The sequence below is a fragment of the Dermacentor albipictus genome, chromosome 2 (assembly GCF_038994185.2).
Source record: "Dermacentor albipictus isolate Rhodes 1998 colony chromosome 2, USDA_Dalb.pri_finalv2, whole genome shotgun sequence".
In the NCBI taxonomy this organism is placed as follows: Eukaryota; Metazoa; Arthropoda; class Arachnida; order Ixodida; family Ixodidae; genus Dermacentor; species Dermacentor albipictus.
Window position 1 is genome coordinate 60,587,375 of NC_091822.1, and position 67,626 is coordinate 60,655,000.

General features: G+C 48.1%; 1 protein-coding gene and 1 long non-coding RNA gene across 2 annotated transcripts; both read left to right on the forward strand.

Moving 5' to 3' along the window:
- The first annotated feature begins 42,694 nt into the window (after window positions 1–42,694).
- On the forward strand, window positions 42,695–49,032 carry LOC139055430 (uncharacterized). The gene is made up of 3 exons (XR_011511748.1): window positions 42,695–43,202; window positions 44,319–44,411; window positions 48,865–49,032. It is a non-coding gene; the product is annotated as an uncharacterized lncRNA (long non-coding RNA).
- Window positions 49,033–49,576: 544 nt separating this feature from the next.
- LOC139055707 (uncharacterized) lies at window positions 49,577–59,905 on the forward strand. Its single transcript, XM_070533242.1, has 2 exons — window positions 49,577–50,510; window positions 59,729–59,905. Exons 1-2 carry the CDS (start codon window positions 49,842–49,844, stop codon window positions 59,903–59,905), a joined length of 846 nt encoding a protein of 281 aa, XP_070389343.1. The 5' UTR covers window positions 49,577–49,841.
- The last annotated feature ends 7,721 nt before the right edge of the window (window positions 59,906–67,626 follow it).

The following is a 67,626-nucleotide window of genomic DNA, read 5'->3' on the forward strand; positions in this document are numbered from 1 at the left end:
GTCAGGCGACGTTTATCAGGTGACTTGTTATCGCTCAACTGTACAAAACTCCAGGGAGGAAGAACAGGCGATGGTGGCGGTAGAAGGGAGTACGAGAAAGCCTAAGCCCTGAGAGCACACGTTTCGTGTGAAAGGCTGGCCTTGAGCCTGCGAGCACCACGTCGCTGCTACACCAACTCATCTAGTGCGTTCAGCTGTGCACTTTCTTGGAGAGCCATGATCGGGGTGATGCGGGGAAGGCAAATGATGACCCTCATTACCTCGCGATTAACAGCCCCAAGGCGATCCCATTGTACCCTTGTTAAATGCTGGAATCGGGCTTGATAAACAAGGCGTGGTTGCACTACCGCCTTCACCAGTTGTCGTGCAACATATGAGCGGGCGCCGCCCGTTTTAGGAGCAATGCACCTAATCAGACCCAACGTCTGAATCGCCTGCTTTTTAGCGCTGGAGAGCCAAGCAGTTCCGGTTCCCGAATCGTGGACCGTCAAAGCCAGAATTTTTAAAGTTGAATGTTGTTGAAGTGCGGTTCTGGATAGATGAAGACGAATGGGTGTTGCCGAAAGTTTACGCCGGCCCCAGCGATTGGCGACTGACATGTAAGCAGATTTGCTGACGGAAAGTCTAAGGCCGACCGAAGAAGCGTAAGTCAACGTCATATCTAAAGCTAATTGAAGGGCAGCGGCTTGAGTCTGTAGGTCATGATGAGTGCTCCAAACCGTGATGTCATCAGCGTACAACAAGAACTTTATGTCGAGTACATCGTGTAAGCGCCATGCAAGCGGGATGAAAGCGATATTGAATAATGTGGGTGACAATACCAATCCATGTTGTACGCCGCGAGGAGGGACAAATGAGCCGACGGCGTCCCCACTGAGGCGAATTGCAAAGTGTCGGTCTTCAAAGAAAGATTTGACAAAATTCCGTACTCGAGAGTGAAAATGCAGCATGTCAATAGAAGCCAAGATTGCAGCATCACTGTTGTTATCATACGCCTTTTCAACTTCCATAGCGAGGACAGTACGGACACTGTGGCTACGAGTTGAGGATTAAACTGAGGATGCCAAGACAGCCAGCCCATATTCAGTACCTGTGGGTGGGCGGAAGCCAATTTGAGCAGGGTGGTAGAAACCGTGGTGCTGTAGCCACTACGACAATCGTGGGGCTAGCATTTTCTCAGCAAGCTTGCACAACGTTGACGTTAGGGAAATGGGTCGGAAGTTGCCAAGGTCGATCGGCTGCTTGCCTTGTTTCGGAATCGGGATCACAATAGCCGATTTCCTGCCTGGGGGACAACGCGATCGAGCCATACCTTGATAATGGTATCCAGGAGGGGCGGCAGCACAGCGCAACTCAGGTTCTTGTAAGTCTCATAAGTAATAGAGTCTAGACCAGATGCTGTCTTGCGATTGGTACCATCTACCGCTGCAAGCAACTCAGGCATGGTGAAAGAGCTTGCAATCCCCTCGAGTCTGCTGTAGATGGTAACTTGATATATGCCGGAATGCCTGCCAAGGAAGCATCATTGGCTGTTTGAGGCAACACGTCGTACTGAGGGAAAATCTTTCGGGCTGCTTATCTGGCGAAGTCATTCGGCGACAAGCCAGTATCGAAGCAAGCTGTGGCCGCCGCGTCTGGACGGCGGCAACCATGTTCCACGGCACGGAACGTTCGCCAGAGAGAAGCATTTGATGTCTTGGATGAAAACCGCTCACACCACGTATGCCAGTGCCACCACGAGAGGTCGCGTTCATATCTTCGGGCCTTAGCAGTAAGGAAATTCAGTCTCGTACGTGTTTGTGCAGAAGTGGGGTCTCGAGATGCTGCCAGCTGAGCTTGTCTGCGAGCAGCCCACAAGTTGAGCGAGCCGATATCCGGTGCCGGTCGATCAACGTCTACCCAACTGACGGTTGTTGCTTCATTGAGCGCGCTTTGTGTGCGGTCAACCACTTCTGGTGGCGAGTGCACAGAGGCATCTTGGAGAACGAAGCGAAAGGTGTCTCAGTTGATCACAGTACACTTGCGGCGCAATCGGCGGGCCTGCGACGGATGAAGGCCGATGATGATATGGTGGTGGTCACAGCTCCTGCAGTCGGCCTCCAGGTGCCAAGTGGTAGTGCCAGGACCCTACCGCCACGTAAGATCCGATGCGTATGTGGTACGTCGAGCTTGAGGCACATCCCGCGTTGCTGAATCGGGATGGTTCAGTAGCACAATTAACGTATCCGCGAAGGCGTCCCGCACATGCCTTCTTCGGGGGCTAGAAGTAGGGTACCCCCAATCTGGATCATGGGCATTGAAATCACCACCAACTAAAATAGGACAACTGGGTATTGTTGATGGACATTCAGTAATCAGCCCAGATTAATCCTTGAAAAAGAGCCACCGGTTTGTCTTATGTAGTATGACACTACCACAACCGTTGCCTTGGGTAACTTCGCAGCTACTGCCACTACCTCCTGATATGAGTCACACCATTTTTCAAGAGAAGGCAGACCTGAGGATAGTGCGTATCAACATACACTGCTGCCTTTCCTGGAGGGGCAGCTGTGTGCACGCGACGGTCACTCATCGAAGGAGACACGTATCTACTGACACTCGGAATGGCAGACAAGGCGTTGGTCTCCTGTAGCAACAGGGCCCACACCTGCAGCTTGTTCATACGTAGACGGGATTTAAGCTTCCCCACTTTCGTGGAGAGACCTCTACAGTTACACTGCAGCACACCACAAACACCTGTACCCGCCATTTTGATTACTCGTCTAGGCGTTGTAAAATCACAGATGTCAGGCTGCGTAACTGGCTGATCATGAACCGCAAAAGTGATGGTTTATAGAGTTATCCGGCAACGGAGCTGAAGACCTGGTAGACTCTGCGAACGATACAGCAGGGCATGACAGAGACGATGATGCAGCGGAATCGATAGTTGTAGTGGTGTGAGATTCCACTGCACGTCGGAGACGCGCAAGTAGTTCACGGTGCTGTCGGAGCTTGGAAAACTCTGTTAAAGGCGGGAAATTTGATTGTCAACTGCTGCCATATCATCGCGCGGATGTTCCGGTACGCTCAGCTTCTGTGTAACCAGCAGGCGACGGCGGTCTTTGCGAGCTTTGTCACTGTAATTCTGTTGGGAATGGGGTGCAGGCGGGTCGGGCTCGGGAAGCTCTGGCCAGTCGTCGTCTTCCCACTTCCCACTTAGGCCATTGCTTATGAATCCCGCGAGGAACCTTCTGAGTGGCCTTTTGCTTTGTGGCACAAGTTGGAGAAGTTATCTCGTGGTCGTCGGTCTTGCATAGTCCACATCGGTAAGCCACTGTGCCAGCTAGTACAGCTTTATCTGGCGCTGTAAACGGACAGGATCGGCGCATGTGGCCAGGTCGGAAACAGTTGTAACAATAGACGACAATGGGTTTATATGGCCGAAGTCATAGAATGCAGCGATAGTAGTAGAGGTGAGCCGGGGTATTTGGTGGGCCCTGCAAGGTGACGATGCAAGAGCGCCCTTTTCCCATGTAGCGCGCTCGAATGACACGGTGAGTAGGACAGTAGAGCCCACTCTGGAGAGCAGTGTGGTCTTCGCCAACGTCAACGTTGTAAGCGACACAGCGCTGTAAGTCCGAGCCCTCTACCAGGTACACCTGGATCGGCACGGTGAGTGCGCTTGTGATCGAGAGACGCTGAAGCGTTTGTAAACGCTCGACAGCAGCCAATGTCGGGAGCTACAGAGTGAAGGTGTTTGTCTTCTTCCTGGCTGTGAAGCCGCGGAAGCCTATGATGCCAAGACAAATGTTTAGGTTCGCGTGAATATTCCTGCTCGGAATCTCCTTGAGGCTTGTGGGAGCCAGAGCTTTAATGGTTGCTTTATAGCAAACCGAGTCCGGTGTCGACACAACTGGGTGGTCAGTCGATAGACAGGAACGCTTGCCTTGGGAGCCGCTGTTGGCCGAAGACGAATCTGGTGCAGATTGTTCCGAATGACGCTTCTGAAAACCACGGGGGGCCGATGGCACAGATGGTAGCGCAGAAGACAAGTCCATGGGGGTACTGGTTCGTCATGCACAACAATTGGAGCCCCATTCCCACTTGGTGAGTGGGAAGCCATCGCCAGGCTCCGTCCTGAGGGCAGATAACTCACGGTCTGATGCTCGTTTTGGGAACGCGGCGGATGGGCGGTAGCCGAAGGACTTGGAGCAGGAACCAGGAGCTGGGATCTATGGTCAGGCCTTAATTGTGCGGCCGGTAATGCCGTCGTGACGAGCGGCGCCGGCGAATCTACCGCCGCCAGCGCGTCACTGGAGGCACTAGGCCTAGTCCGGTGCACAATTCAGCTGCAGGGCCGATGGAGTGACATTCGCTGAATGCCGGAAAACCAGACTGCGCATGAGCGTCCGGAGCATCCTCGGATGTCTCGCGGTCTAATCTCTTGAAGTATGGAACGTATTTAGGTGGAAGGTGAGATTTTTCACACGAGCGATGAGCACCTTAGGAGGGGCACTTCGTCATCTTCCTCGAGATAGAAGCGCTTTCTCTCAAGCAAGCTATCACGACAACTACAGTCAACTGTTAGCTTTGTCATGCCTAGAACGGTAGTGTCCGATAATGAAAGGCAGTCAGTTCACTAGGCGTGAATTTGCGACACTTGTCGAGAACAACAACTTGTAGCACATCAGGAACGCCCCCTTCCACCTGCAATCTACTGGGGTTGCCGATAGAGTCCTTCGAACGGTGAAGCATGGCCTTCGTAAGACGAAGTAAGGGAAGAAAGAGAAGCCCGAAAGAGACTTCACTTCACTTTGTTTCTAACACAAAGTTGGATGTCTTCCATGCAAAAAAGTTGTCACAGACAAGTTGAAGTGACCTGGGGACAATACAGACCGCAGGTAAAGTGAGACATTCACAAAACGAAAATTATAAAAGACTTCAGATCACTGGTTATTTTAAAATAGTGAGAATAATATGCAATGAAAGCTAAAAGCAAAATGCAGTTATAGCAACTACGAACATCTTTTTATGTAAAATAAGAACATCCCAACCTCAAAAATATAGATGCACTTGTGTTATAAGTACTTCACTCATTCAACAACAACGAATCTTATTTGCGACTCGAATTTATAATGTTGCATGTTGAAATTTATTTCTGAAGTCACACGCTTTATTTGTGCGGGTATGTGATAGACGAGGACAGCCCTTCCATAAGTTGTACATGTTCACGGTGTTGTTATCCGTTCGTTACGCAGTGCATAACAAACTAACGTGTGAGCTGAATGCAGCAGGTTATGTTTATGTATGCGCAGCAGGAGTTTGTAGTCATACATTTTGCTCTCTTTGAGCAAATTGTGTTTAATAAATGCAGCATTAGTTGATAGATCTTTGGGTTCACCATGATAATTCTCAGAAACCCTCAGAACTTTCTTTTGCAATACCTCCAGTTTGTTATAATTCGCAGTAGTTGTAGTGCCCCAAACTAGTGTGCATAGGATGAGCGGGGTAGAAGTGGACATATAATATCGCTTTCTTTAGCTGCAGAGGAATTATATCCGACAATTTGAATAATAAACCAACTGTTCTGCTTAGTTCTGAGGTTAGTTCGGTTAGTTTTGAGCTCAGAAGCATGTATATGCGACACTTACATGTCTTCTGACTCTTTGGCCAATGTTTTGTCCTCGGTGTTGACTACAGCCGCTGACACCGCGGCTTGCTCCACCGCGTCGTTGTCGTGCGCTGCTATTGTAAACAGAGGCACTGGATCCCGGCTGAGGAATGGACATGTCACCACCCGATCCAATATGGCGGTGACCACGGTAGTGCTGTGAAAATCGTTTTTATATTTACAAAGCATGAATCGCAGCTCGACGGCTAGGCCACTTCCTAATAGAACGTATGGATGGAGGAACAGATAATCATCATTTCGAGCTCGGAACGGCTGTGACAACCGCGAAAGGTAAGGGGGCATATTTATGCCCCACCTCTACCCCGCAACATGGACCCCGAATTCCATTAGGGCCGTCGGCAGGCCCGTAGTGAAGCCATTTGGCGACGCTACGGACCGCAAGATGGAGTTGTCTACACAGACGCAGCCAGACACCCTCACGGCGACCTCATGGCCGCGGTGGTAGCGGATCACAACGGAATATTGATAGAACATACAACAATCACGGCTGGCCGAGTGGTGGAAGCGGAGGAAACCGCGACTGCCATGGCCATGCATGCGGAAGCGAATACCGTCATCAGCGACAGCAAGCAGGCCATCGGCAATTTCGTACGTGGTAGAATTTCCAAACAGGCGTACCATGTCCTCACACGACGCCCCCTAAGCGGCTTGAAAACCCTCGTGTGGACCCCCACTCACCCGGCTGTGCCCGGCAACGCGTCGGCTCACAGTTTGGCTCGATATCTCGTGCGCCGGCGTGAATGAGGAGGAGAGACACGAGGAACCCTGTGAGACTTATTATGAAATAGCCCATCGGTATCGCTTGAGGCGTCGCGCGCTCCCGCCACCGTCCAAGCAACTCGACAAAACGCAAGCGGTCGTGTTTCGGCGACTTCAGACAAACACATACCCACACCCAAAATATATTAACAAAATCACAGGGGGCAAGGAAAGCGACCAATGTAGGCTCTGTTCAGGAACAGGAACACTCACACACATAATGTGGGAATGCACCTCGCTCCCGTTCTCTCATCCCCCCGTCAGCAGCGAGACTGACTGGACAGCCTGGCTCAGTTCCGGGGACGTTGACCGACAGCTTGAACTGGTGGACTGGGCGGAATAGGCAAAGCAGGCCCAGGGCCTTACTTGGGCCCAAACCCTCAGCCATGTCCCCCTTTACCCTTCCCCCTTTCAATAAAGTTTATCACCACCACCTTCCGGTGTTGGTGATCCGGCTGTCGCCGTAATATCGCGGCGCGCTTGTTTGCGATAAAGGGGCTGAATTCGCAAAGCACTCTGTACGTAAGTGTTATTCACGTTTGCCCGGCTGCCTTCGACAATGGTGTGTCCAACATCAGGATTGACTGAAATTCGCTCTTACAAACAGTCCCTGCCGTAATAACTCTTTGTGTATGTGGGTCGAGATGTTTCCGGTCATACTTGCGTACTAACACGGGCCTATCCTTAACTGAGCGATATACAATGAAACAGGCGCCAACGTAAATATCAGTCTACTGCGTAGGCTTATCAGTAAACTGTGATGGCATCATAAAGTTCGCAAACGTATTTAACCTTCGAAGTGCTCACAGAAAGAAAAATTTGGAGGACGCTTAGACTTCGCCGTTAAGAGTGTAGCGCGATAGCATTCAAAGATACCTCACTGCTTCCCACGCTTCGCGGCAACTGGAGCGTATGTAACCGCAATGTTTATCGGGAGACGCTGGCCGCGAACGCTATGCACGAAGGCGGGGTTTGTGGTAGAACACGGCGTCTTGCGTGGGCTGGGATGCAACGGAGGCGAGCACCAGCTGGAGGTATTGCAAGGAACCGAGCGCGCCACTGCGTGGCCCGCGAGACACCCGCTTGCCAGCGCGTGCAAATGGCGGACGCCGCGCTATGAATGGCAGAAACGGCGGAAAAGGTGTTTCGTTGAGTTTCTGCGTAACAGAATGATGTTTTATCGTATAGCCAAAATACAATCCGAGAGCTACGGTGTCTGTAGGTTGTGTGTAAATCATAGTTTACGATTATTCTACGTATTTTAACTTCAGAAATTCAATTAGTTCAGTAAATTGCTTGACTCACATGGAGGGTCTGGGTATGGTTGGTCCAAAAACTATTTGTCGAAAGGCCGTCCGATGGCAATGCGGAATGCCGATCGACGCGGGATCTTCTGCGACACGCGCTTCTTAAAGCTATGGCATTGAAAAACGTTCTTCACCCTTATTACATTTTTTTAAAATACATAATGACGAGAAGGTCACCATGATAACAGTCAGGTCTCTGGACTACTACTTACGAGAAAATTATTCTTTATTCACTGCGGACAAACGCCCACAATCAGTTGTCGCGATGGTAAAGTTATGTAAAATTATCAGGCTAAAATGGTAGCTAAGAAGGGAGTTGGCGTCGAAGCTAACGTTCGTAGCCTTAGTTGCCAACAGTGCGTATGTGTACATCTGAGTCAGATGTGGCTTTATTTAGGCTTTCAATGAGTTACAAAATGTGTGTATGCAGAAAGAGGTCCCATAGTCAGAGACTGGATCGGGACCTCCTGCCTACATGGCGGGTCATCGCCGTGCATCGCACTGCGCGCAACAGTCGGGCAGTTTTCAAAGGGGGCAGACGGTGCGGCCGGATGAAGCATTCACGACAAGGCACGGCCTGCAGGAAGGACAGCGGAGAAGAGAGGGGGTGGGGAAGCGGAAGCGAGGGGGGCATCGAGCTCTGCATGCACAGCATGCATACGCTGCCCACGAAGAGGCCTGCCCGGCCGTGCTAGCAGTGTGCGCGCTTTCGTGTGTCTGTCCGTACCGCGCGGGAAAGCATACGCGCAATTTCCGAGTGGCCAAACTCGGTTACAAACCCCGCACACGTCCCTCGGAACGCGAGTCCGCGGCGTTCGCGGTGCGTGCGTGGGCTCGCGCGCGAGTCCCCTTTCGTCGGGCGGGCAAGCAAATTGCAACTTCCGTCGCCCAGCTTCCCCTGCCTCCTCCTCCTCCTTCGTCCGCCTCCGCAGTGCTGCGTCTCTTGTTGTGCGCCTCCCTGTTCTCTCCCTCTCACCCTTAAACTGAACTCTCTCCCGCCTCGTCCTTCCGACCTTCCCGGGTGCTGGCTTTCTCTGGTCGTCGTCTGGCGCTGGACTAAGTTTCTCTGGCGCTGGACTAACACATCCTTGCAACGTTAAAGATCCGAACCACGCCAAAGCAGTGAAGGGCACAGGTTTTTCTTTCCCTGTCGCCCACAATTATGCGCACAGAAATATGGGTTAAGCGCTGAACATTGCAGCCCGGCTGTGCCAACATCGTTTGCCTGAATTGTGGTGAAGGGTTGACAGAATTTTGAGCTCGGATTTATGAGAATGTCAAGCTTGCCCATCTTACTATGGCATTCTGCTCAGTAATGTCTTGATCTAATAATAATAGTTAATCAATGTCAAACACTGAAAACCTACATGTCCTGTACTGATAAAGACGCGTCAAATTGCGTCATACTGATGTAACCACTTCAATAATAACTGCTCTAAAAGACGCGTATTTCTTCCAATAAAGCATTTGGTTCAATGAGCGCCCGTAGGAGGTCTGCGTTGCGTTCCCTATGAGAGTACAGTAGCATATGCTGCGTATCACGAGTGCGGGATCCGCCGCGATGTTTGGTGCGCGTGCGTGCGTGTTCGTGCTAAATAAGTGACGCTCCTGCTCGCTGGGCTCTGTAATCATAACTCCGGTGAGTGGTACATTCTGTGCAGAATTAACAGCAGAAAAAGAAAGAGATTAAACGTTCAATAGCAATGTTTCGTTGTATTCTCGCAAGAATCAGCAAGTTAAATAATAAAGTATTGACTTTTACGTGCCAAAACCACGATCTGATTATGAGACACGCCGTAGCGAGGGACTCCGGATTAAATTTGACCCCTTTGGGGTCTTTAACGTACACTAAACTATAAGTAAACAGGTGCTTTTGCATTTCGCACCCAGCGTGATGCGGCCGCAGTGGCCGAGATCCCGCTACCTGTGCTTAGCAGCGCAACACTAAAGCCATTAAGCGCCCACGGCGGGCAATCAGTACGTACAATCCAGTGTCACCAATACTAATATGCACCTTTTAGAAGTGGTCACGGGGTTGGCAGGCCTTTCTTAAAGTAAGACGGTGCACAGATGGAATATTTGTATTATTTTGGTAATTAGTGTGTCGAATAATTAGTTTACCTATATGAATACAATAAGATAAGCTGAACACAGAGAGGCGTTTATCGCGCAGTCCTTTAGATCAATGGTAGGATATCATCCGGGATTGAACCTCTGCCCTTCTACTCTGAGACTACACTGTAAAATAGTTTACACCCTTAAATGTTAAAAAGAGTGCAAATGCGTCTATCGCTCACACTCTTAGGGTGTGATATACATAACTGACACCTTATTGGTGTGAATTATAGACACATTTACTCCCTTTTTCACTTTTAAGGGTGTAAAGTATTTTATAGTGTAGTGGTCAATTTCGCGTGAAATCGCGTGTCTGCATGGGTCAAAACGACCTAATGCTTCGCAAAGCGGAGTGCGACGTCAATGCGTAAAATGTTTCACGTTTATTTCTTTTAATGTTATCGTGTTGTCTTCGATAACTTTTCATTTCTTTTACCTCTTTGTCTGGCATAGAGTAACAAGCCCGTAATTACACGATCTACACCTCCATATCTACGTACCTCTTTTTCCTCCTCCTTCTATTCCAGCACGCGTGCTATGCATTGTTGGAAAGCCGAAACTTCGCTGCTGATGGGCTTCGCCAGGTAGGCAGGAAAGCCTAGCGAGCTCGGGATTGAATTGGCCGCATACATTACAACTTCTTTTAGCGAACATTCCACAACCAGCATGTTTACGATGAATGCCAGTGTACTGTCTTTTCCATGTTTCCTTTTTTTTTCTTATCTATTCGTCCCCCTTTACCCTTTCTAAGTGTAGGGTAGTAAAGAGGGCGCGTCCTCCCCGCCTTTCCTTCTTCGCTTCTACTTCACTCTATCTTGTCTCGACGAACCGGAGCTGATAAAGGCAGCACAGCAGTCCGGCTAGTAGTGAACTCAGGTTTACCGGGTGTCTGTAAATTAAGCAGGGCACATGCGTTGTAGTCTCCCTCACGAGCTGCGCATACTGGCACTTGAAGCGGACGTTAAAATTGTCGGGCTACACGACGGCCATTAGAGAAAAAGAAAATCGTCTCCTCTCCACCCTGTGAAAGTTGATGTATGTACAGCGAAGCTGTTGCCGACGTTAGACAAGCCCAACCGACGTTAAACAAGTACCACCAGCCCAACTCATGTTAGACGGCATTAGACGCTCGGCTCCTTGCGCACGAAGTTCCTCGAGTTTGGCAGCACGCCGCTGCTGGTCGTACTTCCCTTTCTTTTCCCTTTGTCGTTGTTCCTGCTCACGCTACTCTTCGGCATGTATACGTTGGCTACCCATAGCGCAGACACGACGACACTGAAATCCGTTGCTAAGCTACTTCACTCTTAAAACGGTTGCACCTTTTGGGGTGTACATTTGTCCCACAACAATAATCGTCATCCGCCTTGCTTGCGTTTCCTTTCTTGAAAACTCGGCGCTCGCTGCTTTCCTGTCGAGAATGCTGCGTCACACTGATAACGCGCATGCTGTTCGTGTCTGGGAAGTACCGGGCTCGCAGCGCTAAAGAAAGGAAACGCGGGCAAGACAGATGACGATTATCGTTGTGGGACAAGATAAGCCCCAAAGAGTGTAAATTTTTGTAAGAGTGTTCTTGAAAAGAAGGCCCCCGCCATCTGCCATAGGGTTGCGCCGATTGACATCAATACGTACGCCGCCAACTGCACACTCTTTATTACACCCTTTGGGTCGTATCTTCTCCCGGAACGGTAATCGTCATGTCTTTCTCGCATTTGCTGTCCTTAACGCTGCGAGCCCGGTACTTCCAAGTCACAAACGACTTGCGCGTTATCAGCGTGACACAGCATTATCGGCAGGAAATTTCCAAGACAGTTTTCAAGAAAGGAACAACGCAAGCGAGGCAGATGACGATTATTGTTGTTGAACAAGATAAGCCCCAGAGGGTGCAAACTTATTTAGGAGTGCACGTGCGCTCTGTCTAGTGGCGTCAGCCCTTACGCCTCCTTTTCCAGCTACACTTTGAGGTCTGGATGCGCGGGCGCGGCCCCGTGGACGCGGTACTGTTTTTGGATAGTGTTTGCCATCATGTCGCCGAAAACGGTCGCAGCACCCGCTGTGCGACGGATGCGACGGGCAGAGCGCCGACGCATCATGCACGCATACATTGTCTGCACACGTACCTCACGCGCGCACGCACGTGAGCCCGAAAGTGCCAGCATAGATCTCTATTGTTATCGCACCTCCGCCAAGTGCAAGTGCCTTATTGAAAGAATTGTATTTTTCGGAGTAAATTGCGTCAGAAAAGTTCGTAAAGTATGACCTACGCTCAAGCTGCAGCTTCGGATGTAATTCGAATATACGAGAAAACACAGTTTAGTTACGTGAAAACTCAAAGACACTCAAAGCCCGTTTCCAGCTGACGTTTGAGGTCTGTCTGAATGGCCGCAGACGGCTAGTTGGCGGTACTGTTTTCGGGGGAGCACAGAACGAGCTCACGAAAAATCCCGACTAATTAGCGCTGTTTGAACCGCACCGATGGCACCGGCTGTTGGAACCTCAGTGCTGACGCCCGTTATTGCAACTGGGTCGCAAGCCCCAAGGGTAGCGTAGGCCTGGCGGCCTGGGGCACACTGGAAGCATCCGAAGGTCCCAGCAAAGCATGAGGCGACTGCTAACAGAACAACTTGTTTATTCTAGCATCGCAAAGAGCGGGCGGTCAGGTCGACCGAAGTAGAGAGACGGGAGAGCGCGTTACTCAACAGAAGAAATCGGAGCCTCTCTCCTGGCGTCCGGGGGCAGCTGCTCTTATACTCTCGGAGTTGAGAGCAAGAGGGAAGGTCATGGGACGACACCACGTGACAGCGGCGACGGACGGACTGATAGACACGTTGGGACAAGGAGGTGACGCATCAGCCAGGCCGGCGCCGGACAGACCTCCTTGCTTCACACTGGGGGAGCTCCTCTCCCCGGCTGCCGCGCTTTGACAAGCGTGGGCACACACACACACACGCACACACAAAGACACGTGGCACTGAACATGCCGGGACGCGCTCGGCGGGGCGCGCTCGCGGCCGCTCCGAACGGGCCAAAATGTCCGCCGCTTGGAACGAAGCTCCGGCGTACGTTGCATCCGCGCTGGCTTTACCGCGCGTCGTAGGCGAAACGTAACAGACCGCCCCGCCGGGGGAGGGAGATCCCGATGGTCAGGGGACTGCATCCGCTGTCCGGAGGGATGTCGCTCGATGATGCTCATAACCGAAGTCGGTCGTCCCTCGGCGTTTCTTGAGCGCAGCGCACCGAGAAGGCCTCGTTCTCACGTTCAGGTTCACAGAGGACACTGCAAAGTGACTTCGGGAGAGTTCTCATTTTTCTCTCGTTCCCAGCAAGCGTTAGAACTACGCCGAAACTCAGCCGCTCAGTCAGCAAGCACGGCACAACCCTCACTAAGCCATGCCAGGCTCTTTCCCCTTTAATACTACTGCCTAGTTCCTTACAGTAGTCTAGCAGCACTCAGAACGCGTCCACAAATTGGAAAATTGCACTAGAAAGCACATCATCACTTTGAAACACTACACAAAAGCAATATGTTAAAAATCCTGCCTCAGGAAGAAAAACATCAATAACAAACAATTTTGAGGCTGATTCCCACGTTAGGGGCTTCGACTTAAGCCATCGGCGTTACCGTTGAGACTCCCCTTTTTGTAACGCCCCTCAAAAGAATGTTGTTGCAAAGCGAGGCTCCAGCGCAGGAGGCGGCCATTTTTGGGAGAGATGGTCTGCAGCCATTGGAGAGGGCAGTGATCCGTCCCGAAGCATGCGAAGCGGATATCGCAGCGAGCGAACGTACACTACCTCAGCTGGCGAAAACCCCGTAGCCGCATGCGGCGCGGTCCTCAATGCTAACATCACCTCAGGCAGAAACAGCTCCCAGTCAGTTTGTTGTTCAAACCACAAGGCTCTCAACACGCGCTTCATGACGGAGAGGAGCTTCTCAAGGGAATTCGACTGTAGGTGGTACACTGAGCTGTGTAACAGCTTTACCCCACACCTTTCGAGAAAAGTTGTCGTCAAAGCGCTAGTGAACACTGTGCCCTGATCTGATTGGATTTCCGCAGGGAAACCAACTCGCGCAAATATGGACAGTAGTGCATTGACTATCTCAACTGAGCTGAGTTCTTTAAGCGGCACTGCTTCAGGGAACTTTGTCGCTGGGCAGATCACAGTCAAAATGTGTCTGTACCCCGTGGCTGTTACCGGCAGAGGTCCCACTGTGTCAATAACGAGCCGTCTAAAAGGCTCCGTAATGATAGGTACCAACTTCAACGGCGCCCTCGATTTGTCCCCTGGTTTGCCCACCCGCTGACAGGTGTCGCATGTCTTCACAAAGTGGTCTGCGTCCCGAAAACACCCTGGCCAATAGTACTCTTGCAAGAGACGGTCCTTAGTTTTCTTAACTCCTAGGTGTCCGGACCACGAACCCCCATGAGACAAGCGCAACAGATCCTGACGGTAGCACTGAGGCACGATCAGCTGATCGAACTCCACTCCCCTGCGGTCTACATACTTCCGGTACAGGACCCCACCTCTTTCCACAAAGCGAGCATTTTTCTTGGCGATACCTTCTTTGACAATGCAGCGTATGTTTTCTAGGCTGCCATCCTTCTTTTGCTCGGCTATCAAAGCCGACCGGCTGACTTTTAGCAACCTATTAAGTCCGTCTGACGTAGGCGCGATGAGCAAATCTTCAGATAGCTCTTCTAACTTTCCCGTGTCGGGATTTTCTTCTTCAGTATCTGGTGCCTTTAACGCTACAGACTCAGTTTTATTCAGTTCGGGCGCGCTCTGAATATCAGCTTGCTGCGCCTCTGACCCTTTCTCATCGTTCGACAACGTCGGCCCCGCAACTACCGCCTTTGCAGCGAGCTCCCGAACCTTCGATCTGGTTAAGGCCTGAACGCTAGCCTCACCAAACAAAAGCCCCTTCTCGCGCAGGAGGTGATCGGACCTGTTCGAAAATAGGTACGGGTACTGGGGGGGCAGCATAGATGACACTGCCGCCTCCGTCTCAAGTGCTCCGAAAGGTCCTTCAATAAGCACTTTTGCTACGGGCAGACACACGCTATGAGCTTCCACGGCTTGCTTGATCCATGCGCACTCGCCCGTTAACATATCGGGTTCTACGTAAGAAGGGTGAACTACATCCATCGTAGCTGCGGAATCGCGAAGCACTCGGCACTCCTTCCCGTTCACGAGGAGGTCTCGCATGTAAGGCTCGAGAAGCTTCATGTTCTCGTCAGTGCTGCATAATGACAAAAACACTACTTTTGCTTTTGTTTCCGGACACTGCGCCGAAAAGTGACCCGGCTTCTGGCACGTATAACAAACGCGCGCTTGCCTCGTCTCGAACCGCTTTCTGCGTTCGGCTTCGGCTGCCGCCGTCTCCTTACGTTCGGTCGGACTGCTTTCACTCGCATCCGCAGTACGTGTGTCCCCCTTTGCTCTCATGGGCGTGAACTTCGGCCTCTCGAACTTAGAGCCAAATTCACCCTTTTGACCGTCCTTAGCTCCGCGAGCCCGACGCGTCACAAACTCTTCGGCTAGCTCAGCAGCTCTAGCCACCGTACTAACGTCTGGCCTATCCAAGACCCAGTACCGCACGTTCTCAGGTAACCGACTATAAAACTGTTCTAGCCCGAAACACTGCAGAACTTTCTCGTGGTCACCAAACGCTTTCTCTTCTTTGAGCCACTCCTGCATGTTTGACATTAGCCTGTAGGCAAACTCTGTATATGACTCACTTTTGCCCTTCTCATTTTCTCGAAACTTCCGACGGAACGCCTCCGCTGACAGCCTGTACTTTTTTAGCAGACTCGATTTCACTTTGTCGAAATCCTCTGCCTCCTCTCTCTCCAAGCGAGCGACTACGTCGGCCGCCTCGCCGGGTAACAAAGTGAGCAAGCGCTGTGGCCACGTTTCCCGAGAGAACCCCTGCTTCTCGCACGTTCGCTCAAAGTTAACCAGGAACAAACCAATGTCCTCTCCAAGCTTAAACGGCCGCATCAGGTCAGTCATTTTAAACAATACTCGTTCTCCTGCACCGTGTGCCTGACTTCCATTACGAGCGCGTTCCATCTCCACCTCGAGACGCTTCATTTCCAAAGCGTGATCGCGCTCTTCTTTTTCTTTCTCTTTTCGTTCTTTTCGTTCAAGCTCCTGTCTTTTTGCCGTCTCCCTCTCCTCAATGGTCTCAAGGCATTCCGACAGCTCGTCATCCTCAGCTCCTAACTGAAGAATAACCCTTAGCAGTTCTGGTTTTCTGAGTTTGTCTGAGACATCCAGACCCAACTCTCTTGCAAGCTCCAACAATTTCGGTTTGCGCAACGACTTCAAATCCATGGCTGCTCTGAATGCTGCTTTCTCTACTGCCTACTATTGTCTTGCCGCAACTAACCCGGCAGCAACGACAACCACAATTACCAGCTCTGTTTCTGACACTAACAAAAGCCTGGCAAAACTCAGAAGAAGAAAGTCCCGCACTCACCAAACCTCGCAGCCAAGATTTCAGCGCAGTCGTTCCGCTGCAGGCAACCAGTCATCACACAGGGCTCGTTGCACTGCTCCCGGATGGTCGTTGTGCTGCTCAGCATACAGTCAACCGCATATCTTCGCTGCTGGCCTCCGTTGTCGCGATCTCACCGCTGGCAACCAGATGTTTGAACCGCACCGATGGCACCGGCTGTTGGAACCTCAGTGCTGACGCCCGTTATTGCAACTGGGTCGCAAGCCCCAAGGGTAGCGTAGGCCTGGCGGCCTGGGGCACACTGGAAGCATCCGAAGGTCCCAGCAAAGCATGAGGCGACTGCTAACAGAACAACTTGTTTATTCTAGCATCGCAAAGAGCGGGCGGTCAGGTCGACCGAAGTAGAGAGACGGGAGAGCACGTTACTCAACAGAAGAAATCGGAGCCTCTCTCCTGGCGTCCGGGGGCAGCTGCTCTTATACTCTCGGAGTTGAGAGCAAGAGGGAAGGTCATGGGACGACACCACGTGACAGCGGCGACGGACGGACTGATAGACACGTTGGGACAAGGAGGTGACGCATCAGCCGGGCCGGCGCCGGACAGACGTCCTCGCTTCACACTGGGGGAGCTCCTCTCCCCGGCTGCCGCGCTTTGACAAGCGTGGGCACACACACACACACGCACACACAAAGACACGTGGCACTGAACATGCCGGGACGCGCTCGGCGGGGCGCGCTCGCGGCCGCTCCGAACGGGCCAAAATGTCCGCCGCTTGGAACGAAGCTCCGGCGTACGTTGCATCCGCGCTGGCTTTACCGCGCGTCGTAGGCGAAACGTAACAGCGCCTAACCGCTTCTTTGTGCAACTCATTCTTTTATAGCTAACCTTTTAATTAATATGCATCCCGTGACGCCCATAACTGAAATATTGAAGCCGCTCTAAATAGCTTCTGTTATTATGCTTAGTTACCTATTATGTCCGCCAGGGCATAACTGCGTCGGTTGTAGTTCAATAGCAGCTACACCTCTTTTTGCATATATTCTTTATGCATGTACACTAACGCGTGTTTTTATTCGACAGACTTAGGAAGGTGATTTTTCACAGACCGCTCGTTGCTTTCTCGGAAATCACGCAGTTAGAACGCATTTATTTTGAGTTCAGCAAAGTTTATGGCATTTCTCGTTGCCTGCGTTGCCCAGCAAAATAAAAAAAAGTTATGAACATAGAGTGGCGTCGTATGCGAACCTTAGCGTCAGAGAAGCGACCTTCTAAGAACAGCCGTGCAGGTTTTCCTTCGTGTAGGCAAATAACAGTCTGGAGAAACCAGGCAAGCGATGAGGGATGGCAAATGTTTGTAGCATATTTTATGTGCTTCTGTTATATCAAGTAAGCCGAGTATGGAACCTGTACTACTCTTTTATGTTTTGTACAGCTACGTTTCCTTGAAATGGCCAGTGTGCTGCTTATGCCTCAAAAGAAGGACAATCCTCTTTAGTTCCTACACTGTACTCTTAAGAGATAAAGAATGACCGTGCAGAAACAAACAGTATTAATAAAAGAAAAAAAGGAAAGAAAGAAAAAAAGGAATGAAATCCCTGTGCACTGGGGGAATCGATGTTACCAGAAGCATTCTGCTGGCAGCCGGCTACCCGGGTACGTGTTTGTTATTACGCAAAGCACCACAAGGTGGACCACCATGTTTGTCTATGACTGGGCGCTCGCCATACCAATAAAGCCAATGGCAGCCAGTTCGTAAATCACCACGATGCCACCAAGTTTTCCGAAGTCAATGTTTTTCTGCAAACATTGTTCACATATTTAATCAAGAAAACGCACATGAGTTAAAGCATTACGCATATGAACTTCAGTAACACTCAGTAATTTAAAGTTTACTAAATTCGTATTGATACAACGAAGTCAAAATAACCAACCATTTGATCACACGCCCTTCTGAGAAGCATACTGGGGGCGCCACTCAAATCTTATGTGGCAACGAACGAATGCCACGCAACGGTGATCTGGGGCTGCGCTAGAAACGGAAGCCACGTCCGCTGCGCAGTGATTTGTCGCTTTGGTTTTCCCTCTTCGATTCCATCTGAACCAAAAACACGCATAACGCAAGCATCTTCTTGGTAAGGCGGGTCTCTCGTTCAGCTAGACGTCGAAGCAGCTCCTAGGTTTCCAGGGATGACCAACACGACAGTGAATACAGAAATGCAGCCAAATAATCTATCAGCGCTGTAATAAGTATAACAAAAAGAAAAGGCGCATTGAGTGCTCGTGTGAAGATAAGATGTCCTTATTGCATTTCAGGTGGACGTTAGACACCGTAAATGTTGAAAAATACATTTATTTACCTGCTGTCTGTTGGCACTCGGAAGAAGCGCTGTCTTCCCTTTCGGCCGGAGCTTTACCAAAGACCTTGCGCAGCGACATGCATGGTAACTCTTGCGCGGTATTTATCATGTACGCCTAAATTAAAGAAGCATTTCTTCTGTCATAAACAACAGTTCTAGCGCTTCGCTCTAGCCTACACGCCAGCCCATCGCCATGCGCGCAACCTCCAGTGCTGCCGGTTCCAACTGCACGTCGAAGTACTCGATAACGTAAAGATTCCAAAATGTACCCAATGGTGTTTCTTGAGCCGACGGCCACCTTGTTGCGATAACGGAAGTGTCGCCCCGCGAGCATTCTTGCCGAGCTCGCTCTTGAATTGCGCGGTGTAATGACGTCTATGGCCGCGTGACATCTGAACATATTCGTGAGATCGTGCGTGTACAGCCAGCTCTATAGGGCGGCGCCACCGCCGCTCGATACAAGCTGCGCCGACGGCGTTGATGGGACACTTGCGTCTTGACCGGGGCCTGGTAAAGAGCTACGAGTCTGACGTTAGCGTGTGCGTGTGAGGACCACAGTATACCAGCGGTGGACTGACGGCATTTTTACTCCGGACACGCTGACGTTTGCTTACTACATAGGTACTGGACGACCATAGGCGAAAGACGGATTAGGACGTTGTCAGCGACTATGTATTATACAATCTTACTCACCCACGGCTATGTCACTCGCGGTATGAAAGACGCTTACACTTTCACTCCGGTGATGAAACCTTGGGCGACCTGGGCCGATCATGGAGGCGGTACAGCGACCACACATTGTCTACGTAGCGTCATCTGCTATGGGGGAAGTTGCGGGGAATGCGGGCCCATCCCGGAAACTGTACAGTCTAACCCAACGTTTCATTCCACGAGCTGCCACGAAAAAGAAACGCAGGAAACTGACACGTGAAGCACGCGTCATACGTCTGGAATAGCTATACTGAAGGAGTTGGAAATCAGCGCTTGTCTTCGTCGTTCCCTTCTGTCCTCCGTTCGCAGTTGCGCCGTGCACTTCATCAAACAGCTAGTCTGCATTGGAAAGACAGGAGCATGGCCACATCGCAACCGTGACAAGAGTATGCGCGCGATCGTGACCTAGTGTTCAGAGCAATGGGCTGCTGTGCTCGGAGGTGGAGTTTTGATTCCGCTGTCGGTCATGAAGTTATTTTGTTACAGAGGTCCGAAGTGTGGTGAGCTAGGGAACGCCTACCTACCTACCTGCCACCACAACGTAGTTAGAACGAGGCAAAGAATGCTTCGCGTTAAACGTACGAAAAAGCAAAAAAAAAAGGAAAGCGAACGAACGAATGTAGAGAAGGATTTGTAGGGAAGGACTTCTCGTGCGCCGCAGCCCGAGTGATAGGGTGATTAAAATTGCAACTGTGCATGACCTAGAAAAAATGCGATAAAATGAAAGGTAGCTGATCGCAAGAACAAACATAACAAACTACTATGACGCTGAGGCCTTCCAGAAAATTGCTTCACGCCAGAAAAAAACAGTTGTCACTGATTCACCCTAATGCACACACTCTTCAAAACAAAAAAGAATGTGTTGACTTCTTCTTGAGAAACCTAAATCACCAGTTTGATTTCTTAGCTTTCACTGAAACGGGGTCTACTGATAACCATGATACCGTGCCATTTACGAACTACAATTGTGCATCAATTTACAGGGAAAACCAAAGGGGTGGTGGTGTATCGATTTATGTTCATGACAGGGTTAAATACAATATTGTAAACGAATGTACTGTAATATCCTCTCACTTTGAATCTGTCATGATTTCAATGTTGAAGCCTTTTAGTAGTTGCCATATATAGGCCCCCTTCTGGAACTGTGACTGATTTCCTTAATTTCATGGATGAAATGCTTGAGCACTGTGAACAGAATGGCGCACGCGCAATTGTTACAGGAGATTTCAACATAGATGCGCTATCATCAAGCAACAATAAACAAAATTTCTTGATAGGATGCTCGCTTTTGGCTATGAAAACGCAATTTATGTATCTACAAGGATAACACAGTTGACTGAAACTGCCCTGGATTTATGTTTCACTAATTACAAAAATGAGATATGCACAGGTGTTCTAACACCTGGAGTCAGCGATCACCTGCCGATTTTTGCATTTTTTTCGGTGGTGCGTAAAACAACGAAATCCAGCAAATGCTACGCAGCGTAGAAAAATTAACCAAGAAACAATTAAGCATTTCAGGAATGCTGTCGCTGAAACTGATTAGAGCTGTATTTTCAATAATATTGGCCCTGTGAATGTATACGACATTTTCATAAAAAAGTTAACAGACCTTTGTAATTTAGCTTTTCCGATTGTGGCGCATAAAATAAAAAAGAGGGCAAGAAAGCCATGAATTGACGCTTCACTTTTGAAAAGGATGAAAGCAAGAGATAAAATGCTCACCGAATTCATAAAAACAAAGCGCTTAGACTACTTGGTTGAATTTAAGCACGTCAGAAATAAGATAGGATCTGGCATTAAAAAGGCACGATTTAGCTACTACGAAAAAAAATTTGCAAACATACTCAATGATCAGAAAGCAATTTGGAACGCTGTGAACGATCTTTTGCAAAGGAAAAATACCAAGGCTATAATATAATAATATTTGGGGTTTTACGTGCCAAAACCACTTTCTGATTATGAGGCACGCCGTAGTGGAGGACTCCGGAAATTTTGACCGCCTGGGGTTCTTTAACGTGCACCTAAATCTAAGCACACGGGTGTTTTCGCATTTCGCCCCCATCGAAATGCGGCCGCCATGGCCGGGATTCGATCCCGCGACCTCGTGCTCAGCAGCCCAACACCATAGCCACTGAGCAACCACGGCGGGTAAATAAAATACCAAGGCTGTCTCTCAGCTTCAAATAGAGGGCGGATCTTGTTCAGGTACTTTACTTGCCGATATGTTCAATGAGTATTTTTTGATTTCAGGAGCTTCTGATATTTCAAATGGTGTTGTCCAGTCTTACGAATCGTATATTAAAACACACGTCTCGGAATCTATTTTCTTAACTCCCACGAATGAATCGGAAGTAGCCTCGCTGACACAAAATTGCTGTGTGCTGTGGGTTTTGATAATATAAAGGCAGAACCTCTAAAAGCAGTTTAAGAGCACATTAGCGCACCATTTACACGTATTTGCAACCTTATTTTGAGCACTGGAACGTTCCCGGAGAAATTGAAAATTGCTAGAGTATCCGTTGTTCACAGAGGTGGTAATGAAAATGACGTGAATAACTACAGGCCCATTTCCGTTTTGCTAATTTTTTCAAAAATAATAGAACGTGTCATATATGTATGCACTGCACACTTTTGTAGCTTAAAAAAATTATAACCGAATGACATTAAGGATTTCAGAAGAACAAGTGTACTGAAAAGGCCTTATTATCAATTAAAGATAAAATTATTAAACATTTTGAGCAAAAACATCATACAATTGGAATATTTCTCGGCTTTAAGAAAGCTTTTGACTTGATCAAGCAGAAAATTCTTTAGCAAAAGCTGAATGAATATGGAATAAGAGGTACGCCCCTTATTTTATTAGAAGTTACCTTACTAATCGGTATCAGTATACAGATATGCAGCACTCGAAGTCACAAATGGGCAAGATCAAGTACGGCGTCCCACAGGGTTCTATACTTGGGTCACTTCTATTCTTATTTTATATAAATGACATCGTAAACGTACCTCTGACACCAGATATTATATTATATGCCGATGACACTAAGGTCTTTTTTCGGGTCAGGATATGTCTACTCTAGTACAAGAAGCGAACGTTTGGCTTAGCAATTTGTCACTATGGCTGAGAACGAATAGGATGGAATTAAACATTAAGAAAACAAAGTACATTATTTTTAAACCTCGAAACCATTGTATTCTCCGCAATACGCAGCTCATATTCCAAGGAGCTTTTATTGAGCGCGTCCAGACTCAAAAATTTCTAGGCGTTACCTTTCACGAAACATTGAGTTGGTCCAATCACATAGATAATCTTCGCACCCACATATCGCAATCCATTGGCATAATTGGCAAAATTAGATGTTTACTGCCCCTCTGGGTGACAAAGCAGCTTTACTACACTTTAGTTTGCTCGCGCATACATTACTGCCTATTAATCTGGGGCACAACAACAAAAACAAATAAAGATAGTATTCACAGGCCGCAAAAAAGAATCTTGCGTATAATCGAAAATGTACCGCGCCGAACGCCTTCTGATACACTTTTCCATAAACACAGCACATTAAAATTCGAAAATATATTTTATAAAAAACTAGCGACAGTCATCTACAATCAAATTAAATCGGACGCAGATATATTTCAGGATACCATCTCCCAGAAAACACACACGTATAATCTTAGGAAAACCACCTAATACAGTGAAAGGATTTGAACCAACTACGACAAGCAAAGACTAACGCACCTTATTCCTTCATTTTTAAACTCTAACATGACGGCCATGAGCATAGTGAATGAAAGCCGATCAATAGCAATTTTCAAAAAAAAAATATATATATATATATACATGCTTATCTAATGGCGCTTCAAACATGGCATTTTTTTTTCTCTTTCTCTTCCGTGCAAGACTTGCTTATATTGTATACTTTCTTCCAGAACTGTATTGTGCCTCAAAATTCAGCCATGAAAATTTCTTGTCGATAATCTGTTGATATGATTTATGCTCTAGTTCACTTATTAAAACCACGGCTTAGTTCTTTTTTTTCTCCTCTGCATTTATGTATTACACGATGTATTAGTGTTACACTACGTGTCATTATGTAGTATTATTATTTATGTATTATATATTACAGGCTGAGTGTACTGCAATAATTTTGTTGTTCTTTTCTTTCTTTTTCTTTTTTTACTACATTGATAATAATAATAATAATACTTTATTGATGACTTGAGAAACATACAGTGCATGAATCGGGCCTGCCAAAGCCACAGTGGGCTTGAACGGCAGTGCCTGGCAGACAGCGACAGAGCCATCAGTAACTCGTTATTGAACAATAGTGAAAAAAAAACACACACACATACACTCACATGACAGGCTTCCAATCATGCATTCATGTGTCTAAGAGCAGAGTGACAGAGTGAATTACATGAATGAATTACAGAGTGACACGCTGAGTGTTGTGCAATATCGTGGTCTGGGCGGGGATTGACGCATTGCCAGGCATTCAGTCGCCTTTTCTCCACCCCTTCCCGCTGTACCACTGGATATGTATGCTGAACTGATGATGAAATAAACCATTCATTCATTCATTCATTCATTCATTCATTCATTCATTCATTCATTCATTCATTCATTCATTCATTCATTCATTCATAAAGAAAATGTGTCATACGCGAGTATAAAGCTGAAGAAGTCAACCTTGAGAACAGGTAACGAAACGCGTGAAAATACTTGTCACTGCACACAACTAACGTAAATGCGCTCTTTGTCCCAACGCAAACCTTGTGTTAACAGAAAGTGTACGGCGAATCTTTATCATAAAGCTGATAAATAGGCAGGGCCAAGCTCGTAAACTCAAGTTTGCGCACAAACCACCGCTATAATGGTATTCGTCGAGTTCGTTCATGCCCTTGGTTTCATCAAGGATATCAAACTTCATCAACGGCACGAAAATATAACGCCTTACGACCCCAACGACCGCCTCTCCAGTCTGCAAATTGCCCAGAAATTCCGTTAGCGAAATATATTCAACCCCTCCAAGTGCCGAAACAACCCAACGCTTGGCAACCGTACACACGGGCTTGCCAGGGGCAAAACCGGGCGCGGGACCGTTGGAAAGGGGCGGTTGGTGCAAGCAGCAGAAGGCAGCACTGCATGCAGTGCGTGGTGTTTGGCGCCATCAGCAGCAGAAGTGACCTCCCGCTGGTTCTGAGGTTCCCCAAACCTGCATGCAGCTACGCGTGACGATGCTCGGGGGAGAACCACGGCGAGTAAGAGAAGGGAGGCCGTGATGACGTGCCTTGCCAGTAATAGGAAGGAACAGGAGGCAGGCCGGCCGGCCCACGTTAGACTTCGATTTAGTTATAGAAGCAGGGAGCGAGCGAGCAAGCTCATCACGAATGCCAAAGCAGCACGAGAGGGCTGTGTAGGAAACTGTCCGGGGACACACGTGCGCATGTGTACTGCAACGCTCACGTGGATGGCCTGTTCCCGCAGGGAAGCATCGCGCGCTATTTGGGGAGAAAATGGGGATGACGCCGGACAGTGGTGGGTTCGTTGCGGGAACGGAGTGTAAGAGAGCGCGGACGTGAAACTAGCTTTCCGCGCTTACACTGTGCCGAGCGAAACAAGGGGATGTCCTACGCAGAAACGCGCTGCCCAGATTCAGCTGGGGGCGGCAAGCGCACTGCCGCGTGGTGACGGTGGACAGCGGGTGGCAAATCGAATGAAATCAGCCGAAACACCGGCGACAACAGCGCCCTTCCCCATGGAAGAACGCGCGTTCGCTTAGCATGTTGATGGGGAGCGCAACACTGAAGGTCAGCGGGGTGCATTGAAAACGAGGCGCGAGGAAAACTTCTGCTCAACGAGCCTTGCAGGAGCGGAAACACGGAAACGAGGTTAGCGGCCACCGTGGTTCCACGGTCCATTGTTGTCTTGCTGTTTCATAAAGCGGATGATCACGCGTACGCTGCTGTGGTTCGCATAGGGGCACTTGGACGCTTTGGTGAGCGCTCGAGTAGTTAGGGGGGGAGCCGTGCGGAAAGCCTGGCCCCAGGTAAATAAATGGCTTTTGCTCTTGCACGAGCACTTTTTTTGGTGTTGATTGTTGGTTACCGTGTTTTTGTTTGTCGCTGTCGCTGTCGCTGTTTGTCGGTTACCGTGTTTGTGGGTTTGTCGCTTTTAGCTTCATTAGTCGAGCATGACTGGAAGAATTGAGCCGCCGCAGCTACATCGCCTTGATTAGAATCGTTTGTCGCAGTCTTCTATTTCGACAAGCGCTTTGATTCCTTTACACATGAAAATTGAATTAACTCCGTTCAAGCTGGTTCACGGAAGGAATCCGGCGACGAGGCTCGACGCCATGCTGCCGCACGTTACCGACGAAAAAAATCTCGACGTCGCCGTTTAACGGCAGCGCGCAGAAGGAGCATGGCAACTGGCGCGCATGCGCATCGAGAACCAGCAATGGACGGACAGCCGATATTATAATCTTCGACGAAGCTACGTGGAATACCAGTTTGGCGACAGTCTTTTGGTTTGGACATGGATACGCCGATGAAGACTTCGTCAGAAATTTTTGCGGCGCTATTTCGGACCCTGCAAGATCATCCGACATATCGGAGTATTGGACAATCAGGTCGTGCGCGATGGCATTACGCAATCGCAGCGGCGCCATTCGCGACCCGAAGTAGTCCATGTCCATTTAAGCCCTCGTAATAGCGATAATGAACACAAGGACGTTGTTTCTTAGTTTTTTCGTTACATCGTGTGCTTTAGATTTCGCTCTCGTGCTTGTATCTGCGGGACAATTGATGCTTTTTAAGAGGGGGAGGGGGGTATACACACGTGTACTTATTCTTTTCCCGGGGACTGCACTTAACTTGGTAAAAACTCACGCTCTGGCTCAGCGCAAGACGCGCCGGAAATATTTAGAATTTACTCGAATGTCTTTGTTGATTATAACGGTAGTGTATGTTCTCGCCAAACGTAGCGTAATCAGACTGATGGTATTTCCTACTGAGCTCTGTGTCACTTGGGTGAGCGAGTGAGAGTCATTCTCCTTGATCCAACATTAAGCCTTCCAGTTCCATCAAAGCTTCGCCGTGGACACGCTGAGCTTTTGTATCGACTGTGGTTGGGCGTTGCTTTTACCAAAGCCTATGCGTTCCGCATAGGGATGGCCGACACCGCAACCTGTGACCACTGAGGCCACGAAGAATCGGTTGGTCATACTTGGTGCGACTGCCCGGAGTACAGACAACAGAGGGAATTGCTTCTCCAGGAACTTAACCAGCTGGACGACCGACCACTATCGGAAGAACGGATTCTACACCATCGACAGGACGTAACGTCACAGAAAAAGGCCGAGCAAGCGCTACTGCGCTTTTTGCGATCTACAGGCCTTTGTGAACATCTCTAACTGGAACGCCCTTTGTGTGTGAGTCTCTGTGTGTGAATTTTTTTCTTTTTTTAACCCTTTCCTCTCTGTCCTTTTTCTAACCTCTATCTCCCATGTAGAGTAGCAAACCGGATACTAATATCTGGTCAACCTCCCTGTCTTCCTTCTTCATCTCTCTCTCTCTCTGTAGTACTTCCTGGAAGCCGCGCGGGCACCGGCGATTACCATGGAACATTCGACGAGTCATGTTTAAAAGCCGACGTGCTTCACCAGCAAATCGGATTTGCGACAATCGCCGTCTTTGCTCGCAGCTATCGTTGTGCTTGAGTGCTGCGTGTCCTACTATAGGCACAAGTTCGCCATGAGTTAAACTTATAACTCACAGTTTTGACACCGTGTAGCTCTTGACCGTCACTACGGCCTGACAATATCAATGGTTGCCTAGTCACCATGGCATACAAGGCATTGATCAAGCGGATGCAGTTGCCCGATCTACCCATAACGGTGTCGACTGCCTTCCTCTTCGAGAGCCGACGCAGCGACGACATCTTTCCCCGCTTGCGTGTTAACTAAGATTGGATTAATGGAATTCATCCGAGTTCACAAGCGTATGCTTCCATACGCCGGACCGCAATAGACAGCTCCGTATTCCGTCCGACCTTCCACAACGTGACTGCGCCCTTCTAGCCCGTCTGTGTCTTGAAGTGGTATATTCAAACGCATTCTCCATTCTGATCGTAACGGTCAATAGCTCACTTTATGAATTCTGCGGGTGCAGCGAAACGATCGCGCACCTTCTTTGCGAGTGTCCTCGTTTAAACCCGCAACGAGAAACCGTCTCAGCGACGCTTGAGCAACTGCGTTCTGAGCACTCACGGAAATTAAAATTCTTGGAAACTGGCCTACCGAAACATCAGCGCGAGCGGCTACGAATGCGCTGCAGCGTTATTTCAAGTACACGAGACTGAGTCAGAAATTGTGACTGTGCCCTGTGTGACGTAGAATGCATTAGCGGGAGGCTGAGACTGCATATGACTAAGCAATGCCTTCGCAGACTGCGTTGCGGGACCTGCAGAAATAGTTCTGTATCGTGTGTGTGTGTGTGTGTGTGTGTGTGTGTGTGTGTGTGTGCGTGCGCGCGTGTGTGTGTGCGTGTGTGCGTGTGCGTGTGCGCGCGTGTGTGTGTGTGTGTGTTTGTGTGTGTGTGTGTGCGCGCGCGCTTACCTTTCTTTCCTCCTTTTTTCTCTCATCTTTCCCCTTCCCTGGTACAGGGTAGCCAACTGGAGATACCCTCTGATTAATTTCCCTTTCTTTATTTTCCCTTTCTCTCTCTCTATACATATATATATATTCTCAAATATTGAAAGAGCTAAGCATCTATGCTCAAACCCCCATATGTGATGTAAATTTACTGGCGCAGCTCATTACGGGCAGCGTAGTGGCGCCTTTGCGATGTCGTTCGATGTCGTGTTCAAGCGTTAAAGAGTGTTGCAAGAAATTTTGGTGCACCCGCATTTATATATAACACCGTCTGAGAAGTTCAACCGCAACATTAAACTTTGCAATCACAATGGGTGCGTAGAAGTTAAGGGCGAGATGGCCTTTTTTTGCGATAGCATATATGTGGACATTCTATGGCAGTTTTAGCCGTCTTCGCCGGCGTCGCCGTGGGGCTCCGCATATCTTCAGGTATATGCATGCTATATCATGGCCTCCGACATTCGCCCACGCCGGCAGGTTTTCCTCCGGCCGTCCATTTCACACGGAGAGAGTGTAAGTTCAGTTGTGGCCGAGGCCAGTTCCTTCTCCGCAGCACACCGCTCGCAACCGAAGGCTTTTCATGCGTCGGGGAGGCTTCGAAGTGCTTCGGTTGCTTTGCGATGGCTTGGATGAAGCGAAAAAAAATGCTTTTGCGCTGCTATGTGATTCCTTACTGATTTAGAAATGACGCTTGAAGGTCTTCGAGCGGCACATTGCGTGTTGGGGCCCATTTACGCTAAAATGCCTTTTGTTATTTTCAACACGCCTCTTCCCACTGCATTCACATATGTAGAAATGGAATGTATCTGCAAAAGATTTTTTTTTTGTGCCGAAAACACACTCTACTTCACAATTTTCTTGTTTCGCAATAGCTAGCCTATGTTTATTGTTTTGCGAGATGATTTCCAATCATTGAACAGCTTGCTTCCTGCTGTCGGCCCTTGCTTTGGTCTGTGCATTTCACCGTCGTGATAGGGCGTAGAGCAAGACGCAGCATGATCCGCCCCCGGAAACATGCTGCAATCGCTCGTGTACTTAGATGAAGGGGCACATCAGAGAAACCCAGGTGTTTAAAGTTATTGCTAAGCCCCCAATACGGCGTGCCTCATAATTACATCTCGATTTCGTCACGCACAGCATAGAGTTTATTTATTAGTTACATTACTTATTTTATTGTTTCGTAATTTTTTTGCAGCAATTGGCAATGCGACACTTCATCGCGCTAAGTTACCAACTGTAATGGAGATCACCTTAGCACTTGATTCTAAAAGTTTAAACCTTGCTTACTGACACAGAGAGATAGAGAGATGCAAATGAGAGAAAGGCAGGGAGGTTAACCAGACTTAACACGTCCGGTTTGCTACTCTGCACTAGGGGAAGGGAAAAGGGGAAGTAAAGACGGAAAGAAGAGCGTGACAAAAATAGAAGCGCGAGAAAAAAATATGAAAAGGGACGAAGTGGGGTCATTATAGTCTTTCTAATAGGGCACTGTCACGTAGAAAAGTCAACAAAGCCTTGACCGACTTTTGCTGCGATGACAGTTCACGTCGGCATTCCAAAACTGACGGTTCTGAAAGTGGCCTGTCATCAAGGCGTGCCAACGCGGTCGCTACTGACAGCCGGTGGGCGCTGTATCGAGGACAGTGGCAAATAACGTGTTCGATAGTCTCCTCGCCGCCGCAGTGTCTGCAAGCCGTGCTGTCGTCCATACCGACTCGGAAGGCGAAGGATCTTGTGTAGGTGACACCAAGCCACAGTCGGCAAAGTACTGCAGTTTCGAGTCGAGAGAGTCCAGATGGGGGTCGAAGTCGAAGGGATGGGTCCAGTCGGTGTAGACGTGTATGCTTTAAGCTTGGTGTGTTCCATAAAGTTTTGATGGCTTCATTTGCAAGCACACGAATTTTCGTTGCAGCGTCTGTTCTTGAGAATGGAATGGAGTCTTGCAAGCCCTCCTCATGTGCAGATCATGCTGCTGCGTCGGCAAGTTCATTGCCCGTTATGCCACAGTGGCTTGGAATCCACTGCAACGTGATGTCGTGTCCTTGATCAATGAGCTGGTAAAGCAGAAGTCTAATTTCTAGAACTAGTTGTTCGTGGGGTCCTCGGCGTAAGGCAGAAACCAAACAATGAAGAGCAGCTTTGGAGTCAGTGAACACGCTCCATTTCTTGGGTAGTTCTTCAGAAATTACACGAAGTGCACAACGAATAGCAGCAAGCTCCGCGGCCGTCGATGTAGTCTGGTGAGATAGTCGAATCTTTATGGTGGAAGATTTTGCAGGAAAGATCACTGATCCTGCAGACCCATTCACCATGGTTGAAGCGTCAGTATAAAGATGATAACGCTCGTTGTACGTCTCGTACAGCAAGAGCTGTGAAAGCTGCTTGACGGCTGGAGACGAGAGTTGGGCTTTTGTTCGTATTCCTGGTACCATTAGTCGAGAGAGAGAGCAAATGATAAAGGAAAGGTAGGGAGGTTAACCAGGACTGAGCCCGGTTGGCTACCCTACACTGGGGAAAGGGAAAAGGGGACGGAAAGATTAAAAGAAGAAGAGAAAGTCCACTGGGGATATCGTTCGGTCACTCAGTCCGGATCACAGACGCTGACTCAGTCCAGTAGCCTTCAAATATCGCAGCAGAGCTTTTGTGGCCTTTTGTAGCTGCGATATGTGAGGCCATGGTCCCAAGATCTTCTTCAAGGTGAACGGTGTTCTATCTAGCTGATTGAGAGCTGTGCAGAGGTCATGTCTTTCGTTTTGAAAAGATGGGCAGTAGCACAGTAGATGTTCTATAGTTTCCTCCGCACCACAGGCATTACAGTCGGCGCTATCAGTCATTCCGATCAAAAATGTATATGCATTGGTGAATGCGACGCCCAAGCGTAAGCGGCACAGCATTGTTTCCTCATTTCGCAGAAGTCCTGGTAACAGCCGCAGTTGCATAGAGGGGTCGAGGGAATGCAATCGTTCTTGGGTGAATTCAGGTGTGTGCCACTTCTCTAGTGTCATACGGTGTGCTACCTTGCTTAGGTGTTGGGCTGCGTCGGTCCGCGATAAAGGTACAGACACAAGGGTTGCTCCTTCGTGCGCTTTCCTAGCAGCCTCGTCAGCGAGGTCGTTGCCGGAGATACCGCAATGGCCAGGCAGCCACTGAAACACGACGTCGGACCTTTGCTTGAGCCAAGCACCATGGTGGAAACGGAACTTTCGCTGGAGCTGTATAACCTGATGGAAGGTATGCACGATAAGGCAGTACTGTTTCAGAAAAGGAAGCACGTGGTCGATCCTCTGGCAGTGAAGCTAGACGATGGGCAGGGGCTCAAGCAAGGTGTCTTACGTGTGCTCTGAGCGCTTCCATGACTATATGGGTCTTGGCTGGGAAATCGTGTGCAATGGCAATTGTTTCAGCCGTTGACGAGACAAGACACACTCTAAGTGCCTGGGCCTGGACGCTTTCGAGCGTACGGATACTACTTCTGCAGGTGTTGGTCAGCACAGGCAAGCTGTATCGCAAATACCCAAGAAAGAGCTTCCTGTACAGTTGCATCATTGCATGTACTGAAGTACCCCAGACATTTCCTCCAAGAAACTTAAATTCATTAGAGATATCCGTCAGGCGCTTCTTTAGGTAGGCCACATGAGGACTCCAGCAGAGGCCACGATCAATGATTACGCCTAAGCATCGGTGCGTCCTGACATAAGGTATGCTTTCACCGTCGATAGAGACATTGTATGATCTCATTGGCTTCCGGCTAAACGCGACCAATGCGCATTTTTCTGGCGAGATCTTGAGGTCTTGTTCATTTAAGTAGGCCGATGTTGACGTGGCAGCTTTTTTGAAGCCTGGCGCGGACTTGCGGCCGTGTCACACCAGATGCCCAGACGCAGATGTCATCGGCATACATTGATATTTTAACTGTATTCGGAAGTCGTTCCACGAGACCAATGAGTACAAGGTTGAAAAGCGTGGGACTCAAGACACCACCTTCTGGAACTCCATGGTGCTGACACAAACGAGTGTTGTACGTATTGGCATGCATCAGCTCACAAACGACAGCATTCACGATCATTATACGAGAGTAAAGAAAGGAAAAAGTTTATGCTTATATATGTATCTAGTGCTGGTTTTGTCGGCAAGCGGACAAACCTAACTCGCAGCACTGAGCATGTCACTCCAGAGGCAAATATTCAAAGTGAAGTGCCACTGCAATGCGCAAGCTCACGAAGAATGGTGCAGCTAAGGCGCAGCAACCTTTCCGATTGTTTTTTTTTTTTCGGGGGGCAGGGGAGGGGCCGAATAAAGAAACTCTGTGTTCTGCTACGTGAATTCAAGGCTGGATGGAGCGAGGAATTGTGCACCAAGCGTGGAATAACAAGTTATGCCACTATTTACTCGTTTATTAGTATATGTAGCTGCCACTCACGCTGGCATTACCGTATCTGAACACAACCATGATTACAATAGTAAATATATTGAGTACAAGAATGCTAGGAATCCCGGCCATGGCGGCCACATTTCGATGGGGGCGAAACGCGAAAACATCCATGTACTTAGATTTAGGTACATGTTAAAGAACCCCAGGTGGTCGAAATTTCCAGAGTCCTGCACTACGGCGTGCCCCATAATCAAAAAGTAGTTTTGGCACGTCAAACCCTATAACTTAAAAAAATACTAGTTACTTTCCAGCGTGAACACGGCAGCATGCACACGGCATGCTTAATTTTTGCACTATCATTCTTTATGAATACCTTATACAGAGCCTGGAATATCAGCGAAGTCTGGTGGACCGGGCGCGGGCTGCAGCGTTAGCCAACGGCTTTCTGGACTAATGGTATCTTCGACTGGTCGCCTGTATGCCCCGAAGCAGAGTCGGGTATATATATAGATCGTGCGTTTCCCGAGCTCAAGGGTAGAGGACAAGCGCGCAAGCTAAACGTGCGACTCGCTCTCGGAGGAGGAAATTGCCGATGCGAAACCACGTGACTACTGCCAACGTCCGATGATTTGCCTATCCAAAGCTCCCGGCGCTGCCGGAAAAACCGGCGGAAGTGCCGGCGGGACGAGCGTTCGTCGAGACGACAGCATGCAGTGGCCTAGGTTGCCAAGGTTACGGTGGGCCGTCGCCAACAGCAGCGACGCGGCGCTGCGATGACGTTTCAATCTCGATGACTGCTCCGACGACAGGGCTCGGAGCGCCTCAGAGCGCTCCGAGATGGAGGAGAGCAATCGAGAAGAACCAGCCGAACGCTGGGCGCGCACCCTCTTTCAACCAGCCGAAGACAACGCCGCTCGCGAGAGCGCTCCAGAGCGCTCAGAAACGACCAGCCGAAGATAGCATAAGAGAGCCGCCCACCTAGCGCGAAGAAAGGACACTTTCTCACTGTTTCTTACAATAAACGTTCATTCCTTCTCCTCCTTATATGCCTTCAGGGAGGCACTGAATAGGAGAAATATCGGTACAGTAACGTAAAACAACTGTTATCTAACAAGGCAATAGAAAAAAGCGTCACGTAACAAAAGCATCATGCGCGCAACGCAATCACACGCAGCATCACACTAAGGACATGAAATACTACGCGCTGGAAGATGACTGTAGATATTATGCGAGCAGTAATGCGCTTCAGAATAGGCGTATAAACCCGGAAATTGTCACGTCACATGCGTAATTTCTGGAATTCAAAGTGAGAAAAAAAGAAGAAAGAAAAATTGGGCAGACAGCAATTAAACTCTGCCATCTACAATTCCGTCTACTAGTTTACAAACTATGGATGATGTGGGAACCTATACAGGATTTGTTCAAAATGAGTGAACAAATGAATAAACTTCTATTAAAATGGTGACTTGTCACTCGAGGTTGGAGGAACCCTTAGTCCAGGCACCCTACAGCCTCTCCCGTGTCAGTGAGGATGTTTCGGTCCAAGCCTGCTGCTGCTGGGTGGGTCGTTGTGATGTTTGCTTGGATGTACTTGCATTGCGGTAGAAGGTGTACTCTTGCAAGTTGCACTGGGGACAGATGTAGCTGTATAGCGTCGGTTGGATATGACTCAATAAGATGCCATGTGTGAAAGTATTACTCTGGAATCGCCTGTAGTTTGTGCTTTCGTCTGTTGTTAGTTTTGGATGTGGAGGGGGGTATGCCCTGCGCCCAAGCCGATAGCGTTGCAGTAGAGCTCGGTAAGTAAGTAGTATGGTTTCTGTTTCCTCCGCTGATATGGGTGGGTGGGACGTGTCTAGGTTCAGAAAAATAAGCTATTAAACACAACACAAGTATGGACTTCAGTTACTACAAAATCAATGAATAAAGATATTGAAATATACAAGGGAAACTAACGACACTAAAGAACTAAGTGGTTTACACGGCAACATGTTCGAGGCTGAGCACGAGGCAGAGCTCAAAAATTGCCAGGGACATATCCTGTGAAAACCTTCCACAACACGTGAAAAAGCGGGCAGACTCAACTCCAGTTGAGATGTATAGGGGTCGTCAGTAGGTTGCAGGCCACAGCGTGCGCGAACACGTTGACTTCGTGCGAATGTGGCGCGTCCTGCGCCGGATTATAAATGCCCCAAGGTTTCTATGAAGACCCCCCCCCATGGTACGCTGTCTCTCACCACGCACACATTTCGAGTGCTAAAATTACTCCAGGTGCTCCGCAGCTTGTTTGAAAGTGAACTTTGTCGAACACGCTGTGCCCTGGGATCTTTTGACCACCCCTAGTATGTCAAGCGTAACCTCCCTGGTGTGACTTCAGCTCAAGAATCATGTGTGTGGATATATAAACTGTGGCGTTTTCGAGGTATAAATATTAGTATTAAAGAGCAGCATGTTATACGAAGAAATCATTTTGTTTGCATTGAATTATGGACAGGACGGATAATATATACGCGTATTTACATGCAGTACATCATACGTATCCAATTTGAATAAATTTTCAGTGGTATTCGCAGTGTCGTGTTGCACTCCTGGTATTTCTGATGCGCCAGTTTCTCCGTGTGAAAATGGGTAACGAAACACGCCAACCGTCTCAACGCGCTGCCTTGCCTGCGAGAAAGGGTATTATTCTATAAATCCTTTTCCGGCGATCCCGTGAGCGTTACTATGTTTGATCACTTGGCGACGCGTCCATTGCTTGCCTTAGCTGCCTCCATTGTCTCTGTGCTTAAAAGGAAGCTTTAGCTCGGGTGATCCTATCTAAATACATGTAAAAGGAGAATTCGTTTTTCTCGGCAACCACTGCACCAAATATGACGAGGTTCGTTGCATTTAAAAGAAAAACTTAAAATATGGCAATAAAATGTAGTAATATGGAAATACAGCTTTTGCAGAACCCTTGTAACCTATGTAACAAATTCACGTAAGATGTAAAATGACTTATCGAATTTGTCCGCTTCGAAAGATCTAATAGATACCGTTAACAGAATCACGAAATATGTTCTTGATGCAGAGCTATGAATTTGTAAACGTCGTCGTTCTATTTTTTTCACACGGTCGGATATTTGAAAATGTTTTAAACAAAATTCGGGCCCTAAATCGAAATTCCTTTTCCAACAGTCACTAGAACTTAACTTTCTCTCTCAAATGCAACAAATTTCATTAAAATTGGTCCAGGGGTTATCTCAGAAAAACGTTTTTGAGTTTTACATGTATTTTAGTAGGCTGCGTCGGAGTTGAGCCCGAGCTAAAGCTTCCTCGATGGATGTGCATGACACCGGTGCCACTCTGCAAAGCTCTGTTTCTGCGAATATCGTAGACGGTAACTGGGCGGACGACACGCAAAGCTTTGGCTACCACTTCAAAGGACATGTAAGCGCTTTTGGAGTTCATTACACTTGGTCCAAATGGCGCGAGCAGCGTATACGGTGCTTGTAATAAAAGCGAAGATAAAATTTATTCCAAGCGATCCTAACTTCCCGCTTATGAATTGAATCAGTATCAGTGCATTTAGCTCTTCGTCCTTTATTTTGCAAATACTTTTAAGCAGTGGCTTGTCATGTTTCTGATTCAGTGAATTTCCCCCGAGCGGTCACTATCCGATTGTTTATTTTCTGTCTGATCGCTTGCGGGTGTGCTCAGTTGTTAGTTGGTGTGCTCAGCTGACTTGTAACGCAGATTTTCTGTGTGTTGTAGTAGCTTGTAGAAAATAAGTATTATCGCTAGTCACTCGCTTACTGCGTGGATCATTGCAGGACGTTCAGCTTCGAACATTAGTGTGCTGTCGGTGTAGTCGCCGTCACCCACGTTTCGGCGCATTTATTCAAGTATGCGCCCGTTGTTTTACTCTTGATACATTGGCGATAGAGTGGACGTAATTTTGCTTGTGAGTGAGGTTGGATGTGTGTAGATAACGTGCGAGAAACTTACTGTATGCCAAGAAGCGGAGCTTTCTCACCGTATAACGAGTAGTGCTCACTCGCGCAGAGGTTCTGGAGTTGAAGTCTTTACCTTGGATGTTAGCGCTACAACACTGGTGGATGAGTGACCTTAACGCTATAGCGTTAAGGGCCCATGCCGCAGAAAATCCGGCGCCGGCGACTGGTGTCCCGCGTCCAGCATCGGCATTCGTTTCGGCAGAAAGCGTTTCGAACCACGTATACCCGAGCCCTCCATGTGGCTCAAGGATGTTACTGAACTAATTGAATTTCTCAAGTTATAATACGTAGAAAAATCGTAAAGTTCGACTTCCGCACAACTTACAGACATTATAGCGTCGGACTGTGATTTAACTATACGAGAAAACATAATTCTGTAACGCGAAAACTCACATTTTCCAGTGTTTCTACCATTCACAGACCGGCCACGGCGCCTGCCATTTGCACGCGTAGGTGCGCGAATATCTTGGAGGCCATGGAGCAGCGCGTCTGGTTTCTTGCAACACCTCCAGATGGCGCTCGCCTCCGTCGCAACGCGGCCCACGCAAGAGGCCGCGTTTCTACAAGAAAGCCCACCTTGGTTCATAGCTTCACCGCCAGCGTTCCCCAATAATAATTACGTTTACATACGCTGCAGCAGCCGGGAAGCGTGATAAGCAACCAGAGATCTTTGAATGTTATCGCGTTCTACTCTTAAAGGCGAAGCTTAGGCGTTTTCCATTTTTTTATCCTCGAGTGAAGCCATGCATCGCGAAGAGTCAGCAACACAGGCAGTCCTTATGTGGCAGCGGTTCGTGAACTTGGATGGGCATATTAATTCCATTCCTTAATATGCCTGTGCCAATTTTTGCAGCCAGCTACTGCACACGTCTTCCCCTCACCACTCCATATCTTGCAATATGAATGGAGCACAGTGCGTTAGCGAAAACCCAGTTGCATTTCCGACAGCTGATCTCACGGAAGCAGGGCAGAAGAGGTAATGACTTCGTATTTGCGAGCTTTCTCTGAGGGAGCGTGGAGCGTGGCGCCGAAAGTGCCACCTCGTTTCCGTATAGACCAAACTGCTTCGCGAAAAGGGTGAATATGCCGCTTGCCGACGCTGCTTCCATGGCGCAATGGTTTCAATATCAGGCTTGTTTGCTCATATCAGGTTTGTTGTTCAAATACGGCCATCAGACAATTTTATTAATGTTTTTTTTGTAATTGTTGAACATTTAACACCATACTTTATTGAAAATGATGAGTTTGCGACGTCACAAAGCCGTTTAAAGCCAAAAGGATACAGTTTAGGCAAATCCACTTACTAACCACCAATCCTGTGCTGGCTGAATACTACCCTGCTTGCAACTCCCGTACGCACTACCGCCACCGTTCACTTTAGTAATTATTGTGTAAAATTATATTCTTGACAGTTTAAGCTCGTAAACTGCTTCACTGTTGCGCCGTTACTAGATGGTGCCGGCCCGTTAAACGCGTTCGGCGTTAGAAGCCATGTACGTATGAAAATGTGCCTGGATCTCGGCAAGAAAGCTTCGCTTTAAAATAGAGGCAGTGCGCAGGTTCTCGCTCCGTCTGCCTTCTACGGCCGTCCCCATTGGCTCCAGAGCCCTCGGCTAACAGCGCCACCTCGGGAAAGCCGGACGCGCGCACCGGATTACACTTTTCTTTCTGGGGATTGCGCCGAATGGGATGGCCTGAACAAAACCTACCAGCGTGAGAAATCTGGGAGGCCATGGCCACTATTTCTTCTGCGCAGCAACAGTTGCGTTGCTTTGTGTGTCGCGCAAACATGTCGTCCCCGCCGTATGGCTGAACACCACCCGGGAAGCTTCAGCACAACGCTGAATATCGCTATCGCTTTCAATACTTCGCCCTACGGGTGACACTGCCGCTTATTTAGGGCGGGTTTAATTTGTCCTCACACATACTACTTCTCATGCTCACTCGCCATATAGTTTCTCCCCATATTTTTGCCAAATTTTATCTTAGTGGCCGAATTTTCAGCACAAAACACTAAATTCTGCGCCGTTCGCAAAACATACTTATGACGCTCCGGACAACTTGCATGCGTAATTTAAAAACCGCATTTTAACCACATATGTCTAAAATTGTCTACGCATTAGTTATAATCTGCCGCTTACTACAATGACCTGAAGGACCTCAATAAAGTTTTTCATACCATACCATGCTTATTTTCACCAAACCCAGCCTAAGTGGACCATGTAGTTCACCGAGAAGATAGAGGAAGCTTAATACGTGCCTCGTTGAACATATCAAAATAAGCAGAAACAGACTATTGAGTAATTTGTGGTTCGCTTATAACAAGTAGCGTTGGAGGACGTTTCCACGGAACTTACAAGCACAAATAAGAGATTGTAAAGGTATGATGAAAATTATGCCTTTGACGGTTTCCTAAAAAATATTTTTTTCGTAACTTAGAGAAGAAGAAGAAGAAGAAGAAGAAGAAGAAGAAGAAGAAGAAGAAGAAGAAGAAGAAGAAGAAGAAGAAGAAGAAGAATAAGAAGAATAAGAAAAGAATAAGAATAAGAAAGATAAGAATAAGAATAAGAATAAGAAGAATAAGAATAAGAAAATAAGAATAAGAAGAATAAGAAAAGAATAAGAATAAGAAATAAGAAAAGAATAAGAAGAAGAAGACCACGGAGTGCAGGCGTGCTTCGTGTCGGCTCCTCTATTTTCCTATGTTTTTGGCGGATTATCGAGCTTCTCGTGGTAATTCTTCTTACCAGCGATCGGCGGACTCTTCAGGACTCCCCCGACACCAAGTTTCGCCAGGTGGGCCCATCTTCTGGCCGATAAGCAACGCCTTTTGTCCCGCCACGCAGGCGGGGCGAGCTAAGCCTATCTCCACGTAGGCTACTATTGCCCGGCCGCCGCGGCGGCGGGGCGTGCCAAGCCTACCGTGCCGCCGGACCTCATTGGAGCTCCCAGACTCCGACGGCAAGGTGCCAGGCCTTTCCTGACGTTCAATGGAAGTTGTACAGGTCGAAGGAACAGATATTAGGCCGGAAGATTTCGGCAAGGGAGCGGGGTGGTGCGATGTCAAGAGGAAGAAACAGGCCGACGGTGCGACCGAGTCGGCGCATAACCAGCATGTGCACATGCAGCCACGGACGGTAGCCACATCGACTACGGGAGTCACCACAGCGCAGTACAAAAGGAAGTACGCCCGTCAAGTGCAGCAGGTTGCCATGGCAAGCCGAATGCCAGAGTTGCCGCCGGACGATTACAAAATCGTCGTACGCCCTCGAGGCGGCTTCAACGTGCGCGATTACGGCACGGATCGCATTTACTGCTGCCTACGTAACGCGGCGGGTGCACAGTAAAATAATTTACACCCTTGATGGTGAGAATTGCGAATCATAACACCCTTGAAGGGTGTTTTCATTCAAGAAACATCCCATCATCATGACTTTTTGCGAAGCATAGGGCAGTTCTAGATGCCATAACACCCTTTTACCCACCGAAAGGGTGCACTGACTAAGAATATTGGGGGTGGGTGCAAGGGTGTTTTTGTTTGTTTTTATCACATTCACAAACATACAATTGCACGAAGAGACGGCGTGTCCCACGGCACTAAAAACCAGTGGAGGGTCCAGAAATGGGCCCTGCCTTACCCCAAGCCCTTCCCCCCTCATGTCGGGCTTTCAAAGCCGACAAAACTCCTGAAGAGAGTCCCCCTCCGTTTCACTGTCTGTTTTGATAAGCCATTTTAAATATGTCCTGGGAAAAACCTGTTGCTGAAGCACTACTATCTATTATGTCACAGTGTTCTAGGTGGCACACAGTTCCTAAATGTCGTCACGCACAAATTCCGCGGAATCCAAAAGCGCGCACCTACTTTTTTTTAGTATTGAATACTTAACCAAAAGAAAAATGTTCAAAATGTTTTCAGCAAGGCAGAACTAGTGCAGCTCTTGCTTTTGGGACGCCAGGAATCTAGCAAAATGAATAGGCCACGTGACAGCATGCAGCTGGACGCGCCACAATTGCTCTAAAGCAGTGCGGTCTTCTAGGTTTCTTTCAAGCATGACAAAACAGGCAGAAAAGGGTGCGACGAACCATACGCGGACAAAAGATACGCCGATTCGAGAAGCTTTGACCCCACCTGACCTTCTTTCGCCGAATCAATAACCCCAATTCGTTCTGCTTCTCTCAAGTTTATAAACAAGGTAGGTTCGTTGGCAAACTTGAGCCTTCTCACCCACCACAATGCTTTGCTCAAGCAGCATCTGCAGAAAGAGCCGTGCAAAACGCTCATGGCTTCGCGTCTGCGTCAATTTACGAAGCTGGCTGTACAAAAAAAACTATTAAGTTTGTAGTTGTATAGTAAAGGAACGTTCTACTGGCTTACAAACAGCTGCCTGAACGGAGTGCTCAAAAAGAAAGGGAGAATAATCTAAGAAAGTATAGAGAACCAACGTACAACTTGCGATGCATAAAGTATTTACAACACCGACTAACAACGGTATTTACTGAAATATTTCCCCTCCCAAATTGGAGACAGTATTATTGAATGCATGAATAGGATATCAAGCCAATCATTGTAGATATAACAAGATTCCATAAATTGGCGGGGCATTTGCAGACCAATCTTTGTTCACGGAACAGTGGTGAGGCATTTTTCAAGTGTGCGCGCTACTGCCCACCTGCCAAGTACGTTCGCGATGTCTTGGCATATGTAGACCTGCGCGAGACTCGCCCGTCTCCCCTCGCGAGACGGGTAGGACAGGTGCACATGCTGAATACGGGAAAGAAATACTTTGCAGAATGAAATTGAATTTTGTCAAAACACCAGAGCTCTGGATTGCAGGTTACAGCGTGCACAGGGGCGCTCTGCCAGATTTTAAAGCGAAGCTTTCTATGCCTCCTCCCTCACTTTTTCCAATTCTGCTGCTGCTGCTGTCACTGGCTTGCCAGCCGCGTCGGTGGGTGGTTTGAGAGCGTGCATAATGAACATGAGAGGGACGCGGGGAAGGCGTGTGCGAGTCCTTTTAGCGAGAACTTCGTGGGCATCGCTACAATGCTCTTTGGACCTCTTTGGCCGTCACAATGCCCACTGAAACACCCTGGCCATCGACACAATGCCCTCTGGAAGACTAATTACGCGTTAGCCCCCTTCTGCCCACCCCCACCCACCGCAAAAGTAGTGCAGAAGGTGCAGCACTTACTTTTTTGTACTCACATGAAACAGCGCAGAGGAGAGACAGTATGGTACTAAGGGGAGACAAGAGAATGCTTAAAGCCAACACCCAGACGAAATGTCATCACAGTTCCCACACTTTGCCAGGAAATTGTTGTTGTCATTCAATAGCCTTTACCACAGCTGCACCCTCGCCGAGCAAAGGGGTTCGGCGATGGTATAGGCACAGCTATTGAATGGGAACAATACTAAATTGCTCTGCTCGTGGTAGTTTGAGGGCGAGCGTAGTTGGGTCGAAAATGACTTGTCTACCGCATGCACAAAATACCTCGATTTTGAGTATATCTTCCTCATTACCCGTCAAACTGCTATTATAAGCAACTGCAGTAAGACAAAGACCGACATCAGATTATGACAACGACAACTCACGGTGCTGTCCACCAGAGGGGAATCGTTGTTATATTTGTTCTTTCTTTTGAGCGGTCATAGGCCCCACTCGCTCATCCGCTCATAAAAACAAAGAAAAAAAACCCCCGAGATCTGGATTCGCTTCGGTTGCACTTACACGACAGCAGGCAAAGAAATACTTTTTGTACTTGGAAACTTAAGGTTTTCGTGTAATTCTGCACATGTGAAATTTCGTGGTGTCGCCTATACGTTTAGAAAGCTATTATGCAAGTACTTTTATATCTGCCGTTAATCCAAGCTATTTAAAATTTGAGTGAACACTCCAGTTCAGAAATATGAGCATTGTGAACTTCTTGAAAATGCCAATTAAAGCTTTTTTTCCCTCTCTGTTTCTCTGTGCATAAAAGAAAAGACAGACTCGCAAGTACCTCTGTATCTTATACAATCAGGAAGGGCCACGTCTCTTTACAAATGAACGTCCAAGCAAACAAACAAAAAAGAAAGCATCGACAAATCAATTCACTTACACGCAGTTACCAGCCCACCTTTGCCCCATTTGATTTGATATCAGCTCATGGTTCTGGAAATAAATTTCCAGTGAAACTACCCGTAAACACAGAAAATGGCTTAGAGGTAGCATAAAATAAATAGCTTTGAAAGTAATACACACACATAGTTTAAAAGAATATTTGTTTTTATGCCTTGAAAACGAAACCGAAATTGAAATAACTTCCCCCGACGGGTGTCGCCGCTATCGCCGCTACGTCATTTCCTGCGTCTCGCGGCGGGCCGCCGGGAGCACATGTGTGTGTTCTCCGTGACATTCTTGAAGTTGTGAGTAATTAGATTGTTTTTTGCTGCGTTTAGGTTGTACCACCTCGTTGTTTTCGTGTACTTTTGTGCTCATCGACGCGAAGTGAGCGTCCGGAGTGAAGGCGACGCGATTATGCGTGAGAAAGAAGAGCACCAGCGGCCTACGACATCGGTGTTTCTTTGTGACAGTGTGTTTACTACGCCTACGACGGCCGTCATTCGTGGCGAAGGAGGAAACATCTTCCATTCGGCCTCAACAGTGATGAAGTGGACGTTTTGTTTTTCGGCGGAATGCATCGTCAACATGGTCCATCCACTACGTAAACGAAACGGCGTGCCCAGAGTACAGATCGTGACAGCGCTCCGCCTTCAAACCGAGGGCCTTTTGCAAGGCGCATGAACTGCTCATATAAAAGGTACGTACGTAGCCACGTTCAGCGTCGCTTTTTTTATGGTGCGTCATTGTGGTAGTAATTTTCGCGTAATTTATTTAAAGGACAGCGCAAGGTGTGTTGGATGCGAGTGTAGTATATGTACTCCAGGCGTAGCCTATGGGCACCGAATGTGAAACAGAAAAAAAAAATGAATGTTTCATTGTTCACGTGTCCTCAACTAGAGTTGTAGAGAATTAAGTACTGCTACGCGTCAGTATTCGGCGCAGGCAGGGAAGTAATACTTTGGTTTGACTAATTGGTTCTTTCTGTTACCAAAGATGGGCGCAGACTAATACCGGTGTCACACGGCCACTTTCGAGCACGATTGAGCGCGTTCTGGATCGAAATTTTCGACCGCGATTGGCTCCCGTCCACCGATTGTGCAACGAGGCCAAACGCGTCCAGAAATTCGATTCCAGTCAGGATCGATCGCGGCCAACAGTGTGCAGTGTGACAACCGTATTAAATGTCGCTTGTGTACTTTCAGTCAATTGTTATTATTTATTTTTTTTTGTCGGAGGTCCCGTGGTAGGTAATGGCGCAGGCAGCTTGCAATGCTTGTGGTTTCATGACTAGAACTAATGCAAAACAAAAGAACCACGACCGTCCCGGCTACGTACTTATCAATCGCTTTAAGTTGTGCTCGTTTGTTATAGAAGCTGTCGTGCTGTTGCGGATGAATGCGTGGTTGCGCTATTTGTTTATAAATTTATCTTTTTGTATAAATAAGCACACCGAGCCTAATCAATTTTTTTCTCGTCCTTGTACTCGTTTCTTGGTTTCACGCAGGCGTGCTTATTATTACTACTATTTGTTTTCTTGTTGTGTGACTGAACCCTGCCTAAGGCGTCCTGTCAGTTGTCAACAGTATTTCTGAAATGAATTGCACTTAGCGTCCTACGGTTATTGTACGCTTCACTACCTTATTTTAATGTCTAGTTATAAAGTGTCTGGTTATTGTAACTATTCTTGGCCTTTATATATGTATTTATTAAGCTGGTAAATGCTTAATTGTATTTGCAGTTTTGAGAGGTTCTTTTATTGAGTCGTCAATCTCGAATGGTATTAATGGTGGGTTGTTTTCTTCTGCCCATGCAGTTGCAGTCAGCATGAAGCAATTGCATGGGAACCGACTGGCTGTCTTGGGCCTACATGTTGCTGAAAAGACAGTGAAGACGTCTGACCCGACAGGTATACTTTTTTCATCACAATTGGCCTACATATTTTTTTCACCGGAGGATGAAGACCTCCCCCAGTGAGCTCCAATTACCCCTGTCTTGCGCTAGCTGATTCGAAGTGAGGCCTGCAAAATTTTTTGACTTCATCATAGTCTACTTCTCTACCGTCCTTGACTACCCTTCTCTTCTCTTGGCATCCATTCTGTAAATGTGCCACCGGTTATCTGCCCTATGCATTACATGGTTGAAGAAGGCACTTGGGCTAGTTGGTGCTCATTGCAGACTTGAGACATCAATAACTAGCGTGAAAAAGACAACATCAAGAAGCACATAAGAAAGAAGTCTAGACTTCAACTGAAATTTTTGCTACACAGAAACATGGAATGCACAGAATGTCGACGGACAGAAACAACACAGGAGCTATCGGAACAAATTTATGAACAGGTTAATTTCACTTACGAACATTCTTGGTAAGAGCCAGAGACGGGTGCTTACACACCTATTCCCCACTTTTTTGATGCAAAGTGGTTCGTATATTTCCCTATGTACCTGCTTCTGGAGCTGCCTGAGCACACGATTGCTTTGAAACTGCTTGGTGCATGAGCACATATGGCAATGATTGGCCATGTGGCCACCAGCCACCAAGGCACTCAAAGCTGCCCTATGTGCCCTCAAGCAAAACAGGTCGGTGTTTAAACGACCGCTTGGGGGAACAAAGATAGGGCATCTGTCATGGCTGGTGGCCATCTGGCCAATCATTGCTGTAAGTGCTCATGCACTGAGCAGTTTCAAAGCACTCATCTGCCCACGCGGCTCTAGAGGCAGGTCGACAAGAAAATATTCGAAGCACTTTGCATCGAAAAGCGGGTGATAAGTGTGTAAGCACCCCTCCCTTGCTCTCGCCAAAAAAGAGTGTTCGTATCTCGAAATGAACCTGCCCATCGATTGGCTCCAATACCTCCTGTGTCAGGCAGGGAAAAGGAAAGATAAATGTTGCTTCCATGCGTTGAGGTCGCATCCCCTGAATCCTATGTTTCTGTGTAGCCAAAATTTCAGTTGAAGCCTAGAGTTCTGTCCTGTGTGCTTCTAGCTGTCGTCCGTTGTCTTTTTCGCGCTAGTTAATGATGTCTCACGTCTGCACTACATGGCCTGACCAGCTCCCTTTTTTTACTCTTTATGTCAGCTAGGATATCAGCTCCTTCATCTACTTTCTGAACCACGTTGCTGTCTTACTGTTTCTGCTGCCATCAGGATAGGAGTGGACATGACAAATGAAACTGAATGTCATTTAGACAGAGGAGCAGTGAGACTTCCTGTGCTTTACCTTTTGCTGTTGTACATAATAGTTGAAATTGCACCAACACATCTTTTCCACCTTGTGATTTTCCCATAGCTGTGGCAAATAAATATATAGGCTTTAAGAAACTAGAAATGCAGTTTGCCTAAGAAAGAGAATACTCTTGCACCTAAAGGTAATGTGTATGATGCTCTGACTCCTTTGATGCATGTGCCTTGAGAGGTGTTGACGTTGTTCTTCATTTCTTTCTCAGTAAGCTTTACTTGATGGGTCCGACTTTGTATAAAGAAATAAGTTCTAAAGAAACCATAATACCTAACAGGCAGAATTGTCGAGGTTGAAAGTCAAGTTTTCTTTCATGACATATTTTTTTCAGGCTGTACTAGTTGATCCATGATGTTCGACAGACAGCGCAGACTTGTACAAGGGACGTCAAAAGTGGCGAGAAATGGAACAAATGCTATCGCCTCTTTCTCCATCCTTTGTCGAGTTCACATTGTCTAACGTCATCGACCAATACCAACTAGCCCGTTTGCGTACCTGTACTAGTTGAGCCATTTATACTATGGTACTCTAAACCAAATGTGATAAATTCAAAATTGGTGCCTTTTCTATCTTTGTACAAATACCTGTTTCATAAAATAGTTTAAAGTGTTATGGTTGATGTCATGTTTCGACACCACCATAACCTCATAAAATATCTTCATGGATGCAAAAGGTGCCTCTTGTGCAAGTTCCGTTCTAGCCTGACACGGAAAACAAACCTGGCAGAAGGTAGAGCACATGCTCTTTTGTAAACAAAACGCATGATTGCATTTCCTTGGCAGTTATTGCAATGTTTTCTGATGTTTATCTGCATGAACATTAATTATCTCAGATGCTAAAGACACATCACTAGACACTGTGAGCAGAAAAAAGTGATTGTGCAGTACTGTTGAAGTCATGCAACATTATGTTTAAGCAAACTGGCAGGGATGCTAGCTGTTAAAAAGAAAAAGCTGACTTCTAGAAAAATTTGCACTCCTAAATGTGGAATTGAAATTCACTATGCTTATAAGCTACAAAAGATTTCCAGGATGATCAGACTAGTTACACTGGCCATTTGCTGATTCAATAAGGTTCACTGAAGCTTGTTTTTAAATTCACACTGTTTTTATGCAGGGCGATGATTTTCAGTCTTGTGGAATTTTTAAATATAGTCCTGTTGCATATAGCATAATTCTAGTCCTTGAGCAGGAATATTCAAACACGCAGATATATCTAGCACAAGAAATCGAAACATATTAAACTAATTAAAAAAATTTATTATCTTTCGAATGAATTACATTATAGCTAATATAACCGAAAAGAAAGGGGCTTAACCAAGAAACCCGATGTTTATTAATCATATCCTAAGAAGCCAGCAAACACTGACACCAAGGACAAGTTAGGGTAAATTACTTGTGATTAACAAATGAAATAAAGAAATGATAAATTAATGGAAATGAAAGCGGATGAAAAAACAGCTTGCTGCAGGTGGGGAACGAACCCACGTCTTTGCATTACGCGTTAGATGCTTTACCAATTGAGCTACTGCGGGCGCCGTTTCCCCATCACTTTCTTGGGTATTTATGCTTCCTAGTAGAACGCTGGGAGTGTTTGCCAGCGCCACCACATATCTGGGGCACATATTGTAATTTACGAATCATAGCCAGTGAGATTACAAGGTGTATCTACTTGGAATTGATTTCCAGAATGGCGTCAGTTTGGAGATATGCACCATCAAACTTGCCAGAAAAATGCACTGTTGTTCCACTTACTTTTTTAACAAAATGTTCTTTTATGCACTGAGGCACAAAAGTGGGTTGTGCACTGATGCACAACCCACTACTTTACCAGTAGTACTGAAAACATTTTGGCTCTTTATCTTTAATGCACTGATGTTTAAGCTATAGAATGTCACTTGCCCCATCTTCCTTCCTCTTCACGTTCCAAAGTAATCGAGCAATGCATGGCATCGAGTGGTGATGTCCGGTTGAAACAGTGGGCTGTAATTGAATTTCTCACTGCGGATGGTTCTGCGCCCTTCAACATTCATTGCCATCTGAAAGCAGTTTACGGGGATGCCTGTGTTGAAATCAGCACTGTGTGTAGGTGGGCAAGTACTGAGAAACATCAAAATCCAGCCGCATCAAATGTCCAGGATCAGCACCGAACTGGACAGCCAACAATGGCTTCTTATGAGGATCATCAACATCAGGCAGACGAGTTGAATCGGGTCAATCGTAAGATCAAGCAACACCAGATTGCAGCAACACTCGCTATTTCCATTGGTTCAGTGAACCACATAATTAAAAACCTCTTGGGTTACAAGAATTGAACTTGTTGGCTATGCTTTGACTTTTTCATGTCAGTCGTCAGTTACCGTGACACCCAACAAACGCAAGTCTTCTTGTAACGCAGGTCTTTAATGACGTGGTTCACTGAGGCAATGGAAATGGCGAGTGTTGCAATCTGGTGTTGCTTGATCCTGCGATTGCACCGAGTCAACTCATCTGCTGATGTTCATGACCCTCATCAGAAGCCATTGTGGGCCATCCATTTCGGTGCTGATCCGGGAGATTTGATGTGGTAGGATTTTGGTCTTTCACAGTCTTTGCCCACCTCTGCACAGTGCTGACGTCAACACAGGCATTCCTGTAAACTGCAGTCAAATGGCCATGAATGTTGATATGCGCACAACCTTCCACAGTCAGAAATTCAATTACAGCCTGTTGTTTGAACTGGACGTCACCACTGGATGCCATGAATTGCTCGATTACTCTGGAACGAGAAGAGATAGGAAGGCGAGGCATGTGACATTCGATAGCTTAAGCATAAGTGCATCAATGATAAAAAGTTCAAAATGTTTGCTGTAATATTGGCAAAGTAGTGGGCTTGGAGGCAATAATTTCTGAATTGCCCTCATATAGTTGTGTAGCCTGTCTCTCCTACATTCATGATGTGGCAGATTAAATGCCTTATTCTTTCGAAATAACGATTTCCTGGAAGTAAGCACTATCTGTGCTTGTTTTCTTTAACCTGCTCTTCATGTGATCTTGAAATATTAAAGTGAATGATGCAGGGAAGCGCTGCTAGTCATGTTTCGTGTACTTTTCCTGACATTAAATTGCAACAAATCATTTTGCAGGTAGAAAAGAAGCAGATGGCTACAGTGATCAATGAAGAAATGGCTTCATCTATGATGGCTCGCCTTAGGACATTGGAATGGAGCTGCAAAAAGGCATCATCATCCTCGCCTGTGTCCTGGAACTTTGGTTTGAATGAGACTGTTCTTCAATGTAGAACGGCCGCAAGACTTGTCACCACAAGGCATAGTGCAAACTCAAAATATTGTACAGGAGGCTAGAATAAATGACCCTCCATGCAGTCACTCTGTATCTGTGATAAATGGGACCATTTCACGCAGAACACTCACAAGTGATAATGTGTTTTCTCTCAAAGTTGCTATGCAGTGCATTTGTAAACACATTACCTATTGTATGCACACCATACATAACATTTCTGTGTGCTAGCCTAACTGTAGACTTAGAAACAAACAATGAAGTGCATATGTACCCGCTTCCACATGCCGTACTTCAAGGGCTATTATATTGCTCATTACACCCGATAGGTGAAGGGGTAATATATTCCTGATCACACCCTTACACCCCATGGGTCGAAGGGTAATATGTTGTTCAAAACACCCTCAAGGGATAGGGTGTTATTGGAATATAAAATAACCATCATAAGGGTGTAATTCCCTATAAAACCCAGCTTTTTCAAGGGTGCTAGGGGGTTAGTTATAGACACCGAAAAAAACCCTTAGGGGTGTAAATTATTTTACAGTGTGTAGGCAGAGAAGCGGCCGGCGAAGATAGCATCTGCCTCAACGTTAAACAGAACGTGGTGGTGCTCAGCACGCCGTCTGAAGACAGAGCCAAACGCTACGGAGCCATTAGCAAGCTGTGCATCGGAGACCGAGAGTTCGAGGCGAATAGCTATCAAGCCGCCCCGGAGAACACTTCCAAGGGCCTCATTAGGAACATTTCCAAGAGCGAGAGCCCGGCAGACATCATCGCTAATCTAGTGACGCAGCGCAACCCCGGAGTGCTGCACGCGAAACGCATGAGCAACACCGACAACATAATCGTTTTGTTCGACGGATTCCACGTACCGAGATACGTATATTACGGACCTATGCTCGTCAGATGCTCCCTCTACAGGAAGCAGATTGACGTGTGCTACGAGTGCGGCAGGCTGGGACACCGCGCCGACGTGTGCCCCAATCCCAACGACAAGATTTGCCGTGGATGCGGACGCAACAATCCGTCGCCTGACTATCAATGCGAGCCGCGGTGTCGACTGTGCGGCAAGGGACACTTCACGGGAGACCGCAGGTGCAAGGCGAGGTACAAGACCCCATACGTAGTCAAGCGTCGCCAACTAGAGCGAAAAAGACAAGAAGAGGAAGAAGCAGCCACAGCGTGCGGCAGCGGTTACAACAGCAGCAGCGACTGTAATGGCAACGACAGCTACTACCTCAATTTTCCAAAGATAGACCGCCATTCAGTCACCGACAACCGAAGAGGACGCTCGACTAGCCGCGGCGGGAAGGGCCGTGCGGGAACATCCCGATCTCGATCCCGCTCTCGCAACCGAGCACAGAGGCCGGGAAGTACGTCGATGACGCGCGGTGGCGGCGGTCTGGGCACCGCAGCTCTGGGCCACATCAACCAACAAAGTCAGCAGCAGCAGCCATGGCAGCAGCAAGTTCACAAGAGCACTGGGCAACAGGTGAGCTGGGCGGCTGTCGCCGCTTCTCCCGGCGGCGGAGGCGCTTCGGCGGGCCGCTCTGGCGGGCCCGCTGTTGGCGGCGGCGGTGGGAACGAGCTCGAGCGAGCGATAGAGCGAGTCCTAAAACAACGTCTAGAGCCATTAGAATTGATAATTGCAGAGCTTAAACGCGAAAATGCGCTCCTTAGAGAGGAGAATATCAAATTGAAAGGCGAGGCTCCACAACCGCAGCAACCATCGCAACGTCAAACGATGATGCCGCCGACCTCAGCGCCTCGATCACCGACTCCATCACGGCCTGAGCCGGCCGGGATGGACACGGACAACGAGGGCAGCTCGAGGGAGACGGCGGATGAACGCGATGATCGACCAGTTACCGCGAAAAGGATCGCACTAGATCCCGCAAGACCCGACAGCAAACAGGGATGCGGCCGTTATGAGAAACTACAGAAACGTGTGGACAATATTGAGAAGAGCCTCGAGGAACGTTTTACAACACAGACGGCTCTTATGAACGAAATGTTCAATACCGCGCTAGCTAAGCTCTCTGACCAAATAACACAAATGTTCGCCGCGCACTTGGTGCGCATAGACGACATAGAAACGAGGCTGTCGCCAGCTGCAGGCAGACCAATCAGAACAATGAGCAAGCCATACGCTAGACAGCAACAACACAATCAGCAGCAGCAAAACACGCTCACAGACGTAGAGACGCAACCGCAGCTGCAACCGCAGCAGCAACCAAGTCGCCTCGATAGTGACGGGTTAAATTAAATACAGGCATCACCATGGCTACACACGCAACGAAGCACACTAACACTGGGAAACAACAATACACAATCTGGCAGTGGAACTGCCGGGGCTACAGGAGGAAGCGGGGGAATCTCCAGCAATTCATACGCAGCCGCGAGACAAAACCAGACGTGATCCTTTTACAGGAGACAAACCATCCGGTTAAACTAGCTGGCTACAAAGCCATAGACGCGACCGCGACGGAGAGCAGGCAAAGAAGGAAACGGGCTACACCCCGCGTGGCGGGCGGCGCTGGGCCGGGGGCGATGGTGCCGCGCCGGCCATCTCCCCCGCCACGCCCGTTGCCGGTCGCCGCCGTGCTCGTTCGGCGTAATGTCACTGTGGCGCAGCGAGAACTTGCCTGCGTAAATATCCCTCACGTGTTCGTAGAATTAATCCCTAAGAGCGGCCGAGGACTATTCGTCCTTAACGTGTATAGTAAACCCACACTGCAGCACAGATTCGGGGACCTACTGCGGGCCGCGCGCGCGGCTTCCGGCGGCGAGCCTCTACTTGTTGCGGGCGACTTTAACGCGCCCCACGGAGCCTGGGGCTACACCCGAGAAACACCCAAGGGCAAACACCTTTGGGAAGACTCGCAAGACCAAAGGCTTGCACTGATCGCGAATCCCGCCGATCCTACACGCAGAGGGAACAGCGTGAGTGCCGATACGTTACCAGACCTTGCGTTTGTTTCAAATGTAACAACAGCGCACTGGCAAAACACGCAGGAAGATTTGGGAAGCGACCATGCGCTGATCGAGATAACGATAGGCACGGGCCCGAGCGGTCGTGGTACTTACCCTGAGGGCAAAGGTCGTAAGCTCAAGCTCGTGAAGTGGGACACGTTCCGCAAGAAACGAAAAGAAGCGGGGCGAGGCGATAAGCCGATTACGGACATAGACGAGTGGACCGAGACGCTCAGAAGGGACGTAGGTGCAGCAACGAGCGAGGTTCCGCCCGAGGCGAACCTCGAAATAATTGACAGCAGGCTCCTACACATGTGGGAAGCAAAGCGAGCCCTCCTAAAGAGATGGAAATGCCAAAGACATAATAAGGCGTTGCGCAAACGCATAGCGCAGTTAGACAGAGACATCGAAGAACACGCACTTCAGGTATGCAGGGCACAATGGGAAGACACGTGCAACGGCCTCGAGAGGCAGATGACCGGGGCGAGCGCTTGGCGCCTTTTTAGACACCTATTAGATCCGGAGGAGACTCGGGCCGCTCAAGGCCACAAGACTCGTAGACTCCTAAGAGATTATAAAGGCGATAACTTCCTTGACGCCATACGTGACCGTTACTTTAAGAAAGCCGAAAGCATCCAGTACGCTGAGTACGACGGCGTCACAAACAAGAAACTGGACGCGGAATTTAGCGAATCGGAAATTCGGTTAGTCCTGGTCGAACTCAACACTCGATCGGCGCCCGGCCCAGACCGGGTTACCAACAAGACTCTCCGAAACCTAGACGACGAGTCAATCTCCCGACTCGCGGCCTACGTCAATGAGTGCTGGCGAGAGGGTTCCCTTCCCGAAGCGTGGAAACGGGCCCGCGTTATCATGATTCCTAAACCTGGCAAGCAAGTTACGCTCGATAATCTAAGACCGATTTCGCTTACGTCTTGCGTCGGCAAAGTCATGGAACACGCAGTTCTCACCCGCGTGACCGACTTTCTCGAAGATCATGACGCGTTCCCGCACACCATGCTAGGATTCCGCCGCAACCTCTCCGCACAGGACGTATTGCTTCAACTTAAACACCAGATCGTAGACGACACTACCAGCTCCACTAAGGCAGTCTCTACGCTCTACCAGTCTCTACGCGGATGACATCACCCTCTGGGTTCCCGGAGGGGGATGTGACGGTCACGTCGAGCGAACGCTACAGGCAGTCTACAGTCTACAGTCTACAGTCTACAGTAGTCTACAGGCAGTCTCTACCAGCTCCACAGTCTCTACGCGGATGACATCACCCTCTGGGTTCCCGGAGGGGGATGTGACGGTCACGTCGAGCGAACGCTACAGGCAGGAGTAGATGCGGTTCAGAATTACTTGCGTGGAACGGGCCTCGAGTGCTCGGCTACCAAGTCCGAACTCTTACTCTACAAACCCACAAGGAGAGGTCGTAAAACCCTGCGCGAACAGGAACGGGAATATTCCAAAATACGCATTACATTGGCAGATGGTACTCCCGTACCGCACGTAGAGAAAATTAGAATCCTAGGGTTACACCTGCAGGCAAACGGCCATAACGGAGAGACGGTGCGAATACTTCGTCGTTCGGTAGATGACACCATCCGACTCTTGCGTCGCATCACGAACAGACGCAATGGTATGCGTGAAGAGTGCGCGATCCGTCTCGTGCAGGCGTACGCGATAAGCCGCATAACGTATGTTGCCCCCTACCTGAGGTGGATCGGGTCCGAAAAAAACAAAGTCGAATGCATGATCCGAAAGGCTTTCAAGAGGGCGGTCGGCGTTCCACTCAACGCGAGCACCGACAAGTTTCTAGAGCTCGGAGTTCATAACTCTCTCAACGAGTTAATCGAGGCGCACGACATTGCGCAATACGAACGATTATCCAGGTCAAAGGCAGGTCGATGCATCCTCGAGTCGCTCAGCATCGCGTACCACACTCAGCATGGAGAAAAGATGGCGGTTCCCGCCTCTGTTCGCGACCGCCTGATCATCCCGCCGCTTCCCAAGAACATGCACCCGACGCACCACGCCGGGAGACGCAACAAACGAGCAAGCGACCTTGAGAAGAAGTTTGGTAACAGCAACGAGGCGGTGTACGTAGACGCGGCGCGATATGGAGGAGGGAGAAGCGCGCACGCGATAGCGGTTGTAGACCGCTCGGGTAGGTGCCTCGCGAGCGCCACGGTGACCACGGGACACACGGAAGCGGCCGAAGAAGCCGCGATAGCCCTAGCGCTCGTCGCGGTGCCGAACGCTGCGATCGTGATCAGCGACTCGCAGGCGGCAATCCGCGGCTTCGCGCGCGGTCGTGTCTCGCGGGAAGCGGCCCGCATACTCCGAATTTCTGACGACGGGGACTCGTCTTCGCCCTCGCAACCCCAAAATTCTACGGTCTTCCTCCTCTGGACCCCGGCACACACCGATGTTCCGCTAGCGGGAAACGAGGCGGCCCACGCCACGGCTCGAGGTCTCACACGCCGAGCCGCCGCTGATTATGTGGCCGCCTCCGCCCCCGAGAGCGGGGCATCGGATCTGCCGGATCGGGACACTACAACAGAAACACAGCAACAAGAAACACACTGGGCGTGGGGCGATCGCCTAACCACGTTCAGAGACCTCACCCAACACTACAGACTCGAAAGACGCAAATTCCCGCCACCACACGATAAACTGAACAGGAACGAGGCCGTGACGTTACGCTTGCTCCAGACACACACCTACCCTAGCCCCGCTATCTTACACCACTGCTATCCGCGTTTGTACCCAACAGACGCGTGTAAAACATGCGGACGCAGAGCAACGCTGCGACACATGCTCTGGGAGTGTACCGGCAACAACGGTAATCAAAGCAGCTCCGTTGGCGACGCGTCCATAATCGCGGCTGTTGCCAGAGTAGAAGGCTCGAGCTCCGTTCTTCCCGACGCCGCCCCGGATGCGGGAGCCGCCGGGGACCTTCTCCGTAGGCGTCGCCGCCGCTGGGAGACGGCTATCAGAAGTTCAGAGCTCGCAGACCAGCTCTGGGCCGTCCGGCAAGCCGAAGATGCCGCTCGAGTCCAAGAACTTCGAGCCGTCACCTGAGGCCACCACATCAAGAACTGCCGGACTATTCTTTACTAAAGTTTCTTCTTCTTCTTCTTCTTCGTAACTTAGGCATACACAGCTAGGAAATGGGAGTTGGAGCAGGAAGTCGGGGATTGCATGAGCCACGCTGCGCCCTAGTTAATTTCATGATACGCTTGCGTAAATTGGTATGTTTTTGCTATATCTCGTAACTCTTACAGTTCTTGCGAGTTTACCCACTAGTTCAGCGCGCACACTGGGCAATGGAATCCTTTTCATTCAGGTTATGTCACCATACCTCAAAGCTTTCAAAGGTGACGGGTCAGCTAGCTGACGTGAAAGAGAGAGGACAAAAAAAACTATTCAAACGGAGAGAGAGCGAGAGACGATGGCGACACAGAGCTCTTGAAACTCGCGTGATCAACTTCACAGCGACGCCGCCCCAAGACGCGGACTCTGCCAAGAGACGGTCGAGATGGGAGCGAGGAGACGGGAAGATGAAGCAAGCGCACATAACCGAAGAATAGAAGTTCATTAAAATTACTCGAGGTGGGCAGTTGGGCCGTTGCTTCTTCTTTTTTTTCTGTTTTGTTTCCACTAGACTCTGTCGCCAGACCACGCGCGGCCGGGACGACGGTGGGTTCTGGTGAGCGAGGAGGAAAGCGAAACTATAGGAGTCCACCTCCTCCTCCTCTTTCCCCCACTGCGACGCGCCGCAAGAAAAGAACAAGAAAAACCTTGGGAAAGAATAGCAGAGAACGGAGTGCTATAAAAACAAAAAGAAAGTGGCAAAGCAAGACAGATTCTCTACCCCCGCGGGCACACCACGTATGCGCACACACGTCGGACTTCCTCTGCGCGCCGCGCACGGGCGCCCCCAGCTATATAGCATAGAGAGCCGCAGTTATCGCAGAGGCAGGGGGAGAGAGACACACTTCGGGCTTCGAGCCGACGGGTTCGCCGCGGTTGTGCTTCAGTCACTCGGGCCAGAGCTTCGGTGTCGTTCGGGAAGAAAGAAAAAAATAAAATAATAGTAAGCGCGTAAAGAAAAAAAAGAAAAATAAAAGCTCACACAATAACGTATCGAGATATTCGGACGCTTCTTCCCTTCTATCTTCTCCGACTTAATTACGAAGCAGCGAAGCGCGGACCCATCCCTCTCATTTTTTTCTTCTCCTCCCTCGTTGAGCTTTTTATTTATGTGGTTTCTTTTCGTTTCTAGCCTTTTCGCTCCCGCTAATTTTGTTTCACTTGGCGTTTGCTTGTTTAGTCTCAAAAATTATGTGGCCGCTTCTTTCACGTCTGTTTTGTTTAACGACTTAGATCCACTTTTGGTCCCCGTGCGCAGTTTCTTCGTCGTCTTGTCCGGATTCTCGTTCCATCTCCTGGGCGAGGTTCGGTCGATTCTTAGGCGGCAGAGAAGTCCTCTTGAGGACTCTGCGTTGTGGAAGCGTGGAAAGAAAATCTAAGTACACGTGTTGCATTCGTGCGTACACGTTGCGGTGTCTGACTGAATGGAACGAGCGCGCCGTGATTACCTTGACGTAAATAAATCGAAAAGGTTAGGCTGCAATAGCTGGAGGGAAACCGAACCAAAACTAACAAGAAATTATAAAGATCCCCAGTACTGTGCGAACCAATGTTACGTGAAGCATCTGTAGTTATGGAACATAAGTTATACATGTTTCAACTTGCAACATTTCACTGCGACACCAGCTAAGTCGTCATTCTAACATGGTCATGTCTTCTACATACCGCCGTCGACGTGGTGTAGTTCTGTCGTTGTCGTCGTCCCACACAAGTTCGCATCACACACCCAATTACTCTCCTGCCACGGAAACGGTGATGTTGCGCCATCTGGCCGCATCCTACTTAACCCGAAACGAGGCTAGATAGCAGGATAGCTGCACACAAAGCTGGCGTAAGGGAAACTGGTGAACATTGGTCAGAATTAATACGATGATCGGCGATAAACGCACCACTCGGCGTTCATAATCGACACATCGAACACTCGTACACAGTTTGGTTGGAAATTGTACTTTTTTTTACTTATTTGCGCCCTTTCCTAAGAGCCGCTCGTCCTTGTATGTTGCTACCCGTTCATCACTTCGCTACGTGTACTGCAAAGGCGGAATTTCTCTGCTTAGGACTTTCCACAACCTGCGTCCTCCACGCGACCCTATCCTGCATGTCGCTGTGTCGTGTTTAGCTTTAACGGAGCTGTGACAAAGGAAAATTATGGCTCTCCTTTTATCGAGAGTAGATGTAAGCATGAAATGGCTACCGAGAACGCAGACTGGTTGGAGATGATGCCAGTCACAATCTTAAAATGGGTATAGTGCACGTTCGCAACGGCACACCCGGCCACACCACACCCCACATACCTGTTTTGAACTGAACCTCACTGCAAGTGTCGCTACCGGTAGCACACTTTCAAGTTCAACGAATGGCCACAAAGGGCGAAAAAATCGACAGCGCGGCGCTAGTAATAAAACAGGCATAGCACAACCATTTGAAGGCTGCCTGCGTGAGCCGAATGTCTTCCTCTAGAGGCGCCATAATAAGCCCAATTTTAACTTACGAACTTTCTCCCACACTTATCGAAGCTTTTTTATTACATTACAAGGAATGCAAAATTATCATTACTAACTAGATATTGTACTCTTTATTAGTAACTGACACACTGTTTGACAGCGCCATTCCCTTGGAGTGCCCCTTCTGCGTACATGTTCGTGCTGTATATTCAAACATGCCGCTACTTTTTTGTCAAATAACGTAATGGCACACATCTGACGTCCTGACTGCTATGGTCCTGCGAGCGTCTTTTCTCCTTTTTAAACACAGGCCCTCTCTTTACATGCCATTATGAGTGTATTCTCTCACTACAGGTTCTTCGGGGGACCTTTTTTGTAGTTTCCATGCCTTACTTTCATTTGTATAATCAAACTGTGTCCCACGCCTGACCCCTCTCTCGTCGGTAAAGTAGGTAGCCCTTGGCTCCCTGTCCACGTCAAAGCGGACATGCTCATCAAGAACGACGTCTAAGCGCAGTCCGCTTGTATGCGTAGGCGCTATCCGGAGCCGAAGCCACGCGACGAACCAAGGTACTTTAGCACCACTGCGTGATGCACGCTATTTGGATGCTGAAGTCTCCTCTTATAACAACGCGCGCTTCGGTGACTTTAAAACAGTCATGCTCTTCGTTTATAGCTTAGTGTGTGGGGCAGGCCGGGGCCCGTGGTTCGAGAAAACCTAACTGTGACGCAGTAAATTTCGGAGGCAATGTTATTGTCTGATACTGTTCTGAAGGCATAGAAATAGCTAATATTTTGTTGTTTGTTCTCCTGGATGACGCTGGGAAATGACAAGCTTGGCGCATTTCGAACATCCGTGGCTGGTCGTTTCCTAGAATATGGAATCCGATAACGAAAAGCAGAGATATCGTGGCCCGTTTGTATGACTGCTTTATGATTAGGTTACAATCAGCCAAAATGTAATTTGATGTTTGCGATGCAGTAAGACATATATCATGCCGCAAGATATCTGTGCGGGACTGTCGTTGCACGGCTAGCGTCTACGGACGCACGTTTCTAAGTTTTGGCTCTTGATGGGGCCGAAGACTCTGATCCATGCTTGTCTGTCGCTACAAAGAAGCGTCTTCGATTTCTCTGTTGTTTGCCCTGGAATTCCCTGTAACGTAGCTATTGCAGTCACCATCCTCAGAATACACCTTTCGTGCCTAACTTAGAGTCCCGAGCATCATAGGGCTTTAACCGAAATAACACTACACATACCAGATATATGCGCATGAATAATGTAAGGTATCAAATTACTAGTGAAACATAAATTGCGACAGAATTTTTCCCTTGTTATCATTAGCGCAGGTCTAAATATTACGCAGCATAGTGAGAGAGAGATGAAAGGCACGGATGTTAACCGCAGGTGAGTTTGCGGTTCACTACGCTGCACTGCATTAGAGGATACAGGCGTTGTAAAGACGACAAAGAGCGAGATAAGAAAAAAGGAACAAGAAAGAGAGAAGGAAAGAAGGAAAGGAAAGGAAAAACAGGTAACAGGGAAGGCGTTCCAATAACAGGCGTTCACACAGGCCGGTCGATCTCCAGATGCGCAGTAAGGCTTGCACGCCTTTCTAATGCGACATTCTTTCTTTCGAAAATATTCTTTCTCCCGACAGAGGCTGGCCGTCCGACTGGTTCAGCACGACGGAAAGCGATTATATCTGCACACTATACTGCGGGCACTGGCAAAGAACATAACGAATGGTTTCCGCATCACCGCAATCGCCACATGCTGCGGTGTCGGCCATCCCTATGCAGAGCGCGTAGGCATTGGTAAACCTGACGCCCAGCCGTAGTCTACACAAAAGGGTCGCGTCTCTTCGGGGAAGTCTTGCTGGAAGTCGGAGGCTTAAGGTTGGATTTAGGGTGTATAAACGGGCGTTCATAAAATGGGGTTTATTCCACTCTGATGTAGTGCATTGGCGTGAAAGTAGGCGAAGCATCCTTGCAACATCTGTCCTAGACAGCAGGATCGATAGCCGGTTGTCTTCTATATTAGATGAACGAGTAGTTCGATAGGCACGTTCATTGGGCAGTTGTCGGCACTTCCTGAGCCAGCACTAAACGATTCATTTTGTTACTGCAGGTGCGTCAATACGTCATGGCATTTTCAAGTGGTGCTACGGACGACGAATATTCTTCGGCACGAGACGGTTCGTGGGTGTGGCAGCTCTGCTGTAAATACGGGGAACGGTTCTTCATGACTTTGGTTCGCAGCGCGACGTGGGGCTCTGATTTGCGTACACCGTCATCGACGCTTTAAAAGGGCGTCGCTTTCAAGCAGCAAGTGCAGTTGGTCGCGCGTCAAGAGCCGGCACTAAACGATTCATTTTCCTGCTGCAGGTGAGCTGGTTTCGCTATCGCCGCAATTCTGTGCCTCTCTTGTGCCGCCGACTGCAAAACTGCCCGTTGTTTTGAGCGACTGTTTGTATGCATTTTTGGACGCTTGTGTGATGGAGGAAAAGAAGTGTGCTCAGTGTGGGGATGGTTTCTGATGAGGACCGATATATGCACTGCTCCAGCTGTGCATCGTTATATCACACCGGACAAGAGTGCTCGGGTGTGGCTGAAGGTACTTTTTCGGCCATGGGCGCGAAAATAAGAGAAAATTGGCAATGCAAAACATGCAGATCAGTGGATGCCCCAAGGTAGTTCAAGTCAGTTAACAGCTATTGTGGAAAAGCTATCGTTGCTGGATTCCATTCGAGAGCAAATCGAGTCTCTTTCCTTGATTCCCTCTAAGATAGACGAGTTGCTGTACCAGAAGTCTGAGATCGTAGCAGTGAATACAGAAAATGCAAGAAATGCACGACTCGGTTGAATTCCTGTCAAATAGATATGACTGCTTGCTGCAACAATCACCAACTCGTGACAAAGATGTGTCTACATTGTCGTCGAGAGTGGCGATACTTGAGGATCAGGTCGCTTCACAAGCAGTTACCATTCAAAGCCTTCGAAGTGAAGTAAATGCCTCTGAGCAGAATAGCAGGTCCTCGAATATAAAAATTCATGGCTTATCGCAAAGCCCCAGCGAAAACTTGACTGCTACTCGGACTGACCGCTCAGATGGGCACTGACTCATTCCTTCCAGGCCACATTGTAGCCGCACATTGTTTGCCTAGGCAGGGCAAGAAACCAGCGCCAATGTCGGTGCGCTTTCTACCGGCAGACATAACGGACAGCTGGCTTGCATGCTCTGGCGCAGGAAACTGAGCCCTCGATTTTCTTTGTAAAAAACTTGACAAAATACAACAGAGAATTGCTCTCGGCGACGAACTCTAAGGCTAAGGAAGTGAATTTCAAATTCGTGTGGGTGAAACAAGACAAATGTTATGCTCGGGAGAGGTAGGCTGATATAATGGGTCCTTCTGATTTGACTCAGCTAGCCTGACCGCTTCTTTTTTTAATTTTCATTTTTTTTCCTTTTCTGTTGCAGTTTTGTTTTTGTTTCATGGCTGTATGAGAACAATTCCGTGATTTTCCTTCTCTCTCTGACTTCTTTTCAAAGGTTAGCGGAAGCGCTTTCACTGTTTTTCATATTAACGTGAGCAGTATTCGCAAGCACTGCAATGAATTTTGTTTCCAAATTAGAGCTGTGAAGGACAAAGCTGATGTTTTCGTATTAACTGAAACAAACATTGGGCAAGAGCATATTGGTCTGTTTTCCCTCCAAGGTTACCACAATCATTTTTTTTACGCGAAAAGATGGTCGTAGCAGTGGAATTGCTGTTTTCACCAATGAATTCCGGATTTCGAGTCCTCTGAGCATAGCCTTTACAACTGCTGATTCGGTAGCACTTCGCATTCACACACATTATCTTTCCATCACTTTCCTCGCTATCTATAAGCCTCCAAACCAAAGCATTAGAAAGTTTGCGGACGAGTTGCGTCTACTTAATTTTCCATCTGGTCAAGTAAGCATAATAGGTGACATTAAGATTGACGTGCTGAAGAAAGAACAGCACATAGTAGCTGAATACTTGAACATGCTTGCTGACTTTGGGATAGAAGCCTTTATCAACCTTCCAACAAGTGTAGAAGTTTTGGGCGCATCAGTCGTGTCCTCATGTCAAGATCACGTGAATCTTCGTACCGAAAACGACCAGTTCCGTTTATTGTTGAGCAAGAGCTGTCCGATCACTTCTTTGTGGGATGTACTTTTTTATCATGACAGCATATTACCGTCCAGAAACTGATGTCAGCAATAGAGTTTGTTGATAACAAAAAACTTGACTCCTTGCTACAGCATTACGATTGGCTATCTTTCCTTGCGGAAGTTCCTGCAAGTAAACTGCACGAATCTTTCAGTGCTGTCTACGAACAAATAGTGCACATATGTAAAAGGGTGGTCGTTATAAAACAACGAAAACCGGGTTGCCCATGAATAAATAGAAATGCTTTATCCGTGATAGCAGAAAAAGAATAAGCTTGGGTGCGTTATTGTCGTTCCCCTAAAGATAAGTTTGTTCGTGCAGCTTATATGATGGCTAAGATAATGTAACTGCCGTGCATAGAGCTGAAAGACGAAACCAGTGCCAAAATAAATTTTGTATGCAGAATCACGAGGTGCACAATTGTTTATATCAGTAGACATGCTGCAATATTTCGGTTCTTCCTTTACATTTGTACCCGCCGTGGTTGCTCAGTGGCTATGATGTTAGGCTGCTGAGCACGAGTTCGCGAGATCGAAACCCGGCCACGGCGGCCGCATTTCGATGGGGGCGAAATGCGAAAACACCCGTGTACTTAGATTTAGGTGCACGTTAAAGAACCCCAGTTGGCCGAAATTTTCGGAGTCCTTCACTACGGCGTGCCTCATAATCAGAAAGTGGTTTTGGCACTTAAAGCCCCATAATTTAATTTCTTTTTTACATTTGTACAGGGTTAAAATGTGAGCGGTGAATAACATTCATGACCTGTGTTGTTTCAGTTTATGCTCTGCAGGTCACAGATTACACATGACCTCACATTGCATCCATTTTTCAGAGATGTTCAGCGACCATATCGGATTTGGCATTGTTTCCTATAATGGATACCTCATTGGTGATTACATATTTCATGATTAGGATCGTGGGGGTAATAAGACTGCCGGTGAGTAAGTTTGAATGTGTAACAGCCGCTACTTCCTGCATAGAAAGAGGTCAGAGGAAAGTGGTTGAAGTATCCCAAGAATGCCAACTGTATCCCTATATTGCCTGCTCTGCTAGGTTCAGCGTCACTGCAACAGAATGTCATGTGGGCCTTCCACTGTTCTGTGTATTAGGCTAGAAAATTACAAATATGTGGCACTACTAAGCCACGATTTTTTACTGTATTGCAGCCAAGAAGCCTGCGCCAAGGCTGTCATTGGTGTAAATCTCCTTCTGGAAGTACAGAGTAAGCAAATCACTGCGTCAAAGAAGAGGGCGGCAATACCATCCATGTAGCCACCTGTCACTCCCTACCGAAAATGCAGTGCAGCGTTTCGAGAAAAGTGCTTTCAAACAGTGCAGCGTTTCGAGAACAGCCTCTCGGAATGCTACCCCATCCTGCAAATGCTACCCTACATGGGGCAACTGGCACAACAGCATGTACCTGAGCCATCTGCACAGTTAATTGGGGATGAGGAAGGCTTGTGGAGCGACAGAGTGCAAGAGCTAGTCAGTGCACAGATGTCATCTTTAAAGCCCGTAGACAAGGACGAGCGTGAAAGAATACGTGCAAGTGCGATAGGGCAAGCAGACAACATAAACTGGCATGCTGCCCGAGTTGGATTGCTTACAGCGTCCATTTTTAAGCGAGTGTACCGTTGCGTAAAGCCAGAAAGTTTGCTAAGACAATGCTCTATCCAAAGGATAGGGCAGCGTCTGCTGAAGCAATGGTACACGGAAGAGTGCATGAGAAGGATACCGTTAAGGCATATGCACTCCTCCTAAGGAACCTAGACAGGCAGGTCACACTGCAGGAAACAGGCCTGCATTTACACAGTGACCATCCGCTGCTGGCTGCATCACCAGACAGAGTTCTGACAGCGGATGGAGAGGAAGGCATTCTGGAAGTGAAGTGCCCGTTTTCTAAATAGGGACAGACAATGGAGGAAGCCTGCAAAGACAGGAAATTCTGCTGTAGGCCAGAAGATGGAGAGGCTGTGTTGAAAACAGACCATGAATATTATTTTCAAATCAAATGACAGCTGGCCATCACAGGTCACAATTGGTGCGACTTTGTTGTCTGGTTTGGACCCAACAAAATCCACCTAGAGCCCATACACTACAACAAAGTGTTCTGGGAGACCGAAATGCTCCCCACTCTATTTCACTTTATGAGGCATGCCCTGATACCAGAGATCCTCACAAGGCGCGTGAAGCGGCTGAACAGGCTCTACACAAAGGGACAACAAAAAGCTGCTGAACGGGTTTTTTGTGTGGAACCACCACGATGGCCTGGTGATGACTATCAAGAGGGTAGCGGACAAGAAAATCCGCTACCCTGTTGTGTTCATGCCAGTGACAATGAGGCAATAAAGAAAAAGTAGGAGAAATCAAACAAAAAGGACTTGTTATTGTGCACAGGAAAACTTACAAATGAAATAATAGGCACAGAATGATTTCTACACAGAAATAGCTTACTTAATTTGAACAATCAGCGCTGTCCTGCATTCGTATCAATAGAAGTTCACTGCTACCACAGCATGTACCTTGTGTTACGTCTCAAGACAGCAACGCACATTCTTTGAGTGTTTCCCCCAAGGCCACCCTTCATCGACGCCCGCCCGCCTGGCGACGCTGCCCGACACCAGCTACGACGTGATGACAAAGAAGCTCACTTAGAAGCGACCACAACTGCCACTCTTCGTGGAAGTGAGGACCAGCGCGAAGGCCACTCTTCCGACGCTGACCAGATGACCGTCACAGAGAGCGAAAAACTAAGCCGACAACTTTCGTGGAAGGAGTTTGAACCCACTTTCCAGAATTCCTCGTCGTTGCTTAGAAGGTTGGATATCAGAGGCGGAGTTCTGTGAACAGTACGACCCCTCTGATTGGCTGTACCAAGATCATCAGATTCCCTAGTGTAGTCGCCTAGGGAAGACTACTGCTTTATATGCGGGCACATTTGGTGCAATGCGCGTGTCCCGACGTGTTCCGATTTATCCTGAGACATGTAGTGAGTCGGACAGTGCTCCTACATGGAGTGGGCTTCCATAGCCAGTGTACATATTGTAGGATAAACCCTTTTTTTCTCTCGTTCCTACTCCCAGACTTACTCATATGATTACTGATTGTGGTAGTATATTCTATTCTGCTATAGTATTGGACAAAAATTGTGTAGTGAAGACATTCCACTAGCCTAGAGACCACGCTACATTCTAATAATGCCAGGTGTGCCAACAAAGCACTAATAACGAGTGTAGGGAGCTCCCTAAAGTAAAACGCAGAAATTATGGTATTAAAAGCCACGAATGCGGGCAGTAACACAAACAATATGTCCATTGGTCACATTGAGCAAGTAACGCTTTTTTTACATTCGCAAGAAATATTGCTTAATTTTTAAAGCCTCTAATAATCAACACTCGGATTAAACAATGTTCACCATCTGCAACCTTGCATGTGCACGCTTGTGGAAAACGCAGAACAACCTTCTCAAGTGCTGGCGTCGACAGAACCATAACCACACCCTCAAACGCCACATCGCAGCCATCACTACAGCTGCCACGATATATGACTACCATCTCGCCTGTCAGAACTGCAGACATGCATGCATGACCCTCAAGGTACATTTTACGGGGCCTCATACATTCTACACAGCTACTCCGCTACTCTGGCACAAACTAGCAGTTCCTACAGTAACCTTTCATCATGCCAGAACTCATGCATACTATCAAGAAGCTCGCAAGCAAGACCACAGTTGTGTGGGACCGCTCCACCATCGAAATACGAGGGCGAATGAGGAAGTCTTCACGGCTTTTTGAGAACTCACAACCCCGCCACCTTGAACTTTGCTTCAAAGCGAGACACCTTTCCCCATACGTGGGCTGCATTGCCCGGTGGGTTTCGATGGGCATTCGTCCCTTGCCCTATAGACAATGAATCGCACTTTACGCCGTGGACGTACGAAGCACAACCACCATGTTCAACAAAGGGCAGCATCTCCATGCCAGTCCAACAAAGGTTCACAGCTGAGAATGGATATGTTGACTTCGCATTTACAGTCGTAATCTAGCTAAAAATATATGGGCAAAGATTTTCTGATTCGTACTTCGGAATCATTACAACTTCCTCCAGATAATAATGGACCCCTGCAAGCTCTTGGAAGCTGTCACTCGTCGTCTTTTATCAGTGGTGGCTTCAAATTGCAGAGAAAACAACACAGCCTAAACACTTCCTCTGGAATATCAATGATGCTGATCGTAAATGGTCTACTTAATATTTGGAACGTTTTGATGCGTCCTACCGCGCGTTCAACATGAACTCTTGCACATGCGATGCGATGTGTCCGCTCGATAGCTTCAGGCCTAATCTGGGACTCGTGTTTCTCACGGAATGGGGGTTGGAACACCGTGATTCGTGGTGGAAAATAAGAAAACGTAAACGCCTTGTCTACCATTATTGCGTCTCCCTCATCCGTACAATCCAAAAGCCCGCTGCACTGAAGCATGGTCTTGTTAGACACCGACCATCCCCAAAGACGTGGCACATACCCAGTATACCCACCGATGCACACCCCAAAAACCCCTTATAAGTGTTGCAGTGCTTATAAGTTGAAAATGTTTGCCGCTGTGCACTAAGTGAAGAGGGCCGCTGTATGCGAACTTTCGTTGCATCTATAGCAATCTTAAGCAAAATACACCCTTTAGCCACACAACAATAATCATCATCTGTCTTGTCCGCATTTTCTTTAACGCGGCGAGTTCGGTAATTCCATGTCACGAACGGCATGCCCGTTATCAGCATGACAGAGCATTCTCGACAGGAAAGTAGCGAGCGCAGCGTTTCCAAGGGAGGAAACACAAGCAATACAGATGACGATTATCGTTGTGTGGCAAACATACACCCCAAAAGTTGTACATTTGTTTAAGAGTGCAGCACCAACCTAGTGTTTTCGAAACCTCGGAAAGATCCTGGGAGGTATGGCGGTATCATTTCTCTTGTTGGTATTTTCATCACTTCCAGCTCAAGCTCAAGAAAATTAATCCAGGTAGCAAAAATGGGGCTGACATGGCGTGCGGGCATTAAAAAGTTGCGAGCAACCTCTTCTACAGGCATGCCAGTTTTCAACCGCACGAGCACCATGAAAAACTCTACTTCGAATTCACGTTTCATTGACCGGCCAGAAACTTTGCTCTTAGCCTTCCTTTCTGTCCCCCAGTACGACATTTTACTGGCTCGGGCTCAAACTACTCAAAGAGCCTTCGAAAAACAACGTAATTAGGCAGCCCAGTACAGAAGGCGCACTTCTTAGCCGAGAGCTTAATGATATTTAAAGTTAGTGACAGTTCGCGTCAGGAAGCCATGAAAAAGATGTATTCGTTTCTCACTTTGCTATTGTAATAAAATAATCAAAATTTGTGTCGCGCCATATTACCGCAAAACAGTGACATCCCCTCATATCTCCAAATCATCCCGCCTACATTAGCGAGACTTCCTTGCTCCTCTTGCGACATGCTACGTTGGTCATTGAAAATTCAAGAAAACCTACAAATAGGGCAGTAAAAAATCCCAACTGAACTTGAGCATTCGGGAATAAAATGAAAGCCTGCGCGTGTGACCGTTGGACAGAAGCTCGTTATTCCGAGAGCGACGCGGTTGCTGCGTGCCATTGTCGATCATGCGGTGCTAACGCGAACGTAGGCACTAATGGGGCCGCTTGCCTCCCCAGTTGCACCGTGGGTGGCTCAAATCAATTGCTGTCACTTCATTACGGTACCTAAAAGCTACCAAAGGAAGTCTTCTCTCACCCCCACTTCCTTAAACTCACCTCCTGCATACCGTGCTTTTTTTGTGTTCA

Coding starts and splice junctions, on each gene's coding strand:
- LOC139055707 (XM_070533242.1), top strand. CDS start 49,842: ATGAGCAACACCGACAACATAATCGTTTTGTTCGACGGATTCCACGTA. Junction 50,511..59,728: donor ACAAGAGCACTGGGCAACAG/GTGAGCTGGGCG, acceptor TTGTTACTGCAG/GTGCGTCAATACGTCATGGC.